The following is a 66,095-nucleotide window of genomic DNA, read 5'->3' as shown; positions in this document are numbered from 1 at the left end:
CATTTATGACGTCTCTTTTATAATTATATGAATTATTTAGAAGTAGGTATTGCAAATTCAAAAACAGTTATTGAATAAAAAATAAATAAATTAAAAACCATATTATGCAGACATGCCATGATTGATATGTGTTTGTACAAACAATTATTCCATAGTATAACTATGTGCGTCTCGCCAATTATGACGTCATATAATCGATTGTCATTCACACATTTGTATTACAATTATAGTAGTTCTTCAATTTATCTGTCTATTTTTTTTTAAGCTGGTTAGAATATAGTTACTATTCTTGAACTAATTTCATTGGGTCTTAATTTAACATAACAAAAAAAAATATGAATACATTACATTAATATGACTTCTTTCTAGTATGGAGACACTACACTACATAGGTATTTGCGATATTCTAACAGCAATAGTGATTTGTCTCACATAGTATGGCGCATCAGTAACATCACAACATGTAGTAATGTACACACAATCATAGTGGTTTTTATGTCATTATTATGAAAACAGTATCTGTTCCAGCAAACATCTCTATTTCATTTATTATTTGTAATTTATAATTATTATTAATTATTTTGATTTATTTAATTGCGAATTTTAGAAGCAGTTATTGAATGAAGAAAGAAATGAAGACATGCCATAACCGACATGTCTTTTTAGAAACAATATTACATTGCATAAAGTCAATTAATATTAATTCAAACATTATATTATAATTATAGTAGCACTTCAAGTTATCTGTCTAGTTTGTTTAAGTTGGTTTAAATAATATAATAATCAACTCTTGGAATAATTTTATTTGGATCCTATTTTATAAAGGCGTAAATTTTCTTTTTTTATTCAATCAAATACGATAGACAAGTACGAAATAAAAAGTATTTACTAGAACGTTTTGCAAGCGTACAGGTTTTCAAGTCGACTGATTGTTAGTTGCGTTGACGTTGGTCAGATGTCAATAACAAGTCAGATGTGTTGTAAATAAAGTACGAATGAATGTAGCTGATTTGTATTGTTTTTTACACTTTTGTCATGACAATGTAGAATTTACAACCATTATCAATGTGGCATGACCAAAAAATATGATTGCATTACAGCTGGAATTGATATTTATAAACTGCATGTTTTTTATTTCTTTCTAGAATGGAAACACTCCACTACATGTGTATTTTTTCAATGACAACCCTAAAATAGAAATAGTGGCTTGTCTCATACGGCATGGCACAGCAATTACATCACAAAATAAGGTAACATACAATAGTAGGTATATTATGCCAGTATAAGGGGCATTCCACAGTATTTGGTCCGTGGGTTTAAAAATTTCATTTACTGATTTTGATGTAACTCTTGGCCCTTTCTCAAAGTAGACATGTTGAAGTTTATTAAAAAACATTTATTATTTATTATTTATTTTTCTGATATTGATTTTTTAAGTTAGTGAATAATAAATATGAAAAAGTCATATTTGGCGTTACGGACGGGACATTTTTAATCCTATTTATTTCATAAACTATGCATCTTATTACTGTTTTTTCAACAGATATAGTTACTTTATGTCTCAATAATACATAATCAAGTATTTAATTAAAATGTTGTTGTTTATTAATTTCATACATCCATTTCAAATTCATAAATGTCCCGTCCGCGACGTTTTAGGCGGTTTTTTGACATTTATTTTAAAAGTAATGATGCAAAAATCTTAATATTTCATTTTCTCCTCCTGAGGACTATATCTCATTATATTATGAACAAATTTTTGGAAAATTTTAGATTTTGATGAAAATATCATATTTCAAAAATATATTGTTACGGACGGGACATTTCTGTTACGGACGGGACGTATCATTTAAATCCTAATTATTTCACAAACCATGTATCTTTTGAAAATTTTTTTGCCAGATATAGTTACTCTATGTCCCTATTGTACATATTCAAGCATTTTATAACACATATTTTGTTTATTAAATTTCATATATACATTTCAAAATTCATAATTGTCCCACCCGCGACATTTTAATAGTAGTTTTATGGTGTTTTTTTACATTTCAGTTAAAAGTATTGGTACCACAATTTAATATTTTGTCTTCTCCTTTTAAAACTATATGCAATACATTATAAACAAATATTTTGAAACTTTTGGTGAAAATATCATATTCAAAAATATATTGATGACATTTTTCGTAGGCACGGGACAGAGATTTTTGTTAAGGACGGGACATATCATTTAAATCCTTTTTATTTCATAATATGCATCTTGTTAACATTTTTGCCCATAAATATACTGCAGTTACTTTTTTTTCAAAGTAAGCTCCAATTATTCATAATAAAGTATTTTATTAAAAATGTTTATTAATTTCATACTTGCATTTCAAAATTCATAGTTGTTACTTCTGAGACATTTCGATTGGGGGTTTTTCCTCACTTGTGTTTATTGAAGTAATGGCTTTAAAATTGTTATTTAATTCCTAATTTTAAATATTAATTTTCAACTCCTAAGGATATTAAATTGCAATAGATTTAAACAAGTTTTTTAAAACTTGTATTTTTTTTATTAAAAAAACATTACTATCAACATTTATTGAATGTTACGGATGGGAAATTTTTTTTATGGATGTGATGACAATATTGTAAGAATTAAAAAGTGTTTTTGTACTGTAGGCTGAGAAGTACTGTACAAAGGTGTTAACTGTTGTTTATTAATCACACAACATTGTGGTCTGTATTTAAAATAACAATCCACAAAAGAACAATACCTAAAACCAAAACAACATGACCAGTATGAATGGGAGTATTGGGTGCGGTCATCGCTTTGTAGATGTTATTCTTTGGTGAATTTGCAACCTTTTATAAATCAGATACTAAATAATTAAGATTGAATTTTAATAAAAGTAGGCCTACAGTTATTAAATCCAAGCAAGGATAGAAGAAAATTGCATATGCAACTTGGATCCACTAACAAATTCAGACGTCAAACGCCAACGCCAATTTTTAAAGATTCGCCTTAAATATGTTAATATCTTGAAGTCTTGTTTAATATGCCAAGCATAACTTTTATATTAGTGTAAATAAATATTTTGATAACATTTTACAATATTGCTTCTCGTTATAACTCTTCGAATAATTAATTTTATAAATAATATTTCATATTTATGAATTTTAATATTTTCACTTGACATAAACTTTTAAACAGTGTTTCAAAGGTTGAATTATATTTTGATTTGTAAATAAAAGATTCCATTGATGTAAAAAACTTATTTTTAAATTTTTTTAATAGCAAAATTATACAATTTTTTAACGTGGACAAAGTTGTCCTGTCCGCGACGTTAGAAATGTCCCGTCCGTAACGACATATAAATCATATTTTTTAATAAATTTGCAGTTTAATTTTTATAATTAACATTCAGTTATCTAAAACAACTATCTGGCAACATAATAATACAAAACAAATTTTAAAATCTCTTTTAAATGAGGAGAAATATTACAATACGTAAACCTTCGCAAAAGTCATGTCTATTTGCCGTCCTGTCCGCGACGCATACAATTTTCATAATAAAATATTTTTTGTACAGTCTTTTTTCTTTTTTTGACTTTCATAATAAACATTGGCCATAGATGTATACATTTATTCTACTTTGAATCTTGTATTCTTTTTTATTTCTAAGATATGTCTAGTTATATTCTCAAAAATGTCCCGTCCGTAACAAAAAAATACTGTGGAATGCCCCATAAATAAAAATTATCGGTTCCAGCAAACAACTCTATTCTATTTATGACGTCTCTTTTATAATTATATGAATTATTTAGAAGTAGGTATTGCAAATTCAAAAACAGTTGTTAAATAAAAAATAAATTAATTAAAAACTATATTATGCAGACATGCCATGATTGATATGTGTTTGTACAAACAATTATTCCATAGTATAACTATGTGCGTCTCGCCAATTATGACGTCATATAATCGATTGTCATTCACACATTTGTATTACAATTATAGTAGTTCTTCAATTTATCTGTCTATTTTTTTTAAAGCTGGTTAGAATATAGTTACTATTCTTGAACTAATTTCATTGGGTCTTAATTTAACAAAACAAAATATGAATACATTACATGAATATGACTTCTTTCTAGTATGGAGACACTACACTACATAGGTATTTGCGATATTCTAACAACAATAGTGATTTGTCTCACATAGTATGGCGCATCAGTAACATCACAACATGTAGTAATGTACACACAATCATAGTGGTCTTTATGTCATTATTATGAAAACAGTATCTGTTCCAGCAAACATCTCTATTTCATTTATTATTTGTAATTTATAATTATTATTAATTATTTTGATTTATTTATTGCGAATTTTAGAAGCAGTTATTGAATGAAGAAAGAAATGAAGACATGCCATAACCGACATGTATTTTTAGAAACAATATTACATTGCATAAAGTCAATTAATATTAATTCACACATTATATTATAATTATAGTAGCACTTCAAGTTATCTGTCTAGTTTGTTTAAGTTGGTTTAAATAATATAATAATCAACTCTTGGAATAATTTTATTTGGATCCTATTTTATAAAGGCGTAAATTTTCTTTTTTTATTCAATCAAATACGATAGACAAGTACGAAATAAAAAGTATTTACTAGAACGTTTTGCAAGCGTACAGGTTTTCAAGTCGACTGATTGTTAGTTGCGTTGACGTTGGTCAGTACGGCATGCTTTATGTAACAAGTCAGATGTGTTGTTAATAAAGTACGAATGAATGTAGCTGATTTGTATTGTTTTTTATACTTTTGTCATGACAATGTAGAATTTACAACCATTATCAATGTGGCATGACCGAAAAATATGATTGCATTACAGCTGGAATTGATATTTATAAACTGCATGTTTTTTTTTTTCTTTCTAGAATGGAAACACTCCACTACATGTGTATTTTTTCAATGACAACCCTCAAATAGAAATAGTGGCTTGTCTCATACGGCATGGCGCAGCAATTACATCACAAAATAAGGTAACATACAATAGTAGGTATATTATGCCAGTATACATAAACATTATCGGTTCCAGCAAACAACTCTATTCCATTTATGACGTCTCTTTTATAATTATATGAATTATTTAGAAGTAGGTATTGCAAATTCAAAAACAGTTATTAAATAAAAAATAAATTAATTAAAAACTATATTATGCAGACATGCCATGATTGATATGTGTTTGTACAAACAATTATTCCATAGTATAACTAAGTTTTTCGCCAATTATGACGTATGACGTCATATAATCGATTGTCATTCACACATTTGTATTACAATTATAGTAGTTCTTCAATTTATCTGTCTATTTGTTTTAAGCTGGTTAGAATATAATTACTATTCTTGAACTAATTTCATTGGGTCTTAATTTAACATAACAAAATAATATGAATACATTACATGAATATGACTTCTTTCTAGTATGGAGACACTACACTACATAGGTATTTGCGATATTCTAACAGCAATAGTGACTTGTCTCATATAGTATAGCGCATCAGTAACATCACAACATGTAGTAATGTACACACAATCATAGTGGTTTTTATGTCATTATTATGAAAACAGTATCTGTTTCAGCAAACATCTCTATTTCATTTATAATATGTAATTTATAATTAATATTAATTAATTTTAATCAATCATTGCGAATTTTAGAAGCAGTTATTGAATAAAACAAGAAATGAAGACATGCCATAACCGACATGTATGTTTAGAAACAATATTACATTGCATAAATTCAGTTATAACATCATTATAATCGATTGTCATTCACACATTGTATTACAATTATAGTAGCACTTTAAGTTATCTGTCTAGGCTAGTTTGTTTAAGTTGGTTTAAATAATATAATAATCAACTCTTGAAATAATTTTATTTGGGTCCTAATTTATAAAGGCGTAAATTTTCTTTTTTATTCAATCAAATACGATAGATAAGTACGAAATTATGTGGAATGTTTTGGTCTTCCGAAAAATTGCATTTGGTCAAAGGTCAAATGTCAAATAATGCAATTCAGTGACCACAAAACGTAATCCGTATATATACAGGCCTCACGTCCTAGGACAGTAAATTACCCCCGTATGGGATACGGGCCACGTATTCAAAGGGTTAAGTGTCTATTTTGTTTTATTTCTAAAAGCAAGCAATTTTAAATACAAATTTGCAGAGTCATCGCAAATGATATTGGTGCTCACTGTAAAATAAATGTTTGAAAATCCATGCAGTCAAAAAATTATCTTTGTTTTTGTTTTTTTTTTGTGTAAAAATATTAAAATAATAGACGTTTGTTGTGTTATTGATTAATATCATGTCATGTTATTTTCCGTCCTCATATTTGGTATAAGAAAAGAATAATAATTTTCGTCTGGTAAATTATCGTGTTTTATAAATGTTTCCAAAGTATGATTATCATTTCATTTTGGATAACAGTGATAATAGTTGAATTTGGTTGAATATTCTTGCAGTCTCCCGTTGTTCAGTTGAATGTCTTGATTTGTGGTGGTAATAATGATTGGTGGTTTGTTTTTAAGATGAATAGCAAAATATATTTTGTGGTAGTGTAGGCCAAATTAGAAAGAAGTAAATATAACTTCATCCTCATTGTTTGTACCTCCTTATATACAAAAGCCTACATTCCTTGCAATAAATTACATAAAACAAACAATTAAAAATCAACCAAAAAATAACAAAACACAATGTAAGCATAATGTACTTCACACCATTTCATATCATACACCTACCGGGAGCTAATGAAATTACCAGCCAATCAAATATTATATCGGCCTAAAAGTGAGCCGCATTCAGCTATTTCCTAGACCTTTATTTATTGAGAAACATAACCTAGCCTAGTGTTATCACTGCATTTCGTGTTTGGAAAAATGGTAAAGAGGTGCTGAATTAAGTTTGGCGGAAGCGATGTTCATGAGGTAGAAACATGGGCAAGAATACAGTTTTGTAGGCCTACCGCCCGTTTTATTTGAAATGTGGCACGGAGTTCTGCCGCTATATTATAACTGCAGCTGCGCTGATCACATCACGTGTGCTCTCTCGATATCGACATTGCTACTGACCTTAGTGATCTAATTGTGACGAAGGAAAATGGCGAAGAATTTCCGAAAGCGGCATTCGGCAATTGCAAAGAAATTGGCCTAAAACACATTTTTTCGTAGACATTTTCGTTATAATATAGACTAATGGATAGAGGAGAATTAAAAGGTGCCCCGTCTCGAACGGCGCTAGTATCAGTTTGGGAGGAGATAGACACATTTTGGCTTAGTGCTATTATAGATTGAGCCCACGTTCACAGACCAATAATACACCAGCAAACTCTTTTAATTGTTATTGTATCAAATCTTTATTTTTCTTTTTATTGTTTCTGTACACTATTTTGTGTAACAATTATCTCAAAAAGTTTAATGTCAATGATTACCAAGATTTCCGAATATCTTTCAAATAATACAACTTAATCCTAATAAGCTTTCCAGCGTGATCACTTATCCGTGACGTCATTTATACGCCATTTTGTGAAATCACATTATCAATCATATCTCCATAATTAATCATTACATAATAATGAAATTCACTACACGAAAACTTAAGGTCAAGGGTAAAAATATTAGCAAATAAAAACGCATGCACACGTAGGGTCATGCGCGTGAAATCGCGCCTTTAAAATTTAAAAAGCTCAAAATTAAGTTTTGATCAATTTAGAGCATAAATTAGGCCATTTTGCGTGTTTCAAAAAATTACTGCGCAAAAACACGTTTTTGCGAGTGCGTACAAAAAAAGCGTAACAAATCACAACTTTTTGTACAAATTGCATTCTAATCATCTTCCTTAGTACATTCACCAAATTTGAATCCATTTCGACTTAAAATAGTGCTATACGAGCACGTTAAAAATGACAAAATGCGCACATTAATTGTACAAAAGTGCTAAAAACGGTAAAAAATAAGGCCTTTTTAAAATGAATAGAACTCTTCAGAATGAAAGATGCCCCCGAATTTTATTAACTTATTATGGAAGCCAATGAGTTGTAGATATAAATGTATATTCACATTAGACGTACAAAATGGTATGACGTCATCATCACATGAATTTTTAAAATAGGGTTTTTTCCCCTTTTGTCATATACCACCATATTCAACATAGCGCAACTCGCTTATCTGTGATCGATTTTTTTTAAATTTTTAATATATTCTACCTCAACCAATTATGTTACTTATGAGTTGCCAATATTTTCATTTTAATGGCGTCATCATGTCTTAAAATTTGAATAACGGTGGTTACGTAATTTCACCTACAACGTATATTTGAATACCTTACAGCTCTTCTGAATTAAAGTTGACCTTGATGTTTAAAACTTATTGTGAGAGCTGGTGAAATGTAGATATGAATTCATATAAAAATTAAGCCTATCGGATTTTGTGACGTTATCATATGGCCAGTTGAAGTTAAAGAGTAGTTTTTTCATCTCTTTCGTCAAAGTTATACAAATTTTAAAGAGCGCGCAACGCGCTTCTACGTGCCAAATTTTCTTCCAATTGTTATATTTATTGCTCAATTCATTATCTTTCGATATTGTTATCCACAAATTATTTTGATAATGTCATCAGTGCTAAAAAATTAGAACATGTGTTTCCGTAATTCTACCAATGCTACACTGTATATAGAAATACAGTATATACTGTACATAATGAATATGGCATATAATAGGCACAACTCAGCACTATAAGCGTATAATAGGATGGCATACATCAACATTTTCCGATCGTATGTTGACATACGTGCATGTTTAAACCATATTAATGTCAATAAAATTATAAAAATGATCACATATAATTCGTCAAAGTGACGAATTAAATTCTAGTTTTAATTTGTTTTTTGTTTTATTATAATTACTTAACTACAATTATTTGCTGCAATAACATGTATGTATAAACATCATGATTATGAATTAATTTTAGGACGGAAATTCCCATGTCAGATACATATCTCTATGGCCTAATTTATTGAATAAACGTCCTGCTTTGAATAAATTCCCTCTCAGATAGACAAATAGAGTGAGTGAGTGAGTGGCCGAGCGGTTAAGACAGTGGAACCGTAGCCATAACGTAAGGTGTCGAGGCTCACTCGCTCCATGGTTCTGGTAGAAAATGAGTCTTCTCGGATAAGGACGATAAACCGTAGGTCCAGTGTACACATCTAGCTCATGTGCATTTTAAAGAAAGTAGTGCATATTATTTTTATACGAGTAGGTGGTTACCCCGTTGTACTACATTACTAAGCAGCCATAAACTAACTAACGAGGGCCCTTCCTTCAATAGAACTGGATAGGCCACCCTCATTAAATATGGTGATGAGAAGAATGCGATCGTAGTTAAACTTGAAAGGCTGTATCGTCATTTAGATAAAACAAATGTTGGAAATTTAGCCCGTGATGTGTATTACGACTTCTCCTCTGCGTTTAACACCATTCAACCCCATTTACTAGTAGATAAGCTGTGTAAGATGGCCATTCCCTTTAATATGATTTAATTTATTCTGAATTTTTTAACAAACAGAAAGCAGTATGTGAAGCTTAGCCCAACTATATGTTCTGATGTTAGTGTTTCCAATACAGGTGCGCCACAAGGCATTGTATTAGCCCCTTTTTTGTTTACCTTGTATACAAGTGATTATAGATCTAAATATGATTCTTGCCCAGTTGTAATGGTTTACTTGTCTGCCAGACAATGATTATTAAGTTAAATCATTATTTTCTTTGGTTTTTTTTTCTTATGGAAGTGAATAGTTTTATTAAAACTGCAAAATGATCTTTATATTCAAAGCTGACTTTATAGCTCTTTAATTTTCATGATTTTGGGGGCAATACATCTTTAATTAATAATAATAATTATTATTATATGGTAGCCAATCACCAAAAATGGTTGTTGCCCATAACGGCCATACATCATTGTACAACCTGGAATCTTTCAACCACCCGATTCCTACCTCTGGATTATCTAGCTGTGTGTCAGACAATTCTAATTTAATATGAAACTGCTGTTCTAATTAAATTTGGTACCATATGTCAATTTTACTGTTGTTATCAACAGTAGCTGTTTGGTCGTCTGGATGTAATGGGGTTGTGCTATGAGCAGCAAATTTGATCTGATGTTTTTTGATATTATGATGATATGTTTTCTGTTTTAAATATCTTTAACAATCTAGCTGTTCCACTTTGCAATTATTAGTTGTATCATCATCCTCACCATCTCCCTTTCAAAAAATCTCTTATCACCATTGTTGATCATCTTTTGAACCACTTTCCGATTTGCTGAAACCATTTTTTAATCAACTGAGCCAATGTAAGATGCAATGCCTCACGAGCTTATGAATACGTTGTAATAAGCCAACTTTACTCCAATTCTGGTTTTGTAGTTGTTCAAAAGTCGCTTATATTCGGCAAACTGGTCCGCAAATTCAGTTCAACGTTACCGGTTCCATATTTCCATATAAATGATCAAACTATCAAGTTATCTAAAACTTCCAGAGTTTTATTACTGCATGTCACCAAGCCTAATAATGGAGTATGGGTATTCATGTTTTTAGTTATTACATTATATACAACAGTATTTCATTTCATTATTTATTCTGTATATTTCAATATACATAACAAATGGTCAACCTAAGTGAACTTAATCACAGTAGCGGAGCCGGTTGACCCAATTCCAAAGTTATTTATAAGACTCATTATATATATCTACAACAGACTGTTTACGACAAGCAAATACAGCTGGACACCTTATAATAATATACAAATATATTTGTTTAATTATCCGCATCGTTTGTTTAATTAAATTGTTCATTGTATGAATAATACGTGTGATTTGTAATGCACTTGGGAGAAAGTTGGCTTACGTATGTCTTCATTATTATGTAATAATATATCTTCATAAAGGCGGTTTACGATATAGCAACTACACAGATAGGTATCTTTCATCGTGTTTAGTTCAAGTGTATAGTTAGGTTGACGTACAGAACAATAAGTGTTTGTTGCAATACACTGTATATATAAACCACATGATTATAATTTCTGTACAGGACGGAAACACCCCGCTGCATGAATACATGCGTTCAAATGAACCTACATTAGAAGTAGTAACAGCACTAAATAAGGTATTATGTTTAGAAATAATGTATATGATTAAACCTATAACGTACGTATGATCTGCGCCGCAAACATATCTTATTAACTTTATTTCATATCATATTACATTTGATTGAGTTATTTAGAATTACTTGCTGCAATAATTATTTAGTAGTAATTAAACAAGATCCTACAGTTATTGTGAGATTGGTATATTTTGCAATGAAATTATTAATTGAACTATGTTTTATGTAGACATAGTTTTATATTGTTGAATTTAGAATCATGACAGAAAGCAATGTTGACATAAACCTGTATGTATAAACTACACGATTATGATTTCTGTTATCAGAAACATTGCAAAATAAGGGAATGCACAGATAATATTGATATAATTCGGTCTACGTTCACATCATATGCACCAGCAAAACCTTTCATTTCAATTTCTTTGTGTATTATTTATCATTAACTAACTATAATTATTTGCTTCAATACACTGTATGTATAAACTTCATGATTATTATTTCTTGATAGGACGGAAACACCCCGCTGCATGAATACATGCGTTCAAATAAACCTACCTTAGAAGTAGTAGACCAACTCACGAAGCAAGGTGCATCCGTAACAGCACAAAATAAGGTAATATAGGTCTAGAGCTAATGTATATGATTACATCTATAACGTACGTATGATCTACACCGCAAATATATTTTTGCATCATTTCTTACCTTTAAACGTAGGAAGGTATTGTACTGTATGTTTATTATTATTAATTCTCTTGGTATAAATAATACATTTTAGCGACTTTCGATTAATTTCATTTAAAAATATTTATTTATTAAAACAATATAACATTTTTTTTAGAAAGGAAGCAATGCTCTACATATACATCTAAGTGGTAGATATGTTAAACCTACGTTAGAAATAGTGACTTATCTCAATAAGCTTGGTGTATCTCTAACATTACAAAATAAGGTAATGCACATAAGAGTGGGCCTATATTCCTGTGATCTAGTCTTGTGTAATTATCTGGTGGCACTCAAACACACCTCAGATCACGAGTGTGGTGTTGTTCATAACTCTATACCTGCAGAAGAGTGGTTACAGCAAGCAAATACAGTTGGACACCACTAACGTTTGTGGTACCGAGATTAAATCTCTAAATAGAAAATATATATTTTTTATTTATCCGCATCCTTTGTTTAATTTAATTTTTTGTTGTATAAAATAAGTACGTATGATTTATAATGAACTTGAGAGAAAAGTGCTCTACGTAAGTTAAGTCGAAACCTAAGCTAATGATAACGGCCTTGGTGCCCATCTCCATTTCCTTAGCGTTTGGGCCAGGCTCCACGAGTCTGATTTACCTTCCCAGTACCTTTATATACCGGTACCCATTTCTATCACCTGGGTGGGGAGGAACGATGTGGATAGAGAATCTTGCTCAAGGATTCAACACCGCAGTGACCGGGCCGGGCTTGAACCGGAAACCTCTTGATTGTAAGTCCAATGCTTTAACCACTGCGCCACAGTTCTCCACTAAGTGCTGCCTTACGTACGTCTTCATTATTATGTAATATTACATCTTCATATCACATAGCATAAGGTAATAGGGATAGAGATAATTTATTTAATGATTTATCAATTAAACTATGTTTAATGTGGACATGTCATTATAAAATGGTTAAAATTAGAATGATGTCTGGAAGCAATGTTCACATTAATCTGTATTAATAAACTACACGATTATGATTTCTTTTGTTTGTAAAATTGCAAAATTAGGAAATTCACAGACAATTGATATAATTCGGTCTACGTTCAGAGCATGAGCACCAGCAAAACCTTTTATTTTAATTTATTTGTGTATTATTTATCATTGCATAACTAAAATGATTTTCTGCAATAACCTGTATGTATAATTTCTTTATAGGACGGAAACACCCCGCTGCATGAATACATGCGTTCAAATAAACCTACCTTAGATGTTTTAAACTATCTCAGGAAACAAGGTGCTTCAATAGCAGCACTAAATAAGGTAATATAGGGTTACAGATAAGTTATTATGATTACACTTATAACGTACGTATGATCTGCACCGCAACAATATCTTATGCACTTATTTTATATCATATTATAATTGATTGAGTTATTTAGAATTACTTGCTGCAATAATTATTTAGTAGAAATTAAACAAGATCCTACAGTTATTGTGAGATTGGTATATTGACTATTTGTTATGTGGACATGTCATTATAAAAGAGCTGAATTTAGAATCATGACAGAAAGCAATGTTTACGTTAACCTATATGCATTAAACTACACGATTATGATTTCTTTTATGATTCTGTAAAATTACAATATAAGTGACAATTGATATAATTCGGTCTACGTTCACAGGATATGCACAAGAAAAACGTTTTATTTAAATTTCTTTGTGTGCATTGTTTATCATTATCTAACTATAATTATTTGCTGCAATACACTGTTTGTATAAACTTCATGATTATAATTTCTTGAAAGGACGGAAACACCCCGCTGCATGAATACATGCGTTCAAATGAACCTACCTTAGAAGTAGTAAACTATCTCACGAAGCAAGGTGCATCCGTAACAGCACTTAATAAGGTAATATATGGCTACAGATAAGTTAAATATGATTACACCTAACGTCGGCGAAATTATGTTTATTTATCTATTTTTTACCTTATTAAAAATGTAATGTTTGGTGTGATGTAACTTACAACAATAGCATCCAAATAATCAATAGGGATACGAATGAATTATGAAGGGAAGAACAGGTCGCGTAATGTTCAAACGTTTCTATTCCAGTACGAATACTACTTTCAATTACAACTATCTCATATTATTGCATCTTGCATAACACTCAACATCTCTTTACCACAATACTAATTTTTGAATAGATTCCAATATATTCATGGTATAGGCCTATGCTACTGTTATTTTTTACGTTAAATAATACAATTCGTCATAATAATTTTTTTCTCTATAGGACGGAAACACCCCGCTGCATGAATACATGCGTTCAAATAAAACTACCTTAGAAGTAGTAAACTATCTCACGAAGCAAGGTGCATCCGTAACAGCACTAAATAAGGTAATATAGGTCTAGAAATAATGTATATGATTAGATCTAACGTACGTTTGATCTGCGCCGCAAACGTATCTTATCCACTTTATTTTTTATCATATTACAATTGATTGAGATATTTATAATTACTTTCTGCAATAATTATTTAGTAGTAATTAAACAAGATCTTTTAGAGATTGTTATATTGTGCAATGAATTTTTAATTTCACTATGTTTTATGTGGACATCATTATAAAATGGTTGAATTTAGAATCATGACTGAAAACAATGTTCACATTAACCTGTATGTATAAACAACACGATTATGATTTCTTTTATCAGTAAAATTGCAAAATAAGGGAATGCACATACACTTTATATAATTCGGTCTACGTTCACATCATATGCACCAGCAAAACCTTTTATTTCAATTTATTTGTGTATTATTTATCATTACATAATTATAATTATTTGCTGCAACACACTGTATGTATATACTTCGTGATAATAATGTGTTCTCTATAGGACGGAAACACCCCACTGCATGAATACTTCATGTTCAAATAACCCTACATTAGAAATAATGAAATATCTCACGAAACAAGCTAGGTGCATCAGTAACAAAACTAAATGAGGTAATATAGTGCTACAGATTCGCTCGCTTCCCCTCTAGGAAGTGTAGACGATCGGAATGATAATGACCCGGGTAAAAATGACGTTCTCCTTGTACGTTTTCTGTCGGTTACCATTATTGAAAATTCTTGACATTCGTAAAATAAACCTACTCTGTTTCACAGTGTCTTAGATGATAAATAACATTTTAAAGTAGGCCTATATGTGTATATTGTTTGGTAGGGCCATTATAGAGCTGAGGTGGGGAGGTGGAGTTCATTTGAGGGAGGTGCTTATTCAAGGGATATGTTTAATTTTTAGTTTTAATAAAATATGGTAATAAAATCCTCTAATAGATATATGAAAAGTGGTAAAAAAAGAATAACAAATGCTTGTAGATAACAGTGCGATGAATTCGACTACAAATAGTATCATTGTGTTACTATAAATATAATACAATATTGTGTGTATAATTGTGGATGGGCGTTTAATAGATAGTTGGGTTTGGGATGGGGGAGCGATTTTTATTCAAAGTGATGTTTTATTCGGGAGGTGTTTATTAAAATAAATGTCATCCTAATAATGAATACATTATTTAATTTGAGCATCCTTTGAAACTAACTTCCGCGGCATTGTTTACATTAACATGTATGTATAAACTACACGATTATGATTTATCAGTAAAATTGCTAAATAAGAGACAATTGATACAATTCCGTCTACGTTCACAGCATATGCACCAGCAAAACATTTTATTTCAATGTTTTATTATTTATCTATAACTATAATTATTCTTTGCAATAACCTGTAATAACCCCCATTTGACCTATTCTAATAGATCAACTTCATAATCAAATATTTCCTGTTCATTAGGTAAAACTAATGAAAGTTAAAACATTCCAAGGCACCGACCCCTGATAGTATACAATCCAAGGTTAATTAAGATTGTTGGTGTATGTTGTTTTTTTATGTCGGGAGTCTTTATGGAAACAAGCTCTAGAGTTTTCATCTTGCTCTCATCCTGTCATTTTATTATATGTATTTGTAATACATTATTGATGAATGAGCAACAAATATAAAACAAACAAACGTTCTGCCATTCCTTATAATTGTATGAGTAAAAAGTATGATTATTCCTGTATCTGAAGTGGTTGTGAACACAATAATGTCTTATAATATTCATGTTGCATCAGCCACAAAACAACAACAACCAATCATGTTATCAGTTGTGTCTAACAGGGAGTATCATTTATAAGAATCTTTATATTTGATGTGTATGATTTATTCACAGAATGGATACACACCGATAAATATTTATCTGGAGCGTGATGATGTTAAATTAGAGATATTGTACTGTCTGATAACCAATGGTGAATCACCAACATTACCAAAAGAGGTAATTTGACAAAAATGTTAAATTGCAATAGTATGGCATACTGGTAATAGTATGCTTAATGATAATTATTATGTTTTGCTTCGTTTTTTACTTTCAAACGTAAGAAGGTAATGTACTGTATGTTAATTATTATTATCATGATGCAACTTCTCTTGGTATAAATAATACATTTTAGCGACTTTCGATTAATATGATTTAAAAATATTTATTTATTAAAAATATAAATGTTTTTATTTTTTTAGGAAGGAAGCAATGCTCTACATATACATCTAAGTGGTATATATGTTAAACCTACGTTAGGAATAGTGACTAATCTCATTAAACTTGGTGTATCTCCAACATTACAGAATAAGGTAAAGTACATTAGGATTTGCTTGTTAATTAAAATTGTTGGTGTATGTTGTTTTTTTATGTCGGGAGTCCTTACGGAAACAAGCTCTAGAGCTTATAGAGTTATCCTCTTGCTCTCATCCTGTCATTTTATTATATGTATTTGTAATACAGTATTGATGAATGAGCAACAAATATAAAACAAGCAAACGTTCTGCCATTCCTTATAATTGTATGAGTAAAAGGTATGAATATTCCTGTATCTGAAGTGTTTGTGAACACAATGATGTCTTATAATATTCATGTTGCATCAGCCACAAAACAACAACAACCAATCATGTTATCAGTTGTGTCTAACAGTATCATTTATAAGAATCTTTATATTTGATGTGTATGATTCCTTCACAGAATGGATACACACCGATAACTATTTATCTGGAGCGTGATGATGTTAAATTAGAGATATTGTTCTGTCTGATAACCAATGGTGTATCACCCACATTACCAAAAGAGGTAATTTGACAAAAAATGTAAACTACAATAGTACAGCATACTGGTAATAGTATGCTTATTGATAATTATTATTTTTGCTTTGTTTTTTACCTTCAAATGTAAGAAGGTATACTATACCTATATGTTAATTATTATTATCATGATGCAACTTCTCTTGGTATAAATAATACATTTTAGCGACTTTCGATTAATATGATTTAAAAATATTTATTTATTAAAAATATAACATTTTTTATTTTTTTAGGAAGAAAGCAATGTTCTACATATACATCTAAGTGGTATATATGTTAAACCTACGTTAGGAATAGTGACTAATCTCATTAAACTTGGTGTATCTCCAACATTACAGAATAAGGTAAAGTACATTAGGATTTGCTTGTTAATTAAGATTGTTGGTGTATGTTGTTTTTTTATGTCGGGAGTCCTTATGGAAACAAGATCTAGAGTTATCATCTTGCTCTCATCCTGTCATTTTATTATAATTATGTATTTGTAATACAGTATTGATGAATGAGCAACAAATATAAAACAAACAAACGTTCTGCCATTCCTTATAAATTGTATGAGTAAAAAGTATGAGTAAAAAGTATGAGTATTCCTGTATCTGAAGTGTTTTGTGAACAAAATAATGTCTTATAATATTCATGTTGCATCAGCCACAAAACAACAACAACCAATCATGTTATCAGTTGTGTCTAACAGTATCATTTATAAGAATCTTTATATTTGATGTGTATGATTTATTCACAGAATGGATACACACCGATAAATATTTATCTGGAGCGTGATGATGTTAAATTAGAGATATTGTACTGTCTGATGACCAATGGTGAATCAACAACAATACCAAAAGAGGTAATTTGACAAAAATGTTAAATTGCAATAGTATGGCATACTGGTAACAGTATGCTTAATGATAATTATTATGTTTTGCTTCGTTTTTTACCTTCAAACGTAAGAAGGTAATGTACTGTATGTTAATTATTATTATCATGATGCAACTTCTCTTGGTATAAATAATACATTTTAGCGACTTTCGATTAATATGATTTAAAAATATGTATTTATTAAAAATATAACCTTTTTTTTTTATCTTTTTAGGAAGGAAGCAATGCTCTACATATACATCTAAGTGGTAGATATGTTAAACCTACGTTAGGAATAGTGACTAATCTCATTAAACTTGGTGTATCTCCAACATTACAGAATAAGGTAAAGTACATAAGAGTGGGCATATATTCCCGTGATCTAACATTGTGTAGTTATCGGGTGGGACTCAAACACACCTCAGATCACGAGTATGGTGTTGTTCATAACTCTATACCTGCACAAGAGTGGTTACAGCAATCAAATACAGTTGGACACCACTAACGTTCGTGGTACCAAGATTAAATCTCTAAATAGGAAATGAAAATATATATTTTTTTAATTATCCGCATTCTTTGTTTAATTTAATTTTTTATTGTATAAATTAAGTACGTATAATTTATAATGAAAAGTGTCATACGTAAGTAAAGTAGTTAAGTTGAAACCTAAGCTAATGCAAGTGATTGGGCCAGGCTCCACTAAGTGTGTATGTTTGCGGGGGTACGCCACTCACGCACAAACGAGTCTGATTTACCTTCCCAGTACTTTTAACATACCGGTACCCATTTCTATCACCTGGGTGGGGAGGAACAATGTGGATAAAGAATCTTGCTCAAGGACTCAACACCGCAGTGACCGGGCCGGGCTGGAACCGGCAACCTCTTGATTGCAAGTCCAATGCTCTAACCACTGCGCCACAGTGCTCCACTAAGTGCTGCCTTACGTACGTCTTCATTATTATGTAATATTACATCTTCATATCACATAGCATAAGGTAATAGGGATAGAGATAATTTATTGAATGAATTATCAATTTAACTATGTTTTATGTGGACATGTCATTATAAATGGTTGAATTTAGAATGATGACTGGAAGCAATTAATCAATATATATATAAAGCAATATATAAGTAAAATAAAAAAAAAAATAAGGGAAAGGGAAGAAAAGAAGAAGAAAAGAGAGAAAGAAAAGTGAAAGGAGAAGTAAGGGGAAAAAAAAATAATAAGGATAATAATAATAATAATAATACTTATGAATAAATAAGGGAGTCAGTTTCTCTCTGTAAAAGAATAACTAAATAGAAAAGAATAACTAAATAGAAATTCTCTGTAAAAAAATAACTATAAATAGAATAATAATACACAACCAAATGCAGTAGAGCTAGCAAAACAGAGTTGGAGGAGCAGAGTCTTCACATATGAAGTTGGCTCCAAATATGAAGAAGATGAAGAAGATCTGTATGTATAAACTACACGATTATGATTTCTTTTGTCAGTAAAATTGCAAAATTAGGAAATCCACAGACAATTGATATAATTCGGTCTACGTTCAGAGCATAAGCACCAGCAAAACCTTTTATTTTAATTTATTTGTGTATTATTTATCATTGCATAACTAAAATGATTTTCTGCAATAACCTGTATGTATAATTTCTTTATAGTATGGAAACACCCCGCTGCATGAATACATGCGTTCAAATAAACCTACCTTAGAAGTAGTAAACTATCTCAGGAAACAAGGTGCTTCAATAACAGCACTAAGTAAGGTAATATAGGGTTACAGATAAGTTATTATGATTACACCTATAACGTACGTATGATCTGCACCGCAACAATATCTTATCCACTTATTTTATATCATATTACAATTAATAAAGTTATTTAGAATTACTTGCTGCTGCAATAATTATTTAGTAGTAATTAAACAAGATCCTACAGTTATTGTGAGATTGGTTTATTGACTATGTTTTATGTGGACATGTCATTATAAAAGAGCCGAATTTAGAATCATGACAGAAAGCAATATTTACGTTAACCTGTATGCATAAACTACACGATTATGATTTCTTTTATGATTCTGTAAAATTACAATATAAGAGACAAATGATATAATTCGGTCTACGTTCACAGGATATGTTCAAGAAAAACGTTTTATTTCAATTTCTGTGTGTGTATTGTTTATCATTATATAACTATACTTATTTGCTGCAATACACTGTTTGTATAAACTTCATGATTATAATTTCTTGAAAGGACGGAAACACCCCGCTGCATGAATACATGCGTTTAAATGAACCTATCTTAGAAGTAGTATACTATCTCACGAAGCAAGGTGCATCAGTAATAGCATTAAATAAGGTAATAATGGGCTAAAGATCATTGCCATATAAGGGAATGCGCATATAATATTGATATAATTCGGTCTACGTTCACATCATATTCACAAGCAAAACCTTTTATGTCAACTTCTTTGTGTATTATTTATCATTACCTAATTATAATTATTTGCTGCAATACACTGTATGTATAAACTTCGTGATAATAATTTTTTCTCTATAGGACGGAAACACCCCGCTGCATGAATACATGCGTTCAAATGAACCTAACTTAGAAGTAGTAGACTATCTCACGAAGCAAGGTGCATCCGTAACAGCACTAAATAAGGTAATATAGGTCTAGAAATAATTTATATGACTTCAACTAACGTACGTATGATCTGCGCCGCAAACATATTTTATCCACTTTATTTTATATCATATTAAAATTGATTGTGCTATTTAGAATTACTTGCTGCAATAATTATTTAGTAGTAATTAAATAAGATCCCACAGTTATTGTGAGATTGGTATATTGAGCAATGAAATTATTAATTTTTTAAATAAGTTTATGTGGACATGTCATTATAAACTACACAATTATGATTTTTTTTTTCTTGGATTTTTCTTTACCTTTCATTAACATTTCAAAATAAAGGAATGCACAGACAAATGATATAATTCGGTCTACGTCCACAACATGCACCAGCAAAACCTTTTATTTCAATCTATTTGTGTATTATTTATCATAATCTAACTATAACTATTTGCTACAATAACCTGTATGTATAAACTCCATGATCATAATTTCTTTATAGGACTGAAACACCACACAGCATGAATAATTAGTCATTGAATGATAGTTGTTTTGTTTCTTCAAAAACATATAATCCAAATTCTAGCAAATTGACTACGTCGCCCATGCGCCATGCATGTACACTATACTAGTACAAAAATGAATTTCATTAAATGTTACTTTAAACCTAATTGCAAATACAGTTAAAAACAAAATCATTTTGTTAACATTAATTATAAATACTATAACTTTATTGCGTGAATTAGTTCCATTTGAAGAGACGTAGTTTATTATTGCCTGAGTTATTACCAGATTGAGGAAGCAGTTATTTTGTATGGAATGGATTTTTTACTATTTTAAAATTTAATTTAGTAATTAAATAGTATATAGTGTATGGTAATGATAGTTAATTATTATCGAGCTTATCATATCTTTTTTACTTTTTTTAAATCAAAAAAGGCGTAAATTAGTTTGGTCACGTGATTGATGTAAATACGTCACCCGCGGAGCTACAAATTGGAAGGATTGTCATTCTATATTGAATTTACGGCGAAATTATGTTTATTTATCTGTTTTTACACCATTTAAAAATGTAATGTTTTGGTGTGATGTAACTTACAACAATGGCATCAAAATATTTAATAATGATACGAATGAATTATGACAGGAAGAACACGCCGCGGAATTTTCAAACGTTTCTATTCCAGTACGAATACTACTTATAACTAGAAAGCCACACCGAAAGTGCATACCTCCGCCTTCTGTAAAATTCTCCTACATAAGATTTCTCCGGGGAAAAAATATATTTTTATATTTGTGTCTTAATGCTGTTTGTGATTTAGGCTAATTTCACTAAAAGCATGTGTATGCGCGTTTGGTGTAATAGTTATGTAACACGCCTTTCAATTAACAATAGCTTCAGTTGACTAACAATAGAACAGCAACGCGAAAATCAAATGAGGGAATTTGAAAAGAAATTGGTTTTTTAAACTACTCGCATCAACAAGTGTATATTAAATCAAATTATGTTTTAAAATTACAAATCACAAAAAAAAACTCTTGCGTCTTGTACAAAAATGAAGTTTGTACAATTTCAGTTTACTTGTTACTTTATTTATATTAAAATTATGTCCTTTAACACTAGTAGGTTTGAAAAGTATATTAAAAAGTGGTCCAGAATTGGGACCATGGTCGGGACCATGGTCCCAAATGGTCCCAATATAATGGAATAGTCCTTGACCACATATCTATCTGTACATTTATTTTGGTAAAGATCTTGTTACTTTTTGAGTAGTCCTGTTAACAAACAAACAAACACACACGATCGATTACATATACCTCCTTGGCGGAGGTAAATTACAACCTAACTATCTCATACTATTGCATCTTGCAAAACACTCAACATCTCCTTAACACAATACTAATTTTTGAATAATTTCCAATAATATGGTACTGATGTTTTTTACGTTTAATAATCCTTTTATAATACACTGGCCTCAAATGTTTATAATTCCATCTTATTTAGAAACAAATGTAAGTAAACTTACCAATTCGATCATTATCAAACAATTTGAAAACATTCGAAAGCACATACATTTGTCTTGGCTATACTAAAAATAGCTTCCCAGATGGCTACATCATCATGGGAATCACTCCAGAATCATCAACTTTAACCAGAATCGCGCAAATAACACATCTGACGTGTATGATTAATAAAGTGGGCTGAAATTGTTTAGTACGCGAATGACCTATATATTTAATTTACTTTTATGTTTATAGGAAGGAAAAACAGCAGTATCTATTTTAGAAGAAAATACGCAGATAGAACAAACAAAACAAATGATGATTTTAGAGTATTTTGACAGTAAGTTAAAAATATTATATTAAAACTAGATTAGAACTCGTCACTTTGACACGTATATTAAATCTATCAAAATAGTATTTTTTAAAGAAAATCGGCCTGTCTTCAACATTATGATACTGTACTCGAGCTGTTCAACCGGTTTTCAGCTATTAAAAACAATTATCGTAGGAGGAGATAGGAAAATGCGAAGTATCCTCGTATTATTGTGTGGAGGTATTTTTCATGAGGACATCCATTAGACAGAATTATTTGGGGCAAATCGTTGAACCTAAATTCGTTTTAATTGTCAATAACTAATTATCTAACTAAATTTAATTAGTAAACAGGGTTACATCAGTTGGTTAAAATCAGTACCGCGATTCTAACCAACTTAATATACCATCGAGTAAACATTCTAGAAATAACGCGCGATTTACCGAATTTTGCCCTTACGTAAATTTATATATAGATAATTACAGTGCTGAATTGTACGTTATTATAGCACTATTTACAAAATACACTGTATATGTTATATACAGTGTAGCATAGATGACATTTTTAACATGATTGCGTCATCAAAATGAAATACGTAGATAGCAATTTTGGAAGGAAATTATCTGAGCAAAAGCATATCAACGTGTTGAAGTAATTTGGATACGTAGAATATGGAAGCGCGCTCTTTTAAATGTCATGAACTATGACGCAAAATATGAAAATACGACTTTTATAATTCAACTGGCCATATGATGACGTCACACTATCCGATGCGCATAATTTGTACATGAATTCGTATCTACAATTCAACTGCTTCCAGAAAAACTTTTGATCATGAGTATCACTTTTCATTCTTAGGAGCTATAACATATTGCAATTTATTTGAATGTTGAAAATAAATGACCTAAGTTATTCCCGCTTTTGCGCATGCTGACGTCATCACAATTTTTAAAATGGTAAAAGATGCGAAATATAATTGATTGACCTACATAATATAAAATTATGGGGGGAAATGGAATACGGATAAGTGGAGATGCGCTCTTTTAAATGTGATGAGCTATGACAAAAGTGGGTTGCCCCCACAAAAGAGAGAAAAAAAAGCTATGACGAAAGAGACAAAAATTCTATATTTTATATTCGAGTGGCCATACGATGACGTCACAATGTCCTGTTAGCCATATTGATTCATTATTCGATATCTACAACTTATCAACTTCCAGAATATGTAATTAGTTTAGAATCTATGACTGTTTACAAAAAGGCATAATTTTGACAAATTTTTGAAGTAAACATTTGGGCGCACGTGGGAATTTTAGACATGCTTAAAATTACATGAAACGCGTAGAAATATGATTAGAAATTGATTTTTTGCATTTAAAATTTTTAAACGCGTGTGCGCTCGTAACTTTTTGTGAAACATGCCATTTTTAACTAAGTAAACTAATTTAAAGTTGATTAAACTTTAAAGAGAAATGTTGTCGATGTTAGCAATACACATTTGAATTTTAAAAACAAATGTTATTCATACATTACATTTTACATATAACCATGAATGCGAAAATCGAAATAATACATGTATGTTGTTATGCGTATTTTTAATTATTTATAATCAGAACTGCTAGTTCCTCCAGAAATATTTGCCATGGGTAAAGAGGCTATTAAGATATATAAAGATGAATTGAAAGATGGTAAAATTGCAGTTGTGAATTCAAGATGTATGTTTCTTGGGAAGGAAGGTGCTGGTAAGACAAGCTGCGTAAAGTCCATGCTTAGAGAGAGGTAAAAAAAATACAATTGGTTCAAATATGTGTTAACATAACTAATATTATTAGGCCTAATCAATTATTTCAACGTAAATGTAAACGTGTAATATGTTGACTATTGGTTGCCTCTCTTTGATTTGTATATAATCTAAAGCTTTTTAAAATTGATTTGTATCAGCTAGTTTGATAATTTCACTTTGTTAAACTTAAATGCTGGATGTAATGGAGTAAAAACATTTAAGGAATTTTGTTTCAACTTCAACGTACATGTTTACAATAGATTCAACCCCAAAGAACCATCGACAGATGGTATAGTTACAGCTACCGTGTTTAAAGCAACTGGAGAGAGTAAATGGAAGAATATTAAAGTGGAAAACGGTAAAGATAATTTGATTACCCAAACTGTAAATGTTTGTGTTACTTTCTTTATCATCTATATTTATATTACTTTAACATTGATAAACTCTGTATCAGGAATAGACACCGCGTTGTGTGAATGCTTAAATGACTGACATCACATAGTAATAGGCATGATATATGTTAAAACTAACTCGGTCTTTCTGATAAACTTTAAACAACATCTTTGCATACAATCTTTATTTTTTACCAATTGGTTTATTTGTACAGATTCTGAGCTAACCAAGAAAATGCGTGAAAATGCATTAGCAAAAAAAGTTGACAAAGAGTTAAAACAGGGTATGTACAGCAAAAATAATGGAAGCTTGTTAATATTTGAATGTATTCACCTTTCATTTATCAATTATGATAAACGAAACTGTAGATTAATGATTGGATATTAAGGAATAAAACCTAGACGATAGTATAAAATGGTGAACTTTAAAAGTTTTATTTAGGATCACCAAAAGATTAAAAAAATGACATGATTAATATCAATTTAAAATCATGACATTAAAAAAACGTGCCATTAAAATTAAAAAACATGACTTAAAAAAAAAATACAAATGAAAAGTACTGGCAATAGTAAATCATAGGATAGTATTTAAAAAAAACTTGACATAATATGACAAAAAAAATGTCTATCTAATTAACATTTAAAGAAAACAAGTATTCCTGAAAAACTGGACAGCGATCAAATTCTTTTTGTTTAGGCCTACATGTGTTTTTGTTTATCCTGCAATAGATAGCAATGAAAACCCGAGCCTCTGGAACAAATTCGAAGATTTTATAAGAAGTAAAATAGGAAGTGATGATTCAGAGAATATTCCAAATGAAATAACTAGCATATGGGACTACGCTGGTCAATTGGACTACTACATAACGCATAGGGTATGCATATCAATATGTTAATTATTAATTAGTAGTATTATTAAAGTATGTAAATAGGATGTACATTGCATTTGACATTATCCCTAAAATTAATAGGCAGGCGTAATATCGATATTACCGTTACCGTAATTGTATATTCCATAAAAACGTATTAAATTGAAAAATTATGTGCGGTGATGGCTATCTATATTAACATTTTCTGCGGTAACGTAACCATCCCCTTATAGTTTCAGTATGAATAATTCTTCATTATTATATTATATCGTGTGCCAACACAAGCTTAATGACAAACACGTGTACCTTTTATGACATCTTTTTAACTATTAAACAATGCTGTTATATAAATATTGCGTTACGTAAATCCCGCTGTCCGTATCTTTCACAACGTACTTGCGTTTTTTGCACTGCATTGAAACGAATATAGCATTATCTTTTTAACATTACATAAGATAACATTTACCAATCAACCATTCATATATTTATCATTAATACATTTGAGGTATATTCTAATTATTATTTTGGCGATTGGAGCATTTTTCATTTAATTGTATTCATAATCGGACCGTCCATAGGTGCCAAATAGTTCATAGACCACCATGCACATACCATAAAAAAGATTTTGTTTTAGTGAAAATGTCAAATTAAAAGTGAATTTAAAACAACCTACATGTGTATAGCGTTAGTAGTATTAACCACAAGTTGCCCTCCATACAGGTAGAGAATGCTCCAGCCGCCAAAATAATGTTCCAAAAAGTGTTATATACATCAATTACAATGTGTTTTGTTTTCAGTTTTTCCTCACAAATACAGCATCGTACTGCGTTGCGTTTAGTGCGTTGGATAAATTAGACGAACTAGCTAAAGCACGAAACCCAGCATTGGTAGGTTCACCAAGTACTGTACGTTAGATTATGCTCATTTTATCAAAATCTAATATTAGAATATTGTTTATATAATTGACGTTGACTATATAAAATAATACAGTATACTTATATCCTTTTAAAATCTATTTTACATTTCAATTTAGGGTCCGTTAGGAATGACTAATTTGGACATAATTCTGTTCTGGGTAAGGTCAGTATATGAACATACTGTGGTACAACATGCTTCAGGAAACACCATTTCAATTGATGGCAAAGTGATAAAATCACCTCCCATCAGTTTGGTTGCTACTCATATAGACAAATTGCCAGGGACAAAATCAGAAAAGCTGAAAGAGGTAATAGCCACAATAAAATAATGAAATATAAAGATTTATGAATATATATTGATTATTTCGGTCTATTAGTTTATAACAGTGTTTTACTGAAGTAGCAGTATGTAAAAACAAAAATATAATATGAAGAGCAATGGTCATAACGTTGAGTATTACAAGATACACAGATATGACGTATAATAGAATAAATATTACACTATTATCAAAAATAATATTCCTGGGTTTTTTTTTCGGGAGAATGACAAATGTTGTATACATTTATGAGTTCTTAGAAATCATCAATATATACTGTTATGCGTTTGGTTAACGGTTTTCCAAGAAAATGGAAATAATCAGCATACATCTATCACATCAATAGAAATAATAATATCAGAAAAAAAGAGTGTAATTAAGTACTGATTAGTGCCGGGATTAGTGCAACAACGTGTATAATGATAACGATAAGATAATTATAGGTGTTTAAATGAATGTTTGTGTTGCAGGCTATGCACCAAAATGAAATGTCAACAGTTTTTTGACACTAAGATACGTCTGAAACAATAATACACATACATCACATATACATTGAAATCAACATCGCATCCGAGAAAAAATATCCCTATAGAATATAAACTATGTAAGAGGGTGTAGGCGGGAGGGTAGATTGAATGTCTTACTTACAAAATGTGGAGGTCTGAACCTTGTGGCGACCAAGAAAATATCTCTTTCTCACAAAGTGTTTCAATTCAATCGTAGTAATGAACCAGTAGATGCTTATTTAAAATGAATCACGATACCCTGTAACCGTATATACTGTATTCGCGCACCACAACCAAACGGTTGCATTAAGATAAATGTAGAGTTTATTTAAACATGACATGACAATATTGACCGTGGTTGTAGGCATAGTGTGTAACGACATAGGACATCTCACGTAATATCAGTTATCTAGCTTCGTATCATCTAGACCACTAGGCATATATTGTACATTTACATACGAATTCCTACTTTGAAATAGTATTCCACTGAAACAACATTAAACATTGAATCTTATAAATTTGACTTTAGCAGTACGCATAGTTGGAAACATTAAACACACACTGCAATATATTAAAGTTAAAACGTATTAATTTTTTATAAACGTAAACTGTAACAATATTAATACATGTACTGTTATTATGTTAAAGGTTCAGAATATGTATAAGACCATTTTTGCTAAAATGGAAAGAATGGAATATGCCGAGCATGTAGATCGTGAAATGTACATGGTCAACAACACAGTGAAATCACACGAAGGTATTGAGAAACTTAAGAGGAACGTTGTTAGATACATGAATGCAATAGGAACGAATGTCATTCCTCTAAAGTGGCTTGCTTTTCAGGAAAGATTGCAAGAAATTGGAAAAACAAGACTGTGCATTTCATTTAATGAGGTAAATTTTGATTGTGCTTTCGTAACAGCAGTACTTGTGTCATGTTCATACCATTGTCACGTGTATGTGTGCAAATTATTAATAGTAGTTAGGTACACCTAATCTGAGCTTTACAAAAAAATCGATAATAATATGTGTCGGTTCTTTTAATCTTCCATTTCCCTCTTGGTGAGCTCATTGTTATGCAAATCACGTTAGTTCAATCTCGTAGTTATTACTTCGTTGTATTTCGTTAGCTCCCGAGCGTCACTATAACAGACAATGATTATATTAACGCGAATCATTTATGGTACTCTAATAACAAAATAATCTATCCATTGTTTTTGCGAAAAAAATACAAATAATATATCAAAACACTTACAATGCTGTTACTATTAACCAGATTACATGTGACAACCAAATATCAACGAATCATCATCATACATCCAAATACAGAAATTGATACAATAAAAGCCGTATCAAAAAAATATAAACTAATGAACTAACTAATGCTTAAATCAATAATCTAATGATGATGTTAAAATAAGCCTTGTGAGTTATTGTTATAATATCACTAATTGTTTAAGATTTTTTTTATTTTCCAATATTTGCATTATAACATTTAATAGCCTACCATGCCTTGTAGTAATTATAATGAATACCATTGTAGTTTGTTATCACAATGTTTATATTGACTTATTCGTCAATATATTGGTATGAAACCGTTTATTGAATGTCAATTTTTATTAGGCTTCTCGAATTGGCACTGAATGTGGAATTTCCAAAGAAGCGATCGTCGTTGCCATAATGTATATGAACGACATTGGAAAGATTATGTATTCCAATAAAGACGAGAAATTAAAGAACACAGTAATAACTAATCTTCACACGATGATCCAGATGTTGACAACTGTTATCACAGTATTCCCACCACATATTGAAGATGTAAGTAGACAAATCATAATAATTATCATAGTATTAGAATGAGAAAAAAAATAGGTAAAATGTTTTGTTGACAACTGGAGTCTTCAATTATGAAGTGATTTGTAGTAATTATTGTGTATACTTACTTTCTTTCTTATTTGCACAAAGGAGCAAATGAAGACGCTTTGGAAAAGACTTGAAAAAGAAGGTATCCTTGAGGAGAAGTTACTACGTTATTTATGGCAAACTGAAAACCGAGATCATTTCGAAATCTTCATTGAAGTGATGAGGGTGTTTCGGTTGCTCTATGAAAAGAAGAATGTAAGTATTATGTGCATCAATCGATTAATAATGATAAGCTATTATTCCCTCTCATCAATAATGTGTAATCATCAATGTTTATAATAACAGGTACAAGAAGGTAACCGTGAATTCTTGGTTCCATGTCGGATGAAAGTTTATACACATACTAAACTAGATGTGACAAAAGATGACACGCAGACGGTATCGATTTACCTGACTCCGACAGACTTTCTTCCTGATGCTGTGTACCACACTTTAGTTGTTGCATTTCTTGAATTGATGACGGGAACAGATAGTGATGATTCACAAGTGTTCCGGAATCGTAGTGATTTTGAATTTAAAGATCACAAAGTCAGTTTAGGTGCCGTACAAATTGAGCGTGAAAATGAAAAACCACACGCAATTAAGGTAGGAAAATAGTTGTTAAATATCTCACTATGTTTGTAGCATATACATAAATACTAGATCAATTAGTATATAATGGTATGTATTACTTATGGTATATAATTGCATAACGCATCTTGCACTACGCACCTATACCTACCAACTTAACATATATATTATAGTAATGTTTACAATAACACAAATCAACCAACCAAATTATCAAATGATGTTTACACATCTTTAATAAAGAAAGGCTTCATCAACAAACATTTACTTTTGTTTTATTACTTAATAGCTTCAAATATATCGTCGGACAGAACAGAGTTACAACACAGAAGTTGGTGGCGCCAAACCAAAGAAACTACAACTGCAACCGAGTGTTTGCATGGAGGTAATCATTATTATGCATGATATTTATATAATTATACACTTCCAAACAAAATGTAATGTAATTGTAAATTAAATGTAATATTTTACACCACTTCCATGTGTTTAGGTACTAAGTTACTTGAGGGACCAACTACAAACCGTATGCAACATATACGAAGGTAGTGGTTACAAGCTACGTGTGGCATGCGATGCTTGTAATCCAAAGGAACATCACTTAGTTGACCTTGAAAAGTGTTTGAAAAAAGATAGAGTTACATGTGGACCCGATACGTCTATGACTACAGCTCATATCAAGCGATATTTTTCTAAAGGTAAGTTTTTTCCGTTTTTGTTCCTTCATGAATTTAATTACTTCATCTTAATTAAATCTCAATATTTTTATTATCTTTATTCGTCATTAACATTGATAAATACATCAACAACACACTACAAAATGAACATAACTCGTTTGGACCTTAGGAGTCTTATGACAGGCGCCTAGCAGAAGTGTTTCAGTTATGCATCACATGTCATAGACGTTATCGGTTTACATTTTAATCTTTTAAAGAGCTGCTATATTATTTCATTGAGAGTTTAAACAAAATACAGGTATCATTCTCCTGTATTTCATTTTCAAAAACTAAGATGTTTGTTCTTTTAGCAAAAGAGTATATAGCTCTTACAACTTTGTCACTCAGATATTGTGTCCGTGAGAGCTAATCTGTCACCTCTATTTTACTTGTCTGCTACTACTTTTCTATTACATAGGTTACTGGGTAGTCGAAAATGTAAATCCCATTCAAGTTTCTGAACATGACATGATACGGGGTAATATCATTTTATTACAATAATTCATGTTAATTTTATTTCCCCGTTTTTCATTTCTTGAAACAAACAGTACTTACTTATTATTATAATAATTATTATTTGTTCTCGTTTCTATTACAAATAATACTATACATTGTATCTATAATATGTGAGGGCACATCTAATTATACTAGCAGTAGTGTAAACTAGCCTAAGCTTGGAAAGTTTTTATTTCCATGACTTACCTAAAAACTTACATTTCTATTTTCCCAAGCTTTTAAGACGTTTTTTAATTTGTTGATCTTTTCACCTCAATTATTTTTGGCATTTATTATTATATACAAACAAAAGTACCAAAGAATGTCATCAACCCACTGTATTCCAAATGGTTTACAAAAAATAATGTTTTGAAGAACTACATTCTTTGGTTTTTCATTTTGATTGAAAGTGTATATTTGTGATAACAGGCAACCTTATAAAACAAGTCTACTTTATTTAAGTTTAAAGTTTAAATACCTTTTTTCTGTCTAGACAAAAGTATTGTATTTTCATCAAACTGAGCAATTTTAACCTCTTGTTGCTTCTTACATGTATAGCCATTTCCTTTCTAAAATCCTTTCTAATGATCCATTATTCGTTGTAATCGATAGTCTCAACCCAATGTATTGGATCCTGACATGAACCAAATGACAATTTATCTGTGTATTCTAGTACAATTTCAACAAGTCCTGTTTTCACCAGCGAAGCTTCGTTTAATATAACATTTCTGATCAGTATCTATTACGTTACCAACTATCAATTGTAATATATTAGCAATAGCATTATCGGTTTCCTGCTTTTTAAAACTTCTTTTACCATATTTGCACATCAAGAGATTATTCCTCTGTTGTTCCTTTGTTGTTGCGAAAACTGATAATTGACATTTATTAAAATAATAATTAATTGCATTACATAGGGTGTCAATGGAATTCTAAAACCTTTGATAAACCATCACTGCCTGATGGTATTTGTTGATACGTATAAACAATTTTACAACATTGCGTGCAAATATAGGACACGTTTTGATAATTACAATGTTGAATGTAACATCGCACTTTGATTACTTTTAGGCAATTATGACAAAAACAAAGGCACATCACTAAGTCGCCAAAGTCATCCAAGTGAAGGTAAATTACCAGTAGATAAAGATAATGATATAGTTATTGTCATGATGAAACAGTGATCTTTATTATGTACTTAATGATCTGTTTCATCTACTTCATGCAAACCAAGTTTGATAAATTCACTAACAAATGCACAGAAACATAAAACATGACCATCTCACCCGAATAATAAATGGTAGCGAGCATTCAAACATAGATTATTAAGATAAATACGGAATATACAAGTAGAATTAAATAGTTATACTCAATAATTTTTCATTGTATCTCAAAAATTAGAATGATATAAAAATCATAATGCTACTATTACAATTATTTAATAATAAAAAAATCAACCCCAAAGTTAATGGATGGATGTCAGAGGGCAATGAATAGTAAGTTTTGAAACCTGAAAACGTTTCACAATTTTACAATTTCAAACATATCTCCTAATGTTCACAAATTTTGCGAATTAATAAACAATAAATCAAATTTCTTTTTTAAGAATCAGAGTCAGAAGCTAACCAGGAGAATCAGCTAGTGCCAGAATCAGAGCTAGACTCGGTGCCTAGGGCAAATGAAGAACATGTTCCAGAGTATTTGCCAGTGTCAGAGGTATTACCAGTGCATGTACCAGAAGTAACACCAGTGCATATGCCAGAGGTAGTACCATTGCATGTGCCAGAGGTAGCACCAGTGCATGTGCCAGAGGTAGCACCAGTGCATGTGCCAGAGGTAGCACCAGTGCATGTGCCAGAGGTAGTACCAGTGCATGTACCAGAAGTAACACCAGTGCATATGGCAGAGGTAGTACCATTGCATGTACTAGAGGTAGCACCAGTGAATGTGCCAGAGGTAGCACCAGTGCATGTGCCAGAGATAGTACGAGTGCATGTGCCATCACAAGGACATCAAGGTATCTATACTATTAGTATTATTTATGACTAGCAGAAGTTTTAAAAACTTTTTTGAAAAGACACCTTTTAGTTTGTAATTCAAGTTTTTTTTCTATTTTTAACCGCTTTGCGTTATGTTCCTGCATTTTGTTCACATTTGTTTTGTTTTGTTGTGTTGTGTTAGAGATTGTTTTTTAATGAAAAAATAATATAACACTACCAAAACCATTTTCCATGTCTTTTACGGTTTATGAGTGACAATCTAGAAACAAACAATTGTCAATAGTCGGGTCAAAATATGAAAATATAGGGCCTAATGTTTTTTGATGTATTACAATAAAATATGGTCTCAAAAAACATATATCAAAAGTTTACTCAAATCAGACTACCACAAAGTTTCAAAATTTGACGTTAAAAAAGATGGCCGCCAATTTTTAAAAATAGGTAAGAGAATGTTATAATTTTTAAGCTTTGTCGTGGTTAAGGTGTAGAGTGCAAAGTGTTGAAAGTAATTGCTAAATTATGGTATTGCATAATGTAACGACCAGTTTTATTTTCATGAAATTTGCTAATAGACCTACAATCTAGATGTTTGTATGACCGTATGTATCATAATTATCCCAGATATTTTTACCAATGATATTGATCAACAAATTAATCACTTGATTTTATGTTTTTTTAGTTACTGTTTTAGTATTAGGACACATATTTTTATTTAACGAATTGCGTTAATTTATAAGGGTTTTGAAAATTATTTGTTACGATTTGCGTTGAGTTTACGATTTGCAGCTCAACCTTGTAAACATAATTCTAACACAAATACATTAGATTAAATGTTTTCGTTGGTGACCTTGGATTAGATGCATTTTAACATGCAACACAACGACTCTGGAATTTCTATTCTTTATGGAAATACTTGGTGTATAGTTTATTTGTTACAGATGTTATTGTGTTATAGTTCAAATCAAGGTAGTATGCTAAAGTAGATAAGGATATAATGATATGGTGATGGTGAACAAGACATTATAATATCAGAGTAGATAATGATAACGATATACATTTAAATTTATGATCGTTATATCAATTATTAACACAAATAGTGTTGAATAAAAAGAATAAATACATTGGGTAGTTTATATTGTTGTATTGAAGTAGACATTTATTATTATATTACTGTGTTTCATAAATGTCTAATCATAATCTGAAAAACTATCTGAAAAAAACTATGCTTTATACAATTTATACAAACAAATAATAATTGTTTTTTTTGTTCCTTTGTACAGAATCAACCGAGAAAGAATTTCAGACAATGTTGGTACAAGTATCAAGCTGGTATGATAAGCATCGTGTCGTTGATAAACTGAAGGTGTTGTGCAAAGACATAATAACATCATACAGTGATCTACAAAAGACGGAAAGCACGATGAAATTATTCAATTTATTGAAATCCTTTGGCCATCTTACCACTACCAACATTGATGTTATTCTAGATATGATTATTGTTACTAGAACCAATGGTGTTCTGGAAGCCAACGCACTGATAAAGAAGAAGTACGATGAAGTGGATCGTCCAGTAAAATCCTTCTCGCCGTATCGACAAAGGCTGATTAAATTCGGTAACGCACTTTCGAAGGAAAATATAACAAAGCTTGGTCATCTAAACGATTTTTCTGAAGAACAACGTCATAACCAGTGGATTTTGATATTGAACCTTGAGCATATGGGTGTCCTCAACGAACACACATTGCAGTCTTTTATCAGAGATTTAAAGGCGAATGGGATAAATGCTGCTGATCAGTTAATAGATTGGATTTAGCATTACACACTATTACCGATACTAAGAATCGAATTCCAGTAATATTTTCTAATAATATTTAATACTTTAATCATATGTTCAGTAGTAAATCAATGGTCTAAATATTTTTCTTCAGTAGTCACCTAAATCAATGATGTAAATAAGTTTCAAAGATTAATAGACCACCTAAATTAATGATGTAAATACGTTTTAAAGATTAATAGACCACCTAAATTAATGATGTAAATAAGTTTTAAAGATTAATAGACCACCTAAATTAATGATGTAAATACGTTTTAAAAAGTAATAAACTATTTAAACCAATGATGTAAATACATGTTAAAGAGTAAAAACACCTAAGTTAACGATGTAAGTAAGTAGTAGACAACGTGTCACGTATTAACGTAATAAACTACTAACACGTTAACCACCAACGTACGTAACAATCCATTAGCCACTAGCAAAAGAACAGTATAACCACCAACGTAACACACTCTTAGTTTTACGTTGATGTTTGTCTGTCCGTCCGTAATTTAATTCCAATTTTTTAAATATAATTTCTGATAAAATCCGTCCTTCATTTTTCTATATTTTAAACGTTTTAACATAATCAGATATTTAACTAATTTTATTACTAAAAACATGGTGGCAAAATTGCATCTCCCACTTGATTACAAAATAATGCTTAATTGATTTCCAGCTTTAAAAGTAATGGACGTTAGCAGTTCGTTTTCGGTCCTCGGACCTCAATATTGGAACGAACTGCCCCTTTGAAATTCGTAAGTCACCCTCACTTTCACTTTTTAAAAGTAAACTTGAGATCCATTTACAGTGTGGGATGATTAAGTGACTCGCCCGATGACGTCAGTATCCACGGCAGGCCTTATTACCTTTTCTGTTGTGCCTTTTTTTAAATTTAAGGTTTTTGATGTTGTGTATCTTGTGTTTCTTGCATTTTTTATTTATGATTTGTTGATGTTTGTTTTGTCAGGCGCTTTGTAAAAAGTGCCATATAAATGAAATTTTAAAAAATGAAGGGACCGGGATAACGGCATTTTGAAAAAAAAAATTAGGCCAAGTCAAACCTTAAACAAATGAACGAATTTATTAAATCTGAAAAAAGGATCTAACCAAAATATATAAGTAAGGTATAAGTTTTTGTCATCACGCTATCTTAAAACAATCATTAATAGAAGAAGTACATATTCCACGTTGAAAAGCGTGTCTCAGGTAATATTGCATTATCTAAATTTGGTCAAAGGAGTTAAAGATTTCAATCCAATATTCTATTGAACAACAGTTTATAATAATAATTACAGACAGACAAAACAGACATCGACAGATTAACGTCTTTATAATGTTTCATTCCCTACGTTTTTTATTTAAGGTCAATGTAAAAATAAATACTATATGGTCCTATTGAGATAACTTTTTTCGTCTTTAAACGGTTAAAAATGTGAAAGTCGAATTCGATTCTAATAATTTTACCGGCCCGCTATAAATCCCAACATGCATTGCGCGCGGATTGATATTTTCGTTTTTCTTCTGTAATTCTTACACTTTTTGATCGATCGTGAGGCCAAAACAAATAGAAGACTCCTAACTTTTCAGCAAAAATACCGAAAATACCTCCAATTTGAATCAACGGATTCTGGAAAAACAGAAAGACAATTAATGCAGCAACTATACAGCGTCAGACTAGGCCTATATATAGCGTACGATGTTTGTACCTTACCGATGTTTACCAGCTAGGCCTACAAAACTAAGCCTGGTTAGGCTAGGCCTAAAGACCGTCCACGAGAGGACATTCACCTTGACCTACTTAGGTAGTGCATTGTTTCTATCTTGTTACCATAATTTACCATCAAACGTACATTTTAGAGGACTACTTGGTACAAAGTAAAGTACAATCGCGAGATTAAGGATATCGCCGCACGCACTCGCCGTACAGCAGTTGCCGTAAATTGCTTTGATATATTCTACACGCTGTTATATTTCTTTTATTCCTGTCCACCCAGGCAGCACTTGCCAACTCATATGCTATGACTTTATCCAAATTCCCTCACTTGCACTGATGAAGGGCTAGTGTTGCCCGAAAGCTCTGCTAACTTTTCTGGCTGTTTACTTTATCGTTTTGATTTAGCTTTTCGCTTTTTATTTTTGTATCTCCATTGAGATCCAGCCACTGATACCCACAGCATTGTCATTTTTTTCAGTAATTTGCCTTTGGATTTATATATATATATATATATATATACATGGTTAATAATTATTTTTATTTAAAAATGTGTGTTTTAGATTAGATGATACTGTAACTCTCCGTTCTCGTCATATCGTTCGGTACCACCTGTCACTATGATGCCTTAATGTAGTAAATACTGGTAGGGGTGATCACTTAAAACATGAGTCGCCGTGCCGATGTATGAGCAGCAAATCTGGATACATACGTACGAATTCGTTGTCGGTACTCACTGACGTCATAACCTCTAAAACTTAGTTTCGATTGGGACACTGTATCTTAACGTGTACCTGCATGGACATAATAGTAGCCTACCATACTAAAGAGGAAGGACGTATCTGTATTTATATTGTTAATCTGATGTATAAGAACATTAATATTGGTTATGTTTCATTGTATTGCATTATAATAATGGGACATTACAGAAGGCGCTATAAGCATGGACAGGGATTAAATAATTTGTGTAAACAATATTTGCCAACCGAAATGTTTGGTCTAGTGTTAAAGGCTTTAACCTATTACACTGACTTAGCCCTCGGTTCAAGGTCTATCAATAATATGTTTGAAACTGCTAGTTCAATGCTAGAAACGGTATGGGTTCTTCAAGGCTACTTGTTGTCTACACTTAATCTTTATTTTCCTTTACATCATCACCGGAAAATACATTTACAAAAACAAAACAAATTATAATTATAAAAAAAAATATGATTACATTTTATGATAAATTACCATATTGAAGAAAGCTTTTTGATTTGCTGAACAAACTATTATTAAACACAAGTCATGACGAATAATAACGTTGGAGAGTATAACAATAAATGGCCAAAATGTTTAAGATTTGATTATGAAAAAAAGAACCTGTGTTTGAAATAATACAAAACCAACATCAATGTATTTTGGTATTTTTATTTTACATGAAAAATAAGGCCATATACATGGCTGCAGTCGCGTGCTCAAGTTAGTGTTTAACGACTAACCGACCGACCGACCAACCGACCGACCTAGTGAGCTGTAAAGTCGCGTTGCACGTATTATTAGATTGTCAAATTATAGCGTGATATGGTAATAATTGTATGTAGTTACATAATAAATTCAATTATTAAGTTATTGTTTTGGTTTTTTTTCACCAGTGGCCGTATTCACCAATCACACTAACGGAGATATTTATCTTAAATCGTATTCACTTAGATTATTTTACTGTTAAAGGTAAGTGTGAATGGTGAATATGGCTAATGTGTTTTTTTACTCCTCGTGCGTGATGTGTTGATTTTCATAGATATGCTAAATGCAGGGATTCGCGATCTATTAAAAGTAAATAATGTGTAAAAGAGTGACATTGTGGCCAGAAAGCTTCTAAATTATTATGCTATATATAAATCAGTTTATACTGTGTATAGGCCTACTTATTTTGATCAAAGGTCCAGGCACAACACCAAAATAATAGACACTATTTTGACACAATAATTTTCGACAAATAGAATGCACTACCCCAACATGTTATAGACAGTACCGGTACCACTATAAATAATTTCAAACATAATGACAAACACATTAGAGAGGAGGCAGTCAGTACAATTATTAACTCACTTGCCTCCTGATTCACTTAAAGGTAAGAACTCTTAAAGGTAAGAACTTCAAACATTATAAAAACCTTTTTCTGTTGTTTAACTTTCTGAAAAAGTCTGATAAATGTATACAGCTTCACAGTGGCATTATTTTTTATTCAAATATTAAGAAGAAGATGCTACAGTATTATTAGGCTTATATTATAGGCCTATTCGGCGAAGATATTGGGAAAATAAGTAACTTGGTATTTTGGGTATGTGGAAATGTAAGGTTATATTGGTTTTAGAAAATACAATTGGCCTATTATTTATAAGAAAAAAACAAGTATTTTAAATTACTTGATTTCATTAATGACCGTGGTATCACATAATGTCGTATGAAAGAATCTCCAAAGAAAGTATAAAACAAAAATGATAGTATTTATTTTGTATTTCCATTTTATATCCAGCCACTGATTCCCATAGCATAAATACAATAACTATATTTACCTATTCAGGAACTAAAAGAAATCTGCACAATCTTAAAAAAATAATAGCTTTAAGTAATGTGATTTTCCCAACCAATCAAATAAATCAAATCAAAAATAATTATTTCTATTATCAGCAAATTGCTAAAAATAGACTTTCTACAGTAGTTATTGCCTCCAAAACAGATCCCAATATGCAACGAAATCGCGTATTTTGTCTGGTTTTTTTTCGATTTTTGTGAAATTTGTCCATAATGTGCATTTCAGTAGTGAAGTACGCATATGTTGTTTTTTTTTTATCAAAGACGTTTATTTACTTTTCGAAGTGAGGATTTTTTCTGTGTAACAATATTTTTTTTCCTATACTTTGGGTTATTTGATTTTAGTGTTATTTTGACCAATCCCTTTGTCTATCTATAATTATTAAAAATGATTATTTTTTAATCAGTTCTCTGCAAACGTAATTGCTAGCTCTGTCACTAGATCATTAGACGATATTCTCAATATACTATTAATATCGAGGGAATATCATGCCACAATAATGATGGGTGATTTTAACATTATTTACTTAGGCACGCATCGACCGATTTTGTAAATGGTTTTCTAGAAGTAATGATGTCGCATTCCTTTTACCCATCTTTACAAAACAACACCCCTTCATTAATTGATAACATTTTCTCCAATGCACTTTCTGATAAATATTATCTGGTGTACTAATATCAGACATATCTGATCAAGTGCCAGTATACCAAATTACCCACTAAGTGCCTGACAAAGATATTAACACAAAGACCGGTAATATAGAACCTCATAAATATGCAATAAACGAACGAAATATAATTAAACTACATGATGACTTATTACCTGTTGATTGCGTTGATGTCTATGCAAGGACTAAAATCCTGATGATGCTTACAATGCATTTATCAACACTTTCAAAGAATTATATTATAAAAATAAAAAAAAAACCCAAAACCACCAGAAAATTAAAAAATGTATAAAAAGTTAAATAAATAAATAAATAACAACCATGGATGAGCTCAGGACTATTAAAGTATAGCAAAATAAAACATGTGTTGTACAACGAATTTATAAAACATCCCTCGTCTAAAAATAAGGATACGTATAAATAGTTTAATATAAAAAGTCATTTATGCACACATGTAAAAATTCAAAGAAATCATATTATGAAAATGTTTTTAACAATACTAAAGGAAATAAAAAAAACATGGAATATTATAATTGATATAGTAAATCCAGGTGGAGGCAAAAATAATGTTCAATCCACTTTTGGTGACAAAATCATAGAGGGTTGTGAGCCTATTGCAAACCACATTAACGATTATTTTATCAATGTTGGTTTCGGGGTACGAGACAGTATTGAGCCACCAACGGCAACATACTCCATTTACCTGCTAAACAGGCAAATTAACTCTATGTTTTTCTACAATGTAAATGAGGAGGAAGTGTTAAAAGTGATTCAATCACTTGATGCAAACAAAACACCTGGTTTTGATGAAATTTCACAAAAGGTAGTCAAGGCAGTTGGTGATGCTGTTGTGAAGCCCTTGATTTACATATGTAACTTATCTGTTCATTCCGGAATAATACCGGAACAGATAAAAAATTGCAAAAGTAATCCCTATATACAAAAAAGGAGAAAGTCAATTAGCCTCGAATTATCGCCCAATATCACTACTACCACCAATTTTCTCTAAACTTTTTGAAAAGATCCATTCCAGATTGTATAATTACTTTAAAACATACAATATACTAAATGATTGACAATACGGCTTCCGAAACAATCATTCAACCTCCCACGCTATAATTGATTTGGTCCACAAAATACTAAAGACTTTTGAAAATAAAGAGTTCGTAATTGCCACATTTATGGATTTGTAAAAGGCATTTGACATCATTGACAACAGTAATTTACTAAACAAGCTATTCCACTATGGTATAAGAGGTGTTACACTAAAATGGTTCATTAGAGAGGTTTCGCAATCTTACGAATACGATAACGAAAACGGATACGTCACGCACACGTATTCGTTTTCGTAAGCCAGTAAAAATCTGTATCGCATGGCAACGAAATATTGAGGTCGCCGTCCAAAATAGCAATAATTGCTTAGTGCTTGGCTGCCTAGGCCTAGCGTAACATCAAAGCGAGTGAGGACTTTAAAAACTGCTATTTATCAAAATTGACCTGGCATTTTAGTAAATTACTTTAGTAAATTACTTTCAATAAATCTATAATTATAATTATTATAATCATGAATCATTCCTTATTCAAATGCAAAATGTGCAAAATAGATCAAAAACTACACTCGTTTTGTGGTTACGACTGGTGATATTCGTCAACACGAATACGCTATACAAATATGAAATGGGGATCAGCTCAAAAGTTTCACAAATGTGTGACGTATCCATTTTCGTTATCGTATTCGTAAGGTTGCGAAACCTCCCTATTCACTATTTAAAATAACGAAAACAGTATGTTTCTATAAAATGCTACCTCGTCTAATATTAAGGAGACTAGTATTGGTGTTCCACAAGGGTCCGTGTTGGGCACCTTATTGTTTCTTGTATATGTGAACGATATAATATGTAACTCCAGCACACACATTGAATTGATTAGCTTTGCCGATGAACATGGTTCAAGTGTGGAAATAATCTGAACGCATTGGCAAACACGATGAATATGGAACTAGGTAGAATTAGTATTTTGTTCAAAGCTAATAAACTTCTAATAAACACCAGCAAAACAAATTACTTAATCTTAAAAACTGCCCAAAGGCGTATTATTACAACCAACAATGAATTGAAAATGAATAACACTACATTTGAACAAAAGAAAAACGTAGCATGTCTTGGGGTTGTAATAAATGAGAACCTTTTCTGGAAAAATCATATAAGGCTTATTTAGCAAAAGAACCGATAAGTCTATTGGAATATTAACAAAAACTATACATTTTTTTCCAAACTGTATTTTAACAAATCTGTATAATACACTAGTTCTACCGCACCTCCAGTATGGAAACATTATTTGGGACAGTACATATGATAGTAAAAGGCTGCTAGATTTATTTTATTTAAAAAGCCATGGCAACATTAAAATACTTATCATAACCATCGAAAAATGTGTGACATAGACCATACTGTAGGTTAACGTCTTGTTAACAATTTATCAGTATACATGGACTGAAACTATGGAACGAGCTCTGTAAAAATGACCTAGATATTGTTGAAAAAAATATAAAAGACTATACTAAAAAAATATGTTAAAAAAGAGACATGTTATCGAATTACAGTACTTAAAATGCTTCACTCATAAACATGCTTATAGTATGCGTGGTGTGTGGGTGTGTACACACATTTGTATTAGTTCGTTTTATATTATATGTATTTATACTTTTGCCTACATTTTTTTTTCTTTGGCATAATATTTGTTTTGCTAAAGGGTCTTACGGCTACAGACAATTACTTTTCTCTATACAATCCCAGTAATGTAAATATTTATATTGCTGATTAATGTGAATGACCAATGTTCAACAAAATTAAATGTTCTATATTTTTAAATATATAGTCTACATTTTATATAAACATTCCCTGCAGTACAATGGCGGTCAATTTTATATTCATTTGATGGATGCGTGCAGTAGAAGAAATGTGCACAACATCGCCTCTCTCTCTCTCATAGACAACTCTAATTGTTGTTACTACACGTGTCTTAATCTATATTTCAGCTGGATTATTTATCAATAATATCTATACACTTAAATCACTACAAAGCGATGTACTGTTGCAGATCGTGGCGGTATCAGACAAATAATGTTGTAGTGTTGTGTTGTACATAACAAATACGTTGTCTGATACTGCCACGATCTGCAACACACAATTGAATCAATTGCAATTGCGGGACTAGTTCCTGACATTATTTGTCTAGATCGCTAGTCATAATGTATACACAGAAGTACAAATGTATCCTTAAAAATGTAAAACTATCAATATTTGAGTTCGACACTTCTGTATATCATGTTAATTATAATCAGAATAGCCTTTTATAATACCGTATACAATCTGTATTCATGATACATCCAAGGCTTTATCGCCATCGTGTTTACACGTCTAGAGGGTGTGCTACCATTATCCATACATGTAACAGGATACATATACCTAATCTATCTAAAATGTAGCCTACTATATTATTGCTCCGTTGTTGTCTCTTAGAACGGGTTGCTCTAAAGCATGTTTCCTCAAGGCGAATATATTCTCAAGAATCAAACAGAGTTCTGATTTGTTTTCGCATTTTGTCACGCCACAAAAAGTAGATGAAAATATAAATATGCATGCGCATTATTCCACTCGATTCGAGTGAATATATTTGCATACTGAAAACCAGCTTAACGCGATATTACAATGGCGTCTTTCGATTTCCAAATTCAGGATTGGTTTACTTATTCCAGCAGCATTATTCTTTTTCTAATTAGGCAGAAACTATTAAAGTGCATTTTATCGAGTCAAATGAATATGCATGAGGTGATGACGTTATGCTTGTTGCATTTTTTTTGTCACGAATAGTTATGTTGATGTGGTGTATATCGGCCTCAACTCCGAATTTCGTTACGTTTATCTGTTGTTTAAAAAAAATATTAGTTTTGTTAAATACAGTTTTAAGAAGGTGCACAACCATATGAAAAACGTCTGTATATTTTATGACGCAATGTTTCATAAAAACCATAATTATTTTCTTTGCAAAATGCAAATGCATTAAGGCAAACTCTACAAAGGTGCAACAATCATCGCTACCTTTTAATGTTTACATAAACCTATATTGTTGATCATGTACAAACGAAATAAACATACTTTCTAATCAACAATCACATAAACACGCTATCCTGTATGTTCCTGCGGCTCTTTTTAAGTTTATCAAATACCGGGCAAAGACGTTTCAAGAATTAAATTTGAGATCAATACAGATATTGAATCTTCTTAAACTTTTTTTTACTCCATGTATACATAAACATTTTTTTTAACTTATAAAACATCTTCAAAATAACTGTAAATACATCGTTTTTTTCTGATTCAGAGAAAGAAGAGCCTTACAACTAAACCTGGCGGTGCGTTTAAACTTATAAGTTCGAGTACGTTATAATAATTAATTCAAGAAAAAAACTTACTACCAATACACATAATTGGCTTGTGACTCATGGTCATACATACACGACGAATATAATACACCAGTGAGATAGTGCTTGTTTATATAGCACTTTCAAAATCATGATAAGTGACAAAGGTTGTGATATAATTATCATGTTGATGTGATAATTATAATTCTAGCATATATACGAAAGGAATGTATAGACATGGCCTAACAACTATCGCACTTAGTTTCTGTTCTTTAAAGCAGCTGAACAATCTATACACGTAATACATTATTGTATTGCAACAATTAGCAGGTGTAACATTTACTATAGAAACACAGTATAACCTATTGAATGAGTTGTAAATAGTTTGTGCACACCATGTATCACCAACGCCTCACATGTGTTTATTTTTCACACAACCAAAATCACGAAAAAAGAAGAAACAGTTTTTAAATGCTATGGTTATTGTCTCTCATCTCTATTATCGAATCAATATACGAGTAAATTGGCCCGTCTGTTCAACAGTATCAACTTATTAGTACCAATGTAACACTAGTACAACATAGGCCACTCTGGATCACATACGATCAAACATTAGAAAGACTTACAACTAAATTCAGCTCATTGGATTATCGCCATGTCCATATTATTAATATACCGTACAATCTACAAAACCATGAGTCCTTCAGTCATTTTGGACCACCAATTAAGTCCATCAACATAATGTTTTGTTTACCAAAAACTTATAAAAATGAAGGTTAATTAAATTTGAATAGTCCATTTTGCAGTTTTAATCACTTCATAGGAAAAACAATAAGTTTGTCACATAAAATAACAAAATAAACTATTAAATTCAATAAGAATCTCATTGACTTCCAATCAATTTTACTATTTTTGCTTTTTATTACAGTTTTTGTCAGGTAAATAATTGTTCGAATCAATTTTCAGTCAAAGAGAATGACTATTATGTGGGATATTAAAAAAAATTGTTCAGAAGGACAATATATTCTTTATATGATCATGGAATATATTTAATTACTGTTTTGTGTGTTTTTAAGCATAAGCCAAAAAAATGATTGTCAACTTTGTATTTTTTTATATATATATAATACCAGTATTGATGTGCAAAAGCTATTCTGATGTTATCATTAAAGACTCCGGGACTTAAACTATTTAAAAAAAAAATAGGTATAAATAAAATAAAGTAAAACCTATCTATGGTGACTTACTATATGTATACATTACTTAGATTTACAATACCAAATAATGATAAAGATAAAAGAGTATAAAGTCTAATTTGTATAAGTAAGACAATCCTCATATATCATTGTCAGCATACAGGTACTGTTGAATTTACGTCTACTTTTGTGTAAGTTGTTCCGTTTAAAATGTTTATTTTGACATCATCATTACTAAATATTTGGTTTGGTTGGCTACATTTAGATAAAATAGTATAAAGTCTAATCTGTACGTATAAGTTATACACTACTCATACAACATCGTCAGCATACATATACTGTTGAAATGACGTCTAGATTTGTGTAAGTTTTTTTTTTTCAAACTGCTTATTTTAAATGTATATTATCATTAAAATTGAATGCAACGTATTAAAGTTTTTATGTTGCATGACTGTCTTGTTTCTTATTACTGTATGCTGTCACGCCTATCTTAGCCTAGAGCATAATCTATTCAATACTACATTGTTTCCTGTTGGGTGTGATATATTTCTGCTTAAAAGAAAAGGAAGTAAAGTATTTTTTACAGTTTATGTTGGACGTTTAAATGCATTTACATGTATATAGGTATAATTTTAAAGATATATCGTCCATTGAAACACAAAAAAATGAAGGTCAAAATATTCTAAATTTAAATTGGCCATATCAAAGTAATATTAAAGTCATTCACTTTAAGTCGAAAATTAGAGCCAAAAACAACAAGTTTACATAATTAACAGGTAAATTAATCTGATTAGGCCTACATTTCGTCTGGAAAATCGTCGCGAGCGAAAGTAAATAAAGATTTCAAACTACGAGTACGCATTATGCATGATGCTAATTGGGATTGTTTACAACTCATCAAGGTTGAAAAGGTTTTTTCACATAGATCGCGAGGAAGTTTTATGATTATGCACATATAGTAGCCAACCAAGCGCGTTCCATTATGAGATATGTTTTGATCGAAAACTTTGACTGGAAGTCAAAGTTATTTTTTGAACAAAAGATACTAATGTTATATAATTATTTTCGGTATGTATTTTTTAGATATATAATTCATTTTTACCCTATATACAGAGTGTAAACATTGTTTTAAAATGCGAACAAAAAAAATAAATATTAAAAATCTAGGCTTACTCTAAAGAAAAACATTAGATTAAATTGTTTTTATAATATAATTTAACTTACAATAGTTATAAATTAAATAAAAGTGTACAAAACAGGTGAAAAACATCATCATCGCGTTGTAAAATTCAAGAATTGTCAGCGCGTACCTATTTTTTCACTAACTACAATAACGTACTTTTTGAACCATTAAGGCCTAACCGTTTTAAGGATTATTAAAGTTTATTTTTCCACCGTTTTCTGTAAAATCGTTTAATCCGATCAACTCAATGCAACTCGCCGTAACGTTACGTTGACAGGAAAACAGGCTTAAAGAATTTATAAAATCCCGGGAAAAGACGTTCCAACCATTTAAAAATAACCATTCTTTTTTAACTTGCAAAAAACTCGTCAGAATAAGTACACTCTGTAGAATAAGTCGTTTGTTTCTGATTTATCTTATCTAAAGAAGAGCATTACAACGAAAACACCGGCGGTGTTTTTAAACATAAACTTTTCAATACGTTATACTAAAGTTAATTCCACAAATAAACTTACTTTCAGTACAAATAGTTATTTTGCCACTTATGGCCATAACACGCCAGATATAATAATATATCAGTGAGAGAGTCAGTGAGTGTTTATGGATAAAAAATCCTGGTAATTGACAAAGGTTGTGATATAATTATCATGTTGATGCTAATTATAATGATATCATCTTAATTTGTTTTAAATGACATTCATCGATACGAAAAGATAAACATGATCCGACAACTATCGAACCAAGTAATGTTATTTAGAGCTGCTGTGAAATGTTCTTATTTCATTAGGTTTCTCTCTAAAAGATGAGATGACACAATCAAACAGTAACATCCATACACGTAACAAGTCGTCGTGTGGACCGCCAACTGGGCCTGTCAACTTAAAAAAAAATATGAAAAATAAGGGTTCATAAATTAGACTTTGAATAATCTATTTTGGAAAGTTAATTAAGTTTGTAGTAAAAAAAAATGGTGTGATATATTCAAAAACAACACAAAGTTTCAGGGGACAATACCTTTAATTGTAAAATTAATCAACGGTGCCATTTTTTATAATGATCATGGACAATATTAAAAAACTGTTTTTTTAACATAATGGCCAAAAGCCAAATTTCGTTCGTTAATATAATATCTCTATTGATGAGCGAATCGTTATTCTGATGAATCAATAATGACTACGTGACTAAAACAATATTTGAAAAAAACAATCTATCTAGGTGTAAATATAATTAAATAAAAGACCTAGATATATGGTGATTTATTGTATGTTTATATTACTTATATGTCGCAACAGCACCAAACAATGGTGCATATTTGGTTTAACTTGGCTACAGTTAGATAAGAGTATAAAGTTTAGTTTGTATAAGTTATACAATCCTCATACAAAATCGTCAGCATACATATACTGTTGAAATGACGTCTAGATTTTTGTAAGTTTTTTTTTTAAACTGCTTATTTTAAATGTATATTATTAGTAAAATTGAATGCAACGTATTAAAGTTTTTATGTTGCATGACTATCTTGTTTCTTATTACTGTACGCTGTCACGCCTATCTTAGCCTAAATAGAGCATAATCTATTCAATACTACAGTGTTTCCTGTTGGGTGTGATATATTTCTGATTAAAAGAAAAGGAAGTAAAGTATTTTTTTACAGTCTATGTTAGACTGCCGTTTAAATGCATCTAAATGTATGTATAAGTTTAAGTTAATAAGTGATTTAAAATTTTAAAGAAGTCCTCAATGGATTTTTTCAATATAGGCCTACCTATACATTTTGTCAGGAGTGAAATCACGTTTTTTGAAACAAACAATTATAGCAGTTATGATGAGTTAACAAAACTTAATTATTTATAAGAACTATAAAAAGCAATCTAAAAAAAAATAACCAATCAATAAATAACTTCAATACGTTTGTAGCAATAAGGAGAGTTATGGGAATTGTATGTTAGTAAAAAAATCATACGAAAATACGCAAAAATCCGCAAACAAGATACAACATTGTCCGACTTGAAAAAACACGTCCAACCAGCATGAAAGCGCTCTCTGACATAGTCAGCATCTGACTATCCTTCCTAACAAAAAACTTATAATCACATATCAATCAAATTCACTATACATAAACTTCAGGTCAAGGGTAAAAAGGCTATTAGCAAATGTCTCTTTCGCTTGCGTGAACTCGCGTGTTAAAAATTTAAAAAGCTAAACTTTACGTTTTGATCAAATTAGAGCATGAATTAACCATTGGCGTGTTTCACAAAATGACTACGCAAAAACACGTGCGATACTTACAAAGCATAAACAATAAATGTGTTTGTTTAAATCGCATTCTACTCATCATTCATAGTACATTCACCCAATTTGAGTCAATTCCGACTTAAAATAACGGTATACGAGCAGGTTAAAAATAACTAAAGTGCTGAAAATGGTAAAAATTAAGAGATATTTAAAATGAAATGGTTCTTTAGAATGCACGATAACGATGATTTGTTTTTAATTATTCTGAAAGCCAATGAGTTTTAAATATGAATTCATTTACACATTTGACGTGCAAAATGTTATGCCGCCTTTAAACTTGAATAAATTAGGTCGCGTAATTTCATCTTCACTGTATATTCTTCAGAATTAAAGTTGACCATGATGTTTATAACTTACTATGAAAGCTAATTAAATGAATTCATATAAAAATTAAGCCTATCGGATGTTGTAACGTAATCATATGACCAGTTGAAGTTAAAAGTATCTCTTTCGTCAAGTTACACATTTCACAGATCGCGCACCGCGCATCTACGTGCCAAATTTTCTTCCAAATCCTTTTTGCTCAATTCAGTATCTTCCGAAATTGTCATCTTCAAGTTATTTTGATAACGTCATCATACCAACAAATTATGATGTGAGTCCCGCAAATTCACCTGCTACACTGTATAAAGATATATATTATACTGTAAATATTATATGACACATAATATAGGCACAACTTAGCACTATAAACATAATATGCTTCATTGTCATAGGATGGCATACATCAATCGTTGTGATCGTAATTTAACGTACGTGAATGTTTTTTTTTAATTAAATTTCAGTAAAATTATAAAAATGAGCACCTATAATTCGTCAAACTGACGATATAAATTCTAGTTTCTTCTTGTTATGTTTCATTTGTACACGTAGGGCTGGTATCACTCACAAGCCTCTGTCCTGTATGCAACAGCATGACATGTGTTCTTAATGAGCAATATTTGTATTGTACTTGAAATTTGAATAATTAAATACTCTAGTGTTCACTAAAACATATAATTATTGCTGTGTACATATTATTGCTGTATACATATATTTTTTTATCAAAAACTATTATGTAATATGAATCAAATGTTTAAATATGATTATATTATCTTCAGAAACAACAAATAAAACGAAACCACCAAAGAAAACAGCCTAATGAAAACTCATTATAGTAATTAAGATGTTGAGGTGAGTTGTAAAGTTGAAGAACAATTCTACTCTGTATGCTAATTGTAAGGAAATTTTCTTACGATATTACGAAAAAACATAAATGTTATTTTTTTAATTTATTGATGTAATTTATTCTATATCTTGTATTTGACCGTTACAGATTACAAGACGCTTTTAAGCGTCATGACTTGCAACAAATTAAAGAAATATGTCAGAGAGAGCCAGATCTGTTGAAAACCCAAGATGAGGTAAACAAAAGATAGGCTTCCCATACTACTAATAAGAAATTATATTCATTCAATTAGTTACAAGAAAACCATACATTTGTGTGAATCTGTAATCAGCATGCTTACATTTAAATATAATACACTAGATGACACTTCATGACTACAATTTCTTTATAGGACGGAAACACCCCGCTGCATGAATACATGCGTTCAAATGGATCTACCTTAGAAGTAGTAGACTATCTAACGAAGCAAGGTGCATCCGTAACAGCACTAAATAAGGTAATAATGGGCTAGAGATCATTTCAAAATAAGGGAATGCCCAGACAATTGATATAATTCGGTCTACGTTCACAACATATGCTCCAGCAAAACATTTTATTTCAATTTCTTTGTGTATTATTTATCATTATCTAACTATCATTATTTTCTGCAATAACCTGTATGTATAAACTGATTATAATTTCTTTTTGTAAGTTTGTTATTGCCTGAGATAATACCAGATTGAGGGCGCAGTTATTTTATATGGAAGGCTGCACTCAATTTTAAGTTTATAATCTGGAGATATTTAGCTTTTATAACGTATTATTCACAGATTTTATACTATGTTTAAAATCATTTTAGTAATAAAATAGTACATAGTGTATGGTAATGATAGTTAATTATTATCGGGCTTATCATACTATCTTTATTACGTTTTACTAAGGCAAGAAAGGCGTATCATTATTTTGGTCACGTGATCGATGTAAACACGTCACCCACGGAGCTCCAAATTGGAAGGATGTCAGATGTGATTCAATATTAAATTTATGGCGGAATTATATTTCTTTATCTGTTTTTGACCCCATTTAAAATATATTTTGGTGTGATGTCACTTACAACAATGGCATCCAGATAATAAATAAGGACACGAATGAAGTATGACTGGAAGAACACGCCACGGAATGTTTAAACGTTTCTATTCCTGTCAGAATACTACTTTCAATTACAACCTAACTATCTCATATTATTGCATCTTAACATAACACTCAACATCTCCTTACCACAATACTAATTTCCGAATAGATTCCAATATATTCATGGTATGTGGTAACTAATATTTGTTACGTTTAATAATCCTTTTATAATACACTGGCTTCGAATTTATCTTATTTTAGGAACAAATGTAAGTAAACTTACCAATTCGATGTTTACCACTTCGAGTGAACATTTTGAAAGCACATACATTTATGTGTCTTGGCTATACTAAAACTATCTTCCCAGTTGGCTACATCATCATCGGAATCACCCTGGAATCATCAACTTTAAGCAATAGGTTCTAACGAAATTTAACCAGAACCGCGCAAATAACACATTTGACGCGTATGATTATAAAGTGGGCTGAAATATTTTATTACGCGAATGACCTAGATATTTGATACAGTATTACACTTTTATGTTTACAGGAAGGAAACACAGCAGTATCTGTTTTAGAAGAAAATAAGCAGATAGAACAAACAGAAAAATGCATGATTTTAGAGTATTTTGACAGTAAGTTAAAAATATCATATTAAACTAAATTAAAGTTGATAACTTTAAAGCGAAAAGGTTCTCGATGTTAGCAACAAACATTTGAATGCATACAGTAAGTTTTACATAAAACAATGAATTTGAAAACCAAAATAATACATGTATGTTATGCGTATTTTTAACCATCTATAATTAGAACTGCTAGTTCCTCCAGAAATATTTGCCATGGGAAAAGAGGCTATTAAGATATATAAAGATGAATTGAAAGATGGTAAAATTGCAGTTGTGAATTCAAGATGTATGTTTCTTGGGAAGGAAGGTGCTGGCAAGACCAGCTGTGTTAAGTCCATGCTTAGAGAGAGGTAAACAAAATACAAATGATACAAATATGAGTTAACATATTAGGATAATATTATTAATCAATTATTTCAACGTAAATATATACTTGTATTAAGTTATAATGGTTAACTCTCTTTTAATTTGTTGATTAACAGTATTTTGTTTTAACTTCAACGTACATGTTTACAATAGATTCAACCCCAAAGAACCATCGACAGATGGTATAGTTACAGCTACCGTGTTTAAAGCAACTAGAGAGAGCAAATGGAAGAAGATTGAAGATGAAAACGGTAAAGATACTGTGATTACCCGAACTCTAATTATGTGTGTTACTTCTTAAATCATCATTATTTATATTTATTTAACATTGATAAACTATGTGTCAGGAATAGACACCGCGTTTTGTGAATGTTTAAAAGACTGACATCACACAGTAATAGGCATGATACATGTTAACATAAATTCCTTCTTTCTCATAAACTCCACACATCTTTGCATACGATCTTAATTTTTTACCAATTGGTTTATTTGTACAGATTCTGAGCTAACCAAGAAAATTCGTGAAAATGCGTTAGCAAAAAGAGTTGACAACGAGTTAAAACAGGGTATGTAGGCATATATCAAAAATAAAGGAAGCCTGTTTAACATTTGAATGTATCGTTCACCTTTGATTTATCAATGATGATAAACGAAACCGTAGATAAATGGATTCGATATTACGGAATAAAGCAATACCCTAGACGATAGTATACAACTGGTTCTATTTTTTTATTAGTTTTATTTAGGATTACCATGAGAATTTAAAAAGACTCACATTATTAATATCATAACATTTAAAATACTAAAAACATAACTTAAAAAAAGGTTAAAAATACAAATGCAAATCACTGGCACTAGTAAAACATCATATAATATAGGATTTAAAAAGTGGGTGAAAATAGATTCACACTGAAACATATATGTAGGTCTACAACCATCCGTAACTATCAGATTTAAACCTTCTTAAACGATTTGTTTTATTTTCATTTTAATACGTTCAACTCTTTCGAAGTTTCGAATTATTGTATCTCTCGAGTTCATTTTCTCGACAGTGTATTTTTTTTCAACATCATTTCGTTTCCTCAAAATGTCACTTTCGTGACCTTGAAAAAATATTCTATTAATTTGAAATATAATTCCTCCCACAAAATAATTTCTTTCTATCTAGTAAACATTTAAAGAAAACAAGCAAACACCGTACAGCAGATTAAATTATTTTTATATGTTTTTGTTTATTTTATCCTGCAGTAGAAAGCAATACCAACCGAAACTCCTGGAAAAAATTACAAGATTTTGTAAGAAGTAAAATAGGAAGTGATGATTCAGTAAGTATTCCAAATGAAATAACTAGCATATGGGACTACGCTGGTCAACTGGACTACTACATAACGCACAGGGTATGTTTATCAATATGTTATATATTAATATAAGAATATTCCATACCAACTTATTAAATTGAATATTATATTCGGTGATGGCTATCTTTATTAACTTTTTCTGCGGTAATGTAATTAACCATCCTTCTTCCTTTTTATATTATATCGTGGCCAACATTTGCGATAGCATAGCGTCAGATATATGATATAATCATATATCCTATATTGAATATATGAAAAGCCAAAATATGCAAAGTGTTTGCAGTGGGAATTTTAATGAAGAAAAGTATTAATCACTGTCAAATTTGGGGTATATTCTAATTGTCATTTTGGCGATTTGAGCATTCTCTAAATTAATTTTAACCATAATCGGACCACATATTTGTCAAATATTTCATAGACCACCATGCACCTACCATAAACAAGATATTTTAGTGAAAATGTCCAATAAAAATTGAATTTAAGAAAAATGTGCACAAACTAAATTTGTATAGCGTTAATTATTTATATATTGTTATTTGTTTTACTTTGAAAAATAAGAAATATGTTATTATGAATGAATGAATGAAGCAGTATTAATTACAAGGTGAGCTCCATAAAAGTAGAGAATGCTCCTGCCAAAAATAACGTTCCAACGAATATTATTTGTTTTTTGTTCAGTTTTTCCTCACAAATACAGCATCGTACTGTGTTGCGTTTAGTGTGTTGGATAAATTAGACGAACTAGCTAAAAGACGAGATCCAGCATTGGTAAGTTCACCAAGTACTGTACGTTAGATTAGGCTTAATAGATTATTTAATATAATGTACGTTGACTATATAATACAGTATATATCCTTTAAAATCCATTTTACATTCCTATTTAGGGTCCATTAGGAATGACTAATTTGGACATAATTATGTTCTGGGTAAGGTCAGCATATGAACATACTGTGGTACAACATGCTTCAGGAAACACCATTTCAATTGATGGCAAAGTGATAAAATCGCCTCCAATCAGTTTGGTTGCTACTCATATAGACAAATTGCCAGGGACAACATCACAAAAGCTGAGAGAGGTAATAGCCACAATAAAATAATGAAATATACAAATTTATGAATAGATATTAATTATTTCGGTCTATCCACAGAATAAAACAGTGTGTTACTGAACTAGCAGTATGTAAATACATACTTAACACTTTGACTACTGCCAGAGGTTTTTAGCCAATTTGGATGTTTTTATTAAAGCTGAATGAAACTATGTAGGCCTATGTGATCTGATTGATATGTAATCTAGACTAAAATAATCGAAACGATTTTAGCTTTACAATGGTACCAAGAACGATTTCAAGTCACAATTATGTAAATCGTAGTAATAAAATAATAAGTTAACCAACTTTTTGAGCTTTTCGTAGACTTTTCGCGCAAGAAAGTCGAGATATTTGCGATTCTGTGCAAGACATCACAATATGAAAATATTGCCAGGTGAGATCAACAAAGTAAACGTTACTTACACGGCATCGATAGGCCTATAAAAACAAGTTATCACTATCAAGAAATGTATTAAATTTTATAGATCAAAGTTTCGCCAAAATCCACATAGTAAAGACACCAGGCCTAGTCAAACCAGGCCTAAAGTTGGTCCGGAATTGTTTTGCGACTAGGCCTAGCCTAGTACACTAGCCTAATAAACTGTTCCAAACAGGTATGTTGTGTGAAATTCGGTCACTTAGTGTAACACCTAAACAATTAGGGTATACACACAATAATACATAATACAATTAAAGACTTCATATTAAAACTGACTCCATTATTTTTTTATTCAGATAACAAAAAACATGCCAATCCACAAAAACCTTTGTAATACTTCGGCGGCATAGCTAGCGCGACCGATACACGACGCGCCAAGCCATCGCTCTACGAGCTACTGTGAAGCGCGGGGTATGTTGATGTTTCGACAGGTACCGTTTTGACAGTCGTTTGTAACCAGATTAGTTTCTTTCAAATAGTAAAATATTTACGGTCCAGACCGAATATAGTGTCCATATTGATAGTATATACCAATAATTAACCTATATACCGGATTTTGTTTTAAAAAAAAAGCGAAACACGGAGATGGTTGAGTTTGATATAATGGAATAAATATTACACAAAGTGTTGTATACATTATGAGTCGTTATAAATCATCAGTGCATACTGTTATGCGTTTGGGTAACGGTTTTCCTAGAAAATGCAAATAATCAGCACACATCTATCACATCAATAACAAGAAATATTTCTTACAAAAAACGCTGCTCGCTTATTGACGTAATAGTTTTAAAGATATATTATCCCTCTGAAAAATATTTTTTATTTTAAATTTGTTTTTGAATGTGTCATTTTATTGTCACATAATAGAAATATCAGACAATGGTTTTTTAGTTATAACTAAACTAGACCGGCAGCCCAGACACATTTGGTTAGATGAGCTAGGTACCAATATCTGACTATTTAGGTGTGTTAGGGGTCACTTGAAGTCAATGAAAATGGGAGTCTGCCGGGTACCCCCTGCTGCGTCTAGACCCAGGGGGCTAAAAAATCGGCCCAGGTTAGATGAGAGAGATACCACCTAATTTTACCACCATGGGATGGGATATACCAGTATCGCAAACGACAGACATTTTGTCTGCTGCAATAGGCCCTCCAGACCCCCCCCCCCCACCCGGGGGAGGGCCTAAAATGGGGATAGCATAGATGAGTGAGGTACCACTCAAAATCAATGCCAAATGAACAAGTTATGTTCATACAACACTAAATGGATAACAACAGACTAATTGTCTGCTGCACCGCAAGTGCCAGACACCCTAAAGTTAGACTACAGACCCCCCTTCCCCCAACTAGCCCAGCTTAGATATTGTAGATACCATCAGCAACCAATGTTATATGATTTAGCACATTGTAAGCAATACCAAATGACCTATTACAGACTATCTGTACACTGCCTTGGCCCTGGCAGACCCCTCTAAAGTTAGATTAGAGACACCCCCCCCCCCCACCCCCAACTAGCCCAGCTTAGATATTGTAGATACCACCAGCAACTAATGTTATATGATTTAGCACATTGTAAGCAATACCAAATGACCTATTACAGACTATCTGTACACAGCCTTGGCCCTGGCAGACTCCTCTAAAGTTCGACTAGAGACCCCATTTACCCAAAGTATAGCCTACCTTAGATATTGTAGATAACGCCAGCAGCAAAAAAAAACCAAAAACAACATGGTTAATTGAATAAAGTTTAACTTTAATCGAACTAACACAAAACAATTGAAAATATATCACATCAATGACGATAAAATGACCACTACCATTCTAAAGGAAAAAATAGTTTAAGAGTTTCACTTAAAACTTATATAAGCCAAATATATAACAAGTACGGATTTGGGTAAATTTAGCATCCCTGCTAGATTTGTGAGGATCTGGAATTCCTTGCCTTTGGATGTCAAAGAGACATTCGTCTCTAACTCTTGGACCTATTTTAAGAGAAAGCTTAGTAATCACCATAATCAAATTCATGATTGTAGTAACTTAATCTAAAGTGATTTGATTAATTAAGAGTGGGTAATTTTGCTGTATATTATAATCCTAATCCTGTACTCATATTTATATATAAATCCAAAGGCAAGTATAGCCTACCTTAGATATTGTAGATAACACCAGCAGCAAGAAAAAACCCCTCAAAACATCAACTTTATACAAATTCCAGTTAAGCCAACATTTTTTCCTTTTAGCTTAAACAGTGTGTGTCCGAAAAAGTGTTTCAATTCAATCGTAGTAATGAAACAATAGATGCTGATTTAAAATGAATTACGATACCCCGTAACCGTATACTGTATTATGTCAATCTGTTCAATTGTTCTTCGCGCACCACAACCAAACGATTGCATTAGCAATGTAGAGTTTATTTCAGTATTGACACGACCGTGGTTGTAGGCATAGTATGTATGATCTAGCTTTGTATGTTATCTAGCTTCGTATCATATGGACCGCTAGGCATTTATTGTACATGTACATACGATTTCTTAATTAAAAAATATTATTCCATTGAAACAACATTAAACATTCAATCTTATAAATTTGACAGACTTTAGCAGTAGGCATAGTTGGCAGCATTTTACATAGTTATTAAACACACTGCAATATATTAAAGTTACAATGTATTTTGTTATAAACGTAAACTGTAACAATATTAATACCTGTACTGTTATTATTTGAAGGTTCAGAATATGTATAAGACCATTTTTGCTAAAATGGAAAGAATGGAATATGCCGAGCATGTAGATCGTGAAATGTACATGGTCAACAACACGGTGAAATCACACGAAGGTATTGAGAAACTTAAGAGAAACGTTGGTAGATACATGAATGTAATAGGGACGAAGGTCATTCCTCTAAAGTGGCTTGATTTTCAGGAAAGATTGCAAGCAATTGGAAAAACAAGACTGTGCATTTCATTTAATGAGGTAAATATTGATTGTGCTTTCATGGTATAATAGCAATATCTGTTTAATACCATTTCTACGTACGTATATGTGATAGCATTTATTGTGTGCACAAAATATTTAAGATTAGTTAGATGCACCTAACCTGAGCTTTACATATCAATATTAATAATATAACAACAATAAAATAAACAACAATATCCAAAGAAAAAGATTGGAATTGTATGTCGGTTTTCTTTTAAATCTTCGATTCCCCTCTTATTGAGTTCATTCTTATGCAAATCAAGTGTTCGTTCAAAAATAGTCGGACTCGAAGACCGCGTCACGATACCAACAGTTTGTTAGTCATTCTGTAACGGCTAACTAAAAACACAAGTATTTGAGAGATGCGCAATTCCTCTAAAAGACACTTTAGAAAATTATTATGTATTTTGTTAGTATGATAGTACAACTATTTGTCTGTGTTTTGATTTACAATTTATTTTAACTTAATTTTAATATTAATGATATTGTATTACATATCACATTAATACCTAAAGATGTAGATTTTTGTCTGCGTGCATTAATTTTTAATTCAATTGTATTATATTGAAAAAAAAAATACACTACGTATTAATTTTACTCAATATATAGTGTAATTTAAATTCAATATTCCCGTCCACTTCAGAGTGCAGCATAATTTATCATAGCACATCTTAATTCACAACCTACAGTACGTCTACTTATTTAGTTCACATCGTAGTTATTTCTTCATTGTATTTCGTTAGCTCCCGAGCTTCACTATAACAGACGATAATTATATTAACGTAAAACATATACGGTACTCTAATAACTAATAATCTATCAATTGTTTTTGCGACAAAATTTAAAATATACAAATAATATATCAAAACACTTACAATGCTGTTACCATTAACCAGATTATATGTTACAACCAAATATCAACGAATCATCATACATCCAAATACAGAAAATGATACAATATGAGTTGTAGCAAAAACTATAAACTAATGAACTAAATAATGCTTAAATCAATAATCTAACGATGATGCTAAAATAATATCACTAATTGTTTAAGGTTTATTTTCTCTTATTTGCATTATAAAATGCAATTGCATGCCATGCCTTGTAGTAATTATAATGAATACCATTGTAGTTTGTTATCACAATGTTTATATTTATTTATTCGTCAATATATTAGTATGAAACCGTTTATTAAAATATCAATTTCTTATTAGGCTTCTCGAATTGGCACTGAATGTGGAATTTCCAAAGAAGCGATCGTCGTTGCCATAATGTATATGAATGACATTGGAAAGATTATGTATTCCAATAAAGACGAGAAATTAAAGAACACAGTAATAACTAATCTTCACACGATGATACAGATGTTGACAACTGTGATTACAGTATTTCCACCACACATTGAAGATGTAAGTAGACAAGTCATAATAATTAGCAAAATTATATTTTGTTGACTGACTGGAGTCTTCCAATTATGAAGTGATTTGTAGTAATTATTGTTTATACTTACTTATTTGTACGTAGAAGAAAATGAAGACTCTATGGAAAAGACTTGAAATAGAAGGTATTCTCGAGGAAGAGTTACTACGTTATTTATGGACAACACAAAACCGAGATCACTTTGACATATTCATTGAAGTGATGAGGGTGTTTCGGTTGCTCTATGAGAAGAAGAGTGTAAGTATTATGTGCATCAATTGATAATTATAAGCTATTATTACCTCTCATCAATAATGTGTAATCATCAATGTTTATAATAACAGGTACAGAAAGGTAACCGTGAATTCTTGGTTCCATGTCGGATGAAAGTGTATACACATACTAATCTAGAAGTGACAAAAGATGACATGCAGATGGTATCGATTTACCTGACTCCGACAGACTTTCTCCCTGAGGCTGTGTACCACACTTTAGTTGTTGCATTTCTTGAATTGATGACAGGAACGGATAGTGACGATTCACAAGTGTTCCGGAATCGTAGTGATTTTGAATTTAAAGATCACAAAGTCAGTTTAGGTGCAGTACAAATTGAGCGTGAAAATGAAAAACCACACGCAATTAAGGTAGGAAAATAGTTGTTAAATATCTCACTATGTTTGTAGCATATACATAAATACTAGATCAATTAGTATATATGGTATGTATTACTTAGGGTATATAATTGCATAACGCATCTTGCACTACGCACCTATACCTACCAACTTAACATATCTATTATAGTAATGTTTACAATAACACAAATCAACCAACCAAATTTTTAAATGATGTTTGCACATCTTTAATAAAGAAATGCTTCATCAACAAACATTTACTTTTGTTTTATTACTTAATAGCTTCAAATATATCGTCGGACAGAACAGAGTTACAACACAGAAGTTGGTGGCGCCAAACCAAAGAAACTACAACTACAACCGAGTGTTTGCATAGAGGTAATCATTATTATGCATGATATTTATATAATTATACACTTCCAAACAAAATGTAATGTAATTGTAAATTAAATGTAATATTTTACACCCCTTCCATGTGTTCAGGTACTAAGTTACTTGAGGGACCAACTACAAACCGTATGCAACATTTACGAAGGTAGTGGTTACAAGCTATGTGTGGTATGCGATGCTTGTAATCCAAAGAAACATCACTTAGTTGATCTTGAAAAGTGTTTGAAAAAAGATAGAGTTAAATGTGGACCCGATACGTCTATGAATACAGCTCATATCAATATATTTTTCTAAAGGTAAGTTTTTTTCCGTTTATGTTCTTTCGTCAATTTAATTACTGTTAATTAAATGTTGCGTGGACTGTTAGGAATATGTTGTGAAGGCACACTATACATCAAATCAACCTCTTATATGTTTAAGCAAATAAAAGACACATTGCTTTTAATTTTCCTAATTTTGGGTAAAATCACTGATTAACAAAAATCGAGAGATGAACAAATTCCTCTGCGATCCAATCTGGCTCTTGAAATAGTGTAGCTGCTCCTGTTGAATACTATATCGTCCAGTAGGCCTATTATGTATAGAGACAAAAAACAGCACCTGTATTTTACTTGTCTGCTACTACCTTTCTATTGCATAGGTTACTTTTGAAGTTCCCTGGGTCGTCGCAAATGTAAATCCAATTCATGTTTCTGAACATGGCATGATACGGGGTAATACCATTGTACTACAATAATTCATGTTAATTTTATTCTCCTGTTTTTAATTTCTTGAAACATACAGTAGTTCCTTTTATTATTTTGTATCGTTCTGTTACAAATAATACTATACATTTTATCTTTGTGGGCACATCTAATATACTACTTTACCAAAATACTAACATTTCTTTTTTCTCAATATCGATCTTTTCAACTCAATTGTTTTTGCGGCATTTCTTATTATTATAACCAACAAAAGTACTAAAGAATGTACACGGTCATCAACCCACTGTCTTCCAAATGCTTTACAAAACTTAATGTTTTGAAGATTCACATTCCTATGGTTTTCGTCTTTGGTTGAAAGTGTATAATTGTGGTAACCTGCAACCTTACAAAACAAGTACTTAATTTAAATAAGTTTCATACTTGTTTTATCTACAGCCAAAAGTAGTGTATCGTCAGCTAACTGAGCAATTTTAATCTCATGTTGCTTCTTACATTTAGCCATTTCCTTGTAAAACACCAATAGTCTTCCAAAATCCTTTTTAATGATCCATCATTCGTAATCGAGAGTCTTCACCAATTGCATTGGACCATGACGACCTAAACCAAATGGCAATTTATTTATTAAAACTATCTATGTATTCTTGTACAATTTCAACAAGTCTTGTTTTCGTCAGCGAAGCTTCCTTTTATATAACATTTCTGATCAGTTTATATTACGTCACCAACTATCAACAGCAATAGCATTATTGATCTCCTGTTTTTTAAAACTTGTTTTATCATGTTTGCACATCAAGAGATTATTCATCTGTTGTTCCTTTGAAAACTGATTAATTTACATTTATTAAAATAACAATTAAATGCTTTACATAGGGTGTCAATGGAATTACAAAACGTTTGATAAACCATCACTGCCTGAAGCCTTATTGGGTTTCATTTAAAAAAACGTGTTTTACATTCATCAATGTTTAGAATCCCTTCACATTTGCTTTGTTCTTCTAGTAAGGCGCTAACATTAGTATTATTTAGTAGGTAACTTAAAATACCTAACATTGTGGTTTCAGATCATTATAGGCCTAATCATTATAATGTAACACAAATAATCTGGAATTTCTATTTTATATGGAAATAGTTATTGTATTGTTTATTTTGTTACAGGTGTAGTTGGGGCATCTAGTTCAACTACAGGTATGTTATATTTGTTATGGTATTGGTTTAGATTAAGTGAATATTAATTAAACTGTACAATTTTCTTTATTAAGAACTCACTGCCATACATCAACAGAACATAACAGGGAACTATAATGAAGCATTTTGTTATACGTATAAAAAAAATGTACAACGTTGCGTGCAAATATAGAACACGTTTAGATAATTACAATAATGTTGAAAGTAACATCGCACTTTGATCAATTTTAGGCAATTGTGACGAAAACGAAGGCACACCACTGAGCCGCCAAAGTCATCCAAGTGAAGGTAAATTCCCAGTATATAAAGATAATAATGATATAGTTATTGTCATGATGATGATGATGATGACGATGACAATGCAAATTTTGCAATCGAACAGTGATATTTAAGTATTTACTTAATGAGCTGTTTATCAACTGTAAGCAAACAAATTCTGGGCATCGTCCATTAAAAACAAATTGGTGTGGGTGGTAGTGTCAACAATTATGCCATCTCCAGGACATAAATGTACCTATAATAGTAATATTTATGACTAGCAGAAGTTTTAAATATTCTTTTAAAAACACACCTTTATAGTCTGTAATCCAATATGTTATTTATTTCAATCTCTTTCTTTTTTGTTCCAGTTTGCATTGCATACTTTAGCAGTTTACATTTTTAATAATTAAAGATTGTTTGTTTAAATTTATGAATAACATGAACTTTTATTTTCTATAATGCAATAAATAAGATACGATAGTAATTACAACTGTCTTAGTAAAAGTTTATGAGAGATAATCTGTAACAAACATTTTGTGTTTAATAATTTAAAAGAATATTTTATAATTAATAAGCTTTCATTAATAAAATAGATTACGCCTAAGCCAAAAAGAAATCTGAAATATTACTTATACACGCGTAAAGGCGTAGTTGAGTGAAAGAAAGTGTATGAAGATGGTATTATATAATGTAACGACCAGTTTTATATTCATGAAATTTGCTAATAGACCTATAATCTAGTTGTTTATAATGATCATATGTATCATAATATAATTTTCTAAGTGTTTTTTTATTTTTACGTTTGAGTTAATTTTACGTTTAAAAGGATATTTCTTTTTTAAAAAAGCGTTCAATTAAAAGGGTTTTTTGTTAATGTTTACGTTTTGCGCGCGTTTATTTTACGAGTTGCGTTGGGGCTCTACACACTCTCACCTTATAAACATAAATATTGTTTTATTAATGGAGCTTTACAAATTTTACGATTTGAGGTGTTTTTTTATATTTTTACTTTTGCATTTATTTTACGATTTATAAATATGTATTGTTTTTGTGATATTGAGTTTTGACAATATGAATTTGTTACAGGTGTTGTTGAAGCATCAAGTTCATATCCAGGTATGTTATATTTATTTGTGGTAATGTTTTAGATTAAGAGGATATTAATTATAATGCATAACGAAACTCACTGTCGCCCATGGATAGAACAGAGAACTGTAAATAGAAGTTTTTTTCTACGTATAACAATTGATAAAATTCGATGCATTGTTTAAATAAATTCATATAAAGTAACATCTTATTGTGTTACTTTTTAGGCAATAGTGACGAAATTGAAGGCACATCATCGAGTCACCAATTTCATCCAAGTGAAGGTAACTTACTGACCTAGATAAAGATTACAATGCAATAACTATGGTCATTATAAGAACATAAAGCGATAATGACATCAAATAATTTTGCAAAATAATAGGTTATATATAATAACTATAAAGTGTACAGTATGCTATACTAAGTGGTGTTTCATTACTTAATAGTATAATCATAATCTTCAAGCAAGTGACAACAGTGATTATATTCATGTTAACCATTATATTGTATTAAATTACATAATATTGTAACATTGTTTTTATTTAACCATGTAGATCTTTCGGACGATGAGTTTAAACAGTTAATTACAGAGTTTGCACAATGGTATGATGAACGTGGACTCCTTAACAGACTAAAAGTTCTGTTCAACGAAATGTTAAGCGACTTTGAAGCTGTGAAAACGGTTACCACTACACTAGACCTGTTAACTCTTTTGTCTGCGAAAGGACTATTGAGTCGAACAAATCTTTCTGTTCTGTATGACGCAATACATGTAACCGAACAATTTGGCTTTCATTCAGTCATTCAAGAAAAGCTTCCTGCATTCAAAATTATGAAGCGTGTAGTGGCATTTTCAGGACACACCATTAGAATTTTCAATCTGGGGATAAGTCTTAGTGACTCAGATATGAAAACTCTTAATGGACGTTACAACTTCCCTGTTCTTAAGAAGTATGAAGGCAGGTGGAGTTTGATTTTGGATTTGGAATCACGAGGATTGCTGAGTGAAGATAAATTTGATTCGGTTATGAAGGACGTGTTGAAATGAAATTAAGCTGACTTGCGTGTGGTCTATATTTCACCACTACTGCAATCAATGTAAATATGCATTATTATATAAACTAATATACGATGAGTTAACTATGATAATATACGATGAGTTAACTAATGGTACGCTCGCTTCGCTCGCGTACCATCTAGGTCGTGCCCACAGAGGGTTCTCAAATACATAATAATTTCAGCGTTAAAAAACTGGCGATTTCAAATGTACGTACCACAGGACAATAATACATGTCGTTTACAGGAACGAATAAATAGAAACTGTGAATTACTTCCGAAAGAGAAACTTGTCACAAAATGAGACCAATTGTTTAAGTCAAATTTAAACAAACTTAATTTGTGTTTTGTATGTAACATTAGGTTTAGGGATGGGGAAGAGGATGGGTGCAAAGACAATCAATTTTTAAATGTATTAACGAAATATTAATTAAACCTTATGTTCCTAAGCGGTTTCTGAGATCTAGATCTGAGTCTCTTATTGCCCATATATTTCATCCTTCCACTAAGTTTTATGGAAATCGTTCATTTTCTTCGGCATCCGTTTTCTATGGAATGCGTTGCCTATTGAAATCCGTCAGGCTACTTCCACCAGTGTCTTCAAATCTCTCCTCAAAACCCACCTTTTTAATTTGTAATTTTCTAAATTGTTCTGTCTTTGTAAAGCGCATTGAGGCTTTCAGCATAATGCGCTATATCAAGTACCAGTTATTATTATTATTATTATTATTATTATTATTATTATTATTATTATTATTATTATTGTTTTCATGTTTTACAAATAATATACCACTAAACACAGTAAAACATTGCGATGTAATACTTTGTTGAAACTATCACCGTCCTAGTCGATTGAAGTACATGTAACGATACATCACTACGACGTGTATATTTTTATATAATGTAAAACAATTTGTGAAAACCACCTCTATTCGGGGAAAATCATAAATTC

General features: G+C 30.9%; 1 protein-coding gene across 1 annotated transcript; it reads left to right on the top strand.

The window, feature by feature from the left end:
• The first annotated feature begins 22,499 nt into the window (after window positions 1-22,499).
• On the top strand, window positions 22,500-65,135 carry LOC144856256 (uncharacterized). The gene is made up of 19 exons (XM_078714203.1): window positions 22,500-22,957; window positions 24,544-24,709; window positions 24,974-25,071; window positions 25,321-25,389; window positions 25,835-25,980; window positions 26,772-26,861; window positions 27,008-27,199; window positions 28,363-28,608; window positions 29,338-29,532; window positions 29,680-29,832; window positions 29,923-30,222; window positions 30,494-30,589; window positions 30,695-30,899; window positions 31,336-31,395; window positions 32,484-32,540; window positions 33,019-33,429; window positions 64,088-64,117; window positions 64,315-64,371; window positions 64,642-65,135. Exons 1-19 carry the CDS (start codon window positions 22,933-22,935, stop codon window positions 65,133-65,135), a joined length of 3,090 nt encoding a protein of 1,029 aa, XP_078570329.1. The 5' UTR covers window positions 22,500-22,932.
• Window positions 65,136-66,095: the final 960 nt, after the last annotated feature.

This window comes from Antedon bifida, chromosome 11, assembly GCF_963402885.1.
Source record: "Antedon bifida chromosome 11, ecAntBifi1.1, whole genome shotgun sequence".
NCBI classification, from domain to species: domain Eukaryota; kingdom Metazoa; phylum Echinodermata; class Crinoidea; order Comatulida; family Antedonidae; genus Antedon; species Antedon bifida.
Note: the sequence above shows the minus strand (reverse complement) of the source record. Positions and strands in the feature narration are given on the sequence as shown.

What these genes read in the sequence shown, in the direction of transcription:
- LOC144856256 (XM_078714203.1), top strand. Translation starts at nt 22,933, where the DNA reads ATGATGATTTTAGAGTATTTTGACA. An exon ending in AAGCACGAAACCCAGCATTG is followed by an intron (nt 26,862 to 27,007) that starts GTAGGTTCACCA and finishes ATTTCAATTTAG; the next exon opens with GGTCCGTTAGGAATGACTAA. An exon ending in AGCATCAAGTTCATATCCAG is followed by an intron (nt 64,118 to 64,314) that starts GTATGTTATATT and finishes GTTACTTTTTAG; the next exon opens with GCAATAGTGACGAAATTGAA.